The 72,089-nt window shown below is 41.4% G+C and overlaps 3 protein-coding genes and 1 non-coding gene across 4 annotated transcripts; 2 read left to right on the top strand and 2 right to left on the bottom strand.

The window, feature by feature from the left end:
• Positions 1 to 15,920: 15,920 nt before the first annotated feature.
• LOC149023669 (small nucleolar RNA R71) lies at positions 15,921 to 16,027 on the bottom strand. The gene has a single exon (XR_016171865.1). It is a non-coding gene; the product is annotated as a small nucleolar RNA R71 (small nucleolar RNA).
• A 1,075-nt stretch (positions 16,028 to 17,102) lies between these two features.
• On the top strand, positions 17,103 to 18,080 carry LOC149023668 (uncharacterized). The gene has a single exon (XM_089143346.1). It carries the CDS (start codon positions 17,103 to 17,105, stop codon positions 18,078 to 18,080), a length of 978 nt encoding a protein of 325 aa, XP_088999472.1.
• A 14,062-nt stretch (positions 18,081 to 32,142) lies between these two features.
• LOC149023667 (uncharacterized) lies at positions 32,143 to 34,401 on the top strand. The gene is made up of 2 exons (XM_089142831.1): positions 32,143 to 33,396; positions 33,509 to 34,401. The coding sequence occupies exons 1-2, from the start codon at positions 32,181 to 32,183 to the stop codon at positions 34,279 to 34,281; spliced, it is 1,989 nt and encodes a 662-aa protein (XP_088998957.1). The 5' UTR covers positions 32,143 to 32,180; the 3' UTR covers positions 34,282 to 34,401.
• A 14,484-nt stretch (positions 34,402 to 48,885) lies between these two features.
• LOC149023666 (uncharacterized) lies at positions 48,886 to 49,803 on the bottom strand. Its single transcript, XM_089143345.1, has one exon. The coding sequence runs from the start codon at positions 49,801 to 49,803 to the stop codon at positions 48,886 to 48,888; it is 918 nt and encodes a 305-aa protein (XP_088999471.1).
• Between the last annotated feature and the right edge of the window lie 22,286 nt (positions 49,804 to 72,089).

The following is a 72,089-nucleotide window of genomic DNA, read 5'->3' as shown; positions in this document are numbered from 1 at the left end:
AGAGCGCGCCTTCCAAACCGGCCATGGTGAGATTGCCATCTAAACCAATCCCTTAGAGGGTAGATTTAGAATCCCCTTACGTCCCTGGGCACAAGTTGTGGTTGACCACTATGAACTCTACTCCAGCCAACTCACTCCAAACACCTGGAGGCTGTGAAATCCCCTATGATCCCCAGAAATCACCAATGTGGACCACTTTGATGGCCCCTATTGATGGTAGCAGACATCGTCTCGTTCGCCGTTGGGATCTTGAGTTAGATGCTGATCCAAAGTTGTAGGTACATAAACCCAAGGCGAAGAAGATGAAGATTGAAGAAGAAGGCGATGAAGAGCCTATGGAAGAGTTTACAATGTTTTTAGACCAAAATGCCATCATTTTTTTCTTCTTTTGAAGCAGGAGAGTTTTTATATATAGGGGATGAGGGTATTACATATGTCGTCCACAAGGGTCGAACCGATAGCCTCTTCACTAAGAAGTGTGAGTCTTTACCACTCTACCAACCCTGCATTGGGGGAAAAAATGCTATCATTTTGTTAAATAATTGGAAAATATTTTCCATCATCTTCCCTGTTGCTCAAAAAAACTGTTCGGTAATGCAAACCGAATTGACCAGCAAAACAACGTGCTCAGCATGGTTAACGGAGGAACGCCTCCTACGATCAAGTAAGTGAATACTCATAGCTTTAGGAGAAGAATGCAAGTTGCATAGTTTTGAATACTAGAATGTGGACTAGAGTGTACATGCCTAATAATAAGCAGTAGTTTTATATAAGTGCTCAAGTGTTACCTTGGTCATACAATTGTTCTTCCCAAAACCTTCTTGGAAATCCGATGAAAGGCATTCCTAGCGTACTTAGTGGTAGAGTCCTTCATGGTCTCCAACACTGGTTCCACCTTCCTTGCTCATATGGGAGTCCCTTCTGAGGATCTAGGGAGAGTTGGTAGCAATTCTACCCGCGCATGTTACTTACTGGCCACGACATGCTGTTTGGTTTGACCACAGTTTGGTTGGACCAACTTGGTCTTTTGTTTGGTCCAACCATGTCACTAGCCCCCCAGTCACTTGGTCACGGTATCCTTATGCATAGACCTAGGGACTCAACTTTGGCCGACCAGCTTACTGTTTGAGCGAGTAGGTCACACTTTGATTGAAAAAGTCTAAACTGTTGCGTTAATGCCCAACCAGTGCCTTGAGTAACGAAGAGGCGCGTTGATGGTGAATCAACCGTTACACATGTGTGATGACACACATTTTCCAAGGCTTCCGTTGCATGTGCCACGTGGCTGTGTTGTCCCATCGTGTCATAATGATTTTTGAAATTCGAAAGGGCCCTTAATCTCAACCATTCAAATGGGTCCTATCCACATCGTGAGATTGGCATCTGTAGAATCCAAAAGGACACAATATAAGGGCCGTCCAATATTGCTTATCTTGATCCATAGGATCAGAACCTTGAGGACATAAAAAAGCGCCTCTCTTTATTTCATTTTCTTCAATTTTGTTTCTCTATTCTCTGTCTTCTCTCTTGTGCGTATAGTCCATTGGTTACTAGAGAACTCTCAAGGCCTTTGACAATTTTCATTTTTGTCAGCGCTATGCTCCTTCTTGGTCTTCAACAAGTAAGTCCCTACTCCCCTTACTTCTTTGTTTCTTTGCTGCCATCGATAGTGCTTACCGTGGCCATCTTGTCTATTTTGTGATTGTTGTTGTTTGGATTTTGCTGTGATTCTTTCTTCATTTTGTATCTTCGTTTTCGGGTCTCTATTCATCCTGATGCCCCTAAGCCTAGAGACTTTTAGGGCCGGGTAATGAACCAAAGATCAAACCGACAGAACCGAAAAACCCGGGGAACAGTCAAACGGATTCACCCCAAAAGGAGAGAAGGAAGGGAAACCGAGACAAAAAGCCAGCCCAAAATCCCGACAAATTTAGATGAATCCCACCCACAACCAAATATTAATAAATCGACCTTCATAGATTGAAACCAGATATTTGAAATCTCCGGACCATGTAACCAAACAGGCCCTTAGGCTGCCTAACCTTTGCTATAGTGTAGGGATGGTAATGGTTAAGAGGTTCAAGATGATGGTCTCTAAACCCCATAGAACTCCTAGTGAAACACTTTGACTTGCCGACCACTAGCGGTGCTGAAAGTGAGTGGTTAGGTCAAACGACTCAGGCGTCCAGTGGTCAATTTGAGCAGCCGAGCGCATTTGTGTCTGCTCAAGAATCATTAGGCAATGCCAAGGAGGAATATGAGCATGACTCACATCCTCGACCAGTCCAAATCCATGACCGTGGTAAGTCCATTCTGAGTGCTCGGGCAAGGTTTAAAGTAGAAAGGAAAGGACGGAGAGATAGCCGAACCCTGAGAGTTAGCCTAACCCCCGAGGAGGATGCGGTTGAATAGAGCAAAGGTCTTACTCCCGACCACATTGACTATAACTCTCCACCTCCAATCTTGAGTTTCAACCTTCCTATATGATCAAGGGCCGACTAGAGTATATCTAGGAAAAGTATGAGATCCCTCCCAATTACATCCTCCGTGTCCCGGCTAGTCACGAAGGAGTATGCACTCCTCGACTAGGGGAGTTTGCAATTTATGAAGATTCCTTCAAGAGCGGTTCTCGACTCCCCCCTCAACCCCTCTTCATCGAGATCCTTAACCACTTCCAAATGTCTAGGGATTTGGCATCGAAAAGCTGGTGGAGCGTGATTTTTTTTTGGAGGTTCTGCCAAGGGAAAGACGTTAAAGTGAGACTGTCTCTTGCACTCTTTTTTCATTTTTTATGGCCAAGAAGCAGGAGTAGGACGGGGTGGGTTTGTGTGTCAAAGCACACATCCTTCCAGTGTAGCTGGGATGGAAACTTGGTCGGGAATGACCCACTCCCATTGAACACCAAGGGATGGTGTTCACAAGTTTTCTTTCTCCGTCCACTGACCAACCCTCCTTTCCCAATTTCCTAGACACGTAGATTGGCCAAATAGTCCAATGACTTTCTAGATCTGAGTGATGCTAAGGAGAATGCCAAGGGGTGAATCCTTAAGCTATCGATTGAGGACAATAACCAATATGCCATTAACAGGCGCCCCTGCATCACTGGGCGTTTCTTCCTAACGTGTCCCCCCTGTGATTATGTTATTTTTCTTTTTGAGCTTTGTGTACTTTATCTAGCATTGGTCTGGGTTTTGTCTTGAATTCTCTAGTGCTACTCAGTCCAGCGGAGTGTGCTCGACAGGCTAATGAAGAGATAAAAGAGGCTGAAGCTTGTTGCCCGACCAAACCTGAAAGGTTGACTTTGTTGAGAGGAAGACATGCCCCTCCCCTTGGTCAAACTTCTATGGCACAGAAAGGGGAGTTCATCCGAGCCCCCAATAGATCTTTCACCCTGGCTAGAAAAGAAGAAGTACCCCGACCATTTGTCAAGGGTGCAGGTCGAGGAGGTTGACTTCGAGCTCCCTAGCCAACTGCCTCCAAGTCCGCATTTCGCCGAGCACGGATCTCTCGATGGCTAGATCCACCGAGCTTCCTATACTTCGTTCTTCTTGGTTGTTAAACTCCAAATCATACGTGATCAACAACCAGTAGAGTGGGACTGCCTTTTCTAGGGGTTGGCTCTTAGGAGTCCTTCTCCTCGCCAACCAATAGTTTTTGTGCGAGATTGGGAATCTCAAAGGACTCATAATGTCATGACTAAGTAAGTTACAATGTTTTCCTTATTTTCTTTCCTGAACTTATGAAATTCCTGACTAATCTTTCTCTGCAACTTCAAGGTTACTTTGCGGTATGACACAAGATTTGGGCAGGAGTTTAGAGGCTGCACGTGAAGATCACCTGGTTGTGCAGTACCTAACCAACAACCTGACAGAGAAAGAAGCTTAGTTGGCCAGCCTTTGGTTGACCAACAAGCAAATGATAAATAAGGAGGTTGTGTTGGTTGGGAAGGTTGCATCCTTGGAGGGTCGATCTAAGGCGGCTGAGGACAAAGTGACAAAACTAAAATTAGAGCTGAAGAAAAAAGAGAGAGCTTAGGTGGAGAAGATGAAGGAGCTGGAGGCGGCGGTGGGGCAGAGCTTGATGGTGAACAGAGAGGTAGAAGAGTTGAAGGGGTAATTTTCCCGGAGGTCCTCGATGACTTTCGAGGATCTTCCAAATGACTTATGTCGCAAGGTCATCCGTTGATGGGTTTGGACTGCCAAATGCATGGCTTTCATTTCCAAGGTGGTTGCGTCAACCTTCAACTCTGGCCAGCGGTACACCTTTTTTGGAATCATTGGGGAGTTGTGAGGGCTCAACCTCTAGAAATTCAAAATTTTTATTGACTCAAGCATCTTTGATGATTTTAAAGATTCCTAGTCTTGCCTGGGTGTTCGATCTTCCACCCTTCCTTGTACCAAAGGAGGTGGATGTTCGGGATTTCCTTGACTCCGATTGGGAGCCGGATCCTGAGGAGGGATTGAAAGTTGGCACTTCATCAAGAGCCAAGAGTGACTAGACAGTGGATACCGACGAGCAAGTAGAGGAGGCCGGGGACATAGACAAAGAAAGGGCCCAAGGCGTGGAGCAGCTAGGGGAGAGAGGTTGTGATGAGGGTGAGAACAACGACGATCGGACTGATTGAAATTTTCTGATTTTTATCTAAATTATTGTGGCTAGTATGGTCTAGAATTGTTGTTGATAATGTTTTGTCAATATTTGAATTTGTAATATTCTTAACTTTCTTAATTGTGTTTATTAGTCTTTTGAACTTGATTTGCTCGATCATAATCCGAGGAACTCCTATAAATTTTGTAACTTATAATACTCGTTCCTTTGCTTAATGCCTTGATTTCTCAATTGATTTGGAGTAGATAGCTTGTTTACTGAACAATTGTCTGCTCGAACTTGTTTCAGCATTTTCTCGAGACCCTCTGGTTGAGGTATCCTGTTCGAAGTTTAAACTTGTTGACTTAGGCACCTTTCCAAGTTGCCATGGTTAAATGCCTAGTGTTGTGCATTCTCCTGCCCCCCCCCCGAGCATGGTAACTTGGATTTCAAGCATCTCTAGATTTCTTTTCCAGATATTATTTGCTCTTTAAGGATGAGGACCATCTTGTCCACAAGTATTTGCTCAAAGTTCGAGAAGTTATTATTTGATCAACCCACAACTTAGTTGCCATGACCAATTAATGATTGGAGATGAATTTCAAGTTTTGCAACATAACACCTTTGAGAGAAATTGTCTAAGGTAATTAAATCATAAAAGGTCATAATTAGGGCATAGCCCTTCACAAAGATGTAGGGAAAAGAACCAAAATTGGAAAGACAAAAATTGGAGAATGTCTACATTACTGATAATACTTTCTGAGATTGCTCGAGTTCCGGGACCAAGGAATCTCCTCTTTGGTCCAAGGTCACCCGAGTGATATGCTCTTGGTCAGACTTGTTGGATGACTATATAGGGGCCTTCCCAGTTTGGGGCTAATTTGCCTTGGTTGGTCGGGTCAGATGCTGCTATTCGACATTAGGACTAGATCCCCATGTAGGTACTGCCTCATCTTCACTTTCACGTTATAGTAGGTCGCTAACTTGTTTCTGCCTCATCTTCACTTCCACTTTGCTTTCTATGCATCAGACTCTAATAGTTATAACGAGGCAGAAAACAAGTTGGAGTGGAGGCATGCTATGAAAGAGGAAATTGCAGCTATAGAGAAGAATGGAATATGGGATTTGGTTGATCCACCTCAAAACAAAAAACAATTGGCTTGAAGGGGATATTCAAGACCAAATACAACTCAGATGGAACATTACAAAAACACAAGGCAAGGTTGGTTGTAAATGGGTATTCACAAAAACAAGGTATTGATTTTGAGGAAACATTTTCTCTAGTAGCAAGATTTGAAACCATTTTGTTTAAGCAACCTAGGGGGGGGGTGAATAGGTTGCAATTAGTGGATTTGCCAAATTTTTTTGGGTTAATTGCAAATACAAGATAAATTATAAATTTCAAATGTAATTAAGATAGTGCAATCAACCACAAGACAAGGATTTCATAGTGGTTTGATTTTGCAAGTCTATGTCTACTCCTCTCTTGGCCTCAAGAGAGTATTCCACTAGTGATTCTCTTTCAATATGGTGGGTAGAGCTCAAACCCTTACAATCTATATTCAATAGGGCAAGAACACCCTTTACAATCTTTGTTCTAAATGGGGCAAGAGCACCCTCTATCAACTCTAATCAACATAGACTAGAATTGAGCAACAACACAGTATAAGAGATGGAGGATATTACCTAACAAGGGGTGTGACACTTTACACCTTGTGTGAGTGTGATGCAATGATGATGAGTGCTCAAATGAGGAATGAATGCACCACTAATGAAATACCAATAGCCTTCAATCAGTTCAAGCTTTACTCTAATAAGCTTGCTTGAAAACTTTGGAATGTTTTTCAAAGTTGAGTGTGGTTGGAAGGCAGGTAATCAATGCTTCTTCACAAAGAGAGCTTGAGAGTTGTAAGGTAATAATAACTCAATAGGCAAGGTAGAAGCTCTCAAATGGGGGTGGTTGGGCTTATAAAGATGTCATTTAATTGCTTGGCTCAACCTCCCAAATGATAGAATTTTTCTCCCAGTTTTTAGTCCAAACGACCGTCCTTCTGAATCAGACGAAGCTTTGTCTGGGAAGCCGTTACAAAGTAGCCGTTAAGGCATACTTTAAACCAGACGGATATCCGTCTAGCTTGCTATTGCTAGAGGAATTTTCGTTTGGCACTCTGTGACTAGATGGACGACTGTTTGGCTCAGACGGACAATCGTCTAGTTTAGATGGACGTCCATTTGTAGCACAGAGTGCACAGTAATGTGCATTCAGGGACTTGATTGGGTTTCTAGGTATTTCTAGCCAAGCCTAAGCCTCATACACTCTCTTAATATGTCATAGGTCAATAAAATGATATGATATGTGTATAATTGAGTGCAATTACATATGAATACATGTGGAGGTGTCTTAAGTCCTGAATTTATCTAAGTCTTGAACTTGACTTGATTTTTGTGTCTTCTTGTGCTTTGATCTTGATGCTCATCTTGACTTAGGTTACTTGTCCAAATTGACATGACTGTGACTTGGGCTTGAGCATCCAATGAGTTGGATTTGGTTCACTTGCCTTCGTATTGAGTTGGACAATCACAACTTAATATAAACATTAGTAATTCGTGTTTGTTATCATCAAAACTAATGGAGGCTGATGTGGCAATGCTGACATGATATTTCCCAACATATTCGTATTCTACTCTCAATTGTAGCACATTTGGAGCTGGTTGTGTACCAGTTTGATGCCAAGTCAGCATTTTTAAATGGTGATCTAAGTGAAGAGGTGTATGTAGTTCAACTTGAAGGGTTCACCAACTAGAGAAGTCCAAATAAGGTTTACAAGCTCAAGAAGGCATTATATGGATTAAAACAGGCACCCAGAGCCTGGTACTTGAAAATAGACACTTATTTCCTACAGTTTGGGTCAAAAGGAGTGAGAATGAGCCAACAATATATGTGAAACGATGTGGGAATGATGACTTACTCTTAGTTTGTTTGTATGTCGATGATATGATTTATTTGGCATCTATTGATTTACTGCTTGTAGATCTCAAAATTCAAATTATGGAGAGGTTTGAGATGACAGATCTAGGTAAACTCCATTATTTTTTGGGTACATAAGTGAAGTAGTGCAATAATGGAATCTTCATTTCACAAAGAAAATATGCTACTAATTTTCTAAGGAAGTATACAGGGAGCAGCAGCAAGGAGATTGACACACTCTGAATTCAATGAGAAGTTGCAAGGAGAAGATGGGGCAGAAGTTGCAAATGGTAAAACGTTTAGGAGTTTGGTTGGAGGTCTTATCTACTTAAGTCACACCAAACCCGACATTGATTTTGTAGTAAGCTTGATATCTAGGTTTATGCATAACCCTACAGAACACCATTATGGAGAAGCAAAAAGGGTTCTAAAATATGTTGTAGGAACTCTAAATTGGGGGATTTGGTTTTGTAAAACAAGAAACCTTAAGTTGATGGGGGTACTCTGACAGTTATTGGGTTGGATCAGCAGATGATGGGAAGAGTACAACACGTTTTTGCTTTAGCCTTGGGTCTAGAATGTTGACATGGGGATCTAAGAAACAAACTACAGTGGCTTTATCCTCCTGTCAAGTAGAGTATGTGGCAGGGGCTGCAGCAGCATGCGAAGCAATTTGGATGAAGAAGTTGTTGACCGATTTGGGGATGAAACAATCTAGAGCAACTGAAATCTTTGCTGATAGTAGTTCAATGATAGCCATGACAAAGAACCCAGTATTCCATGGGAGGGCTAAACATATTGAAATAAAGCATCATTTTATTAGAGAGTTAGTTGCAAGAGATGATGTTTCTCTAAAGTTCTGTAACTCTAAAGATCAGGTAGCTGACATTTTTACCAAGGTTCTTCAGACTCAAACTCATATAGTCCAAGCCTAGCTCTGCATGAGAGGACACAACCACATTGTGGGGGCCATTCATTGGTAGGGTCACATCATAATAGACTTGGGCTTATGGGGGCTCAAGACTGGTAGACAATCCATGAGAGGACATGGGGTTGATGTGACTCAATACATGACTTGCATTGGGCTAGGCATAATCCTGACACGCCCCAGTACTCATACCAATGGTAGTGAGAGAGCGGTGACCTAAACTCCAGCCATGGTGATAGTCCGAGAGGGATGCTTTGACCCCTTGCTAAGGATTTCAAGACCGGTAACCAACCCGTGAGAGATTAGAGTGAGGACACCTTCCCAGAGGAGGCTGGTGTTCCATCTTAATGCGTGTCTGCCATTAGAGACTAGCATCCATTAGTGTATAGTTGCATTCTTGCATTTTGTCTCATATCATATTGCATCATGCTTTGTTCTTGAATTGGATTATAATTTGTTATTTGTATGTGAACTACTTGCTTAGTTCTTTTAAGCTCACCCTTCGGGGATAATATTGTTTTAGACTTTGTTGCTGTAGAATCAGATGACACTACAAGAAAACAGGCCTACGGTGGCGTTTTGGAAATGCTGCCATAAGTCTAAAAATGCCGCTGTAAAAACGCCGTAAAAAGTGATTTGTTACGGCGTTTTAGTGTAGACTTTAGCGTTCATTTTTTGCCAGCAGCTTTTATAAATGTTGTTATTAGTGCTTTTTGTAGCGTTTTTGAAATGCCTCAATAGACATAAGAGTTCATTTTATTGCCGGCATTTTTTATAAACGCCATTATTAGTGGTTTTTAAGAGTTCATTTTATTGCCGGCTTTTTTTATAAATGCCATCATATGTTACTTATTCTGACGTTTATGAAACGCCATGATAAGTTTTTTTAATTAAAAAAAAATTGGTTTCTAGAAATTCAATTTTGGTGTGTGTTGGGAAATGCCATGTCAGCCTTCATTAGTTTTGATGATAACTAACATGAAATTACAAATATCCATATCAAGTTCTGATTGTCCAATTATTATGAAAGCAAGTGGACCAACGCTAACTCATTGGATCAAATTCACTGGATGTCTAAAGTCAAGGCCAAGGCCAAGACCAAGCCAAGATGGACATGAAGTCTAAATCAAGATGAGCATGAAGAATGGAGTACAAGAAGACTCAAGCACATCAATGATCATCAACTCAATCTCAAGCAAGAAGACTTAGCAAATTAGGGCTTAAGTCATTTCATGTACACTCATATGTAATTGCACGCAAGTATACACATATCATGTCATTAGATTGACCTAGGATATGTTAGGAAAGTGTATGAGGCTTAGGGTTGGCTAGAAATACCAAAAACCCAATCAAGTCCCTATTTGCACCTAAACTGTGCAATCTATGCTTCAGACGGAATTCCGTTTGGCTTGCTAAAGCCAGACAGACGTCCATCTGACCAGACGGACGTCCGTCTAGTTTTGACTTAAGCTTCAACGGCTGATTTTTAAACGGTCACTTTCTAGACGGACGTCCATTTGGACTGAAGTCTGGACCAAAATTATGTCCGTTTTCTATCCGTTGGGGATTAGGTTAAGGCACTCAAAGACCATCTATATAAGCCCAACTCACCCCTTTTGAGAGGTTTGAACCTCACATTTGATCAACTACTCCCCAAGTAATCTTAAGCTCTCAAATAACAAGAAAGTAATTGTGCTTTGCCTCTCATCGTCACTCAACCTTGAAGAACATACTAAGGTGTTAAGTAAGCTTGTGGAAGTCAAGCTTGAGGTGATTGAAGGCGTTGGTGGTGCATTCATTTTACAATTGAGCTTACAACTCTCATTGCATCACACTCACACAAGAGGTAAAGTGTCATACCTCTTGTTAGGTAATCTCTAACCATCCATTGTAATTGCTTGTTTTCAATTCTAAGTCTAGGTAGACTAGAATTGCTTTTGGGTGCTCTTGCCCGTGAACAAAGATTGAAGAGGGTGTTCTTGCCCTAGGATAAACAAAGATTGTAAAGGGTGCTCTTGCCCCGTAACAAATATTGTAAAGGTTTTGTTCTCTACCCATTGTATTGAAAGAGAATCACTAGTGGAATAATTTCTTGAGGTCAAGAGAGGAGTGGACGTAGACTTGCAAAGTCGAACCACTATAAAATACTTGTCTTGTGGTTGATTGTATTGTTTATTTTCATTTGAATTTTCAATTTACCTTATATTCCCAATCAAACCGGAAAATTGGGGCAATCCACTAGTTGCAACCCATTCACCCCAATCTAGGTTGCACCAACAGTGAATTTTCTATTTCGATTGTATTCTAACCAGCCAAAACTCGCCAAATTTCGGCAAAATGTTTTACTGTGACTGCACCTGATAAAAGAAAAATCTCTTACATTTAGTGAAAGAGTTGAGTATTTGGAGATTGGGTCATTTGCTTGTCGTGAATGCCGTTCCAAATTTCATTCTTCCTAGAATTTGCCTACCATCTGTGCATTCTTCCAAAATTTTCTTTCTTACAAAACCATGTAACAAGGCTGAGGGTCATGATTGAATTGCATAGATACAACGAAGCCAAAAAAAAATTCAATAGCAGACTCATCACCAACTATTGGTAGTCCTCGTTCATTCATCTTCTTCATAAGTTTTAAATATCAACTCAAATTCACAATATTCAAAAGTTTTTGGGAGAGAAAATGTCTTGAGATTTTTATTCCTTCATATCCCTTAAATAGCTTGAGATTTTTATTCATTCATATCCCTCTTCTCTTAGAATATGTAAAATATAATAAAGAGGCCCGACAATGTCAAAACAGTCATTAATAACTCTGTATAACTCAAATTTGAACCGAAGTTGCATGAGTTAAGCCCTGCAATCCAAGAATTTTCCAGAAAAGGGATATCAATATATAAGGATACTTCATTGCTTAAGTTTGAGGAAAAAACTCAAAAAAGAGACTAGACAAGGTAAACCAACTTAGTTATACTTTGAATGTTGGAAAGTCAACCAAGTTAGACAAGTTTAGCAGATCACACCAGAGATACAAAATATCCTGCCAAAGAAAGTTCAGAAATCGAAGTTGAAGTTGAAAGATGAGTTTTATTTTTTCTTCTGCGGTGGTGGTTTTGGGGGAGAGGTTAATTTTGGGGGAAAACTCAAAGAAGAGAACATACAAAATACGTATAAAAAAGGTGATCATGTATAGACGTAGTAGAGAGCTTTTCTGGTAAATAAATACATCAATCTATTATCTCCATGATTGTCGAGTGCATTTGTGGTGGTGATATGGCTATCTCACTTGTCGTTCAGCGATCATCTTTTCTACCTAAAACATTCTTAAAGAGCTCAATGGACAGATTAGGGCTAATTACTCCACTATGATTCTTGTCTCTTCATTGTCAACGAAGATGCCATGCTTACTTTCCAAATGAGAATGAGAGAGAGAACAAACAAGGACATACCAGTAGTTCTCTCTCTAGTGGCTGGAGAGAGAGAGAGAGATATGGACGAAAGAGTAATGTCATCAATTACACATAGAATGACGCTTTAATATCATCCATTCTTAATTGGTAGCTAGTCATTGGCAATGAGAAGGCAAAGTCAGCCGCTCATATGTTGTATTGTAGGAGAGGCTGTCGTGATGAAAGAAGCCAGCAAGCATACAGGTAGTTTATTTTATTTTATTTATTTATTTTTTTTTTTTGGGGGGGGGGGGGGGGGTTCTATATAATCTGAGGTATTGGGATTCAGAAATCCCTCAAAAACAACCAGAATTACAGAAGATAGGAGCAAAAATCAGATTTCCAAGAAAAGAAAAACAAAAATCATGCCTGATCTATCTGTATTTCGGTTGAGTGTTCAACTTTTTGGTAGGGAAGAATATAATTTCTTGTAAGACATTGATTACGAGGATAAGATAGAATAGCTAAATTATGCTTCAGAGACACGAGTAAGACAAATAGACAGATAACTGGATGGATTAAAAATGGAAAATATAGAAATAAAAAATCTAAATCTTAATTCCCTGAGATACATGAATAGCTTGTCATTATTGCTTAGGGGAACAGGAAAAAATGTAAGTAAGATGCGATTATAGACGGCTGATTCTTCTGCTCGACTTCAAGGATTAATTCCTAAAACTATAACATTCACTCCCTGCAAATGCCGGAGAGGAGAGGTGTGGTTCCTGTGAAGTTGGCAATTGTTTTTTCGCCTCTACAACAAATCTAGCTTTTGATGAACAGCTTGACCGAAGGTGGAGAGTTGAGCAGGTTCTGCAGCGAAAGACGAGTAGTTTTTGCAGTGAGCAGAGGCAGCGAATGACTACAATAGGGAGCGTGAGATGAGAAGAAGAAACCCTAAACCGAGGGAGCAAGAGAGACGATTTGAGAAGAAAAAACCTTCGTCTTCCAAACTGAAAAATGCGCAGTGTTTTGGTAGCCAAAAAAGGGCAGAGCTTCTGTGATGGAGGAAATTTGGGTTATATGAGGGCGTTTCATCAAAATGCCGGCACTATGCTTGGGCTTTACTCTGCAAGAGGACTGAAACAGAAATGACTTCTTCTGTGTTTGTCTTGCAAAAAAAAAAAAAACAGGTTTTAAGGAAAACCAAAACAAACCAACAAAACAAAAAATTTGGCGCTAAAAAAAGTGAAATGTGAAATGCTACGACAAAGTGACGACATACAACGGTGAAGAATGTTCGTGTCTCAACTGGGCGTACCAGGATTAGCTCGACTCATGAGCTGGTCTACCCGACCTGTACTCGATACAAAGATTTTTGTGTTTAGAAACTACATTTTACTTAAAGATACATACTTAAACAATTTTGGTCTTTCGTTATCCTTTAAGTTGTATACCTTGGATTTGATTATTCTTTTGCACTCTGTTACTCTGATTATTTGATGTCATTTCTGCACTCTGATATTTGTTTTGAAATCTTTTTGAGATCCTTACTTTTGATTTAATTCTTTAATTATGTTAATACATTGATTAATTCTTGCTCATGATTGTACTATTGTGTGGAATGGTTGGATGATTGTCTGAGCCTTAATCTTCGGGGCTGTGGATCACACCTCTGAGTATTCAGGTAGGGTACTAGTGGGGGGGGATGTGACACTACTGGTGAACAAGGACTCTTATATTTATAAATTGTAATCATGTAATTTAGAGATACAATAGTGAAGAATAACTATTATCCCATGGACGTAGGTCACACGTATTGAACCACGTAAATTATCTCTTCTTTGCGTCTCTGTCTCTGATCTTCTCTCTCCCAATCTCTCTCTCTCTCTCTCTCTCTCTCTCTCTCTCTCTCTCTCTCTCTCTCTCTCTCCTATTCATGCACCAATCATGGCCTTTGATAACTCTATGAAATAGAGTTAAGATTGGTAACTTTATACTTCAGATGGCTTGATTTAGGAGTATTTTATCCTTGTTTTAGCGTTAGTATTCATTAGATATTGTCTTATTGAGTCTTAACATGTTGCATCTTGTATAGGTCATTATTGTCACTCTTACATGAATTTCTCTTCAGATTTATGGATGGATTTGATTGTTTCTCTTTCTCTTGAAAAATGTAGGTGAAGATCCATAATAGGAGAAGAATCTGTCCTCTACCTTTGCTGTAGAGTTTGCTACAGCAATACGGAGCAGAATATTCTTAGATCCAATTCAAGTGGAATGACTAGAAGGGGCTAACTTAAGAGGACATTACTCTTGTAAATGCATGATTGTTCTCAGCCCTTGATCTGAGGAGGAGAGTTTTAATCCTATGGCCAGATTCTAACCTAATGATTGAATGCACTTATGGAAGAAAGAGAAGAGAGGCAAGAGAAAGGAGGGACATTGCAAGACACGGCTAAGGAATAGAATACACGGCTGAAGCAAGAGGAAGAACCAGAGCTGGACTCGTGCGAAATCATGGAAGGCTGCTGGAGAAGATGATCTGCTAGATAAGAAGGCTGGAGCTCGTGTGGAAGCATTGAGGTTTAGTTTCTTTTCATTTTTATAACTTTATCTTCTTATTTTCTAGCTTAATGTTAACTATAACTACTGCTATGTTTTGGAATTCTGTTATGGGCTAAACTTGAACTGTGTTGGGATGATAGTAGTACCTAAACCTGCATTTTGAGATGTAACTATTATGTGCTATTTAGTTTTACTGCAATACAACTTGTTGTCAATGAATTCAACATGATATATATTGATTAATTTCGGTTCTTGATGAATCTTTCATGAACGATTGTTACGATTGAGTTAACTGGAAAGTTAATGCAGTCTAGATGCTTGTTGAATTGTGTGAGTTAGCATAATTAATCGTTAATTAGTTTGTGTTAATTAGTAGGTTGGGTAGGAATACCCAATTACCTCAAATTGCCATGACTGGGATTGGGTATAAATTGCATTCATATGTCAATTCTTCATAGGAATATGCAAATGTTGAATTAGGATGCTAAGCATATGTGTATTGAAAAATACCTTTGTGCCATTTCATTCCAGGTTCTTGGCATATTTTGGGCTGTAGTATTACTTTAGTATTTGCATTATAAAATTAAGGGGAGGGGAAACTTGACTCCCAACACTCTTTTCACTCACTAAGTTCCTTCTATTGCTCAATCTCCAATTTAGTTCGTTAGTTTAATTAATTGTCATTTGGTCATTTAGTTAGTCAATCACAAATCAATCTTTTTAATCTTGTTTAATTCAGTTTTACTTTTACATTGAACGTTAAGGATAGAATTCTCCGTGGTATCGATACTCTACTTATCATTTATTACTTGATTGCGACACGTGCACTTGCATAACATCTCCGGGGAATTTTGTCATTAATAAGTAGTGTAGAAGTAAGTTTTAGTTTTATCTATTGAAAGTTCTTTACTTTGATATTAGTTTTCTTTTATTCCCAGGTGCTTTTACCCTTTTATGAATACGCTGCCTGATCAAGAGTTGGTACCCTTTGACTTCGAAATAGAAGGACATTTCGAGCTAGAAGAAGGGAGCAGTGAGGCTTAGCAGCATTTCCAACAATGGCTGAAGTAGTGAGAAATGGGTTGAATAATAATGAGAATAATATGGCAGTTGAGGATTATGATAGAGATAGGGCCATCAGAGCATATGCTGTCCCCATGTTACATGAGCTGAATCCAAGCATAGTACGGCCAGATATTCGAGCACTACATTTTGAACTTAAGCCGGTGATGATCCAAATGCTTCAAACTATGGGTTGCCAACAGAAGATCCTCATCTCCATCTTAGACTCTTCATGGAAGTAAGTGATTCTTTTAAGATACTTGGAGCAACTGAAGAAGCTTTGAGATTGAAGCTATTCCCTTATTCATTGCTGGATAGAGCAAGAGCATGGTTGAACTCCTTACCTCCACAATCAGTAGCCACATGGAATGATTTAGTAGAGAAGTTCTTGATAAAGTACTTCCCTCCAACAAAGAATGCGAAGTTCAGGAATGATATCACTGGTTTTCAACAACTGGATAGTGAATCTTTGTATGAGGCATGGGAAAGATTTAAGGAGCTCTTGCGTAAATGTCCTCACCATGGCATTCCTCATTGGATTCAAATTGAGACTTTCTACAATGGTTTAAGTGGACAAACTCGGTCCATAGTAGATGCATCAGAAAATGGGGCTATATTGGCAAAGTCTTACAATGAGGCTTATGAGATTTTGGAGAGGATGGCCAACAAACACTACCAATGGCCAGCTGAAAGAGCTGCTGCAGATAAGAGAGTGGCAGGAATTTTTGAGTTGGATGCAATGACAGTCTTAACTGCACAAGTGTCATCCCTAACTAATGTGCTAAAATCTGTAAACTTGGCTGCAACTGTACAAACTCAACAAAATCCAGCAGTCTCTTGTACATATTGTGGTGGGGAGCATGTCTTTGAATAGTTGTCCAACTAACCCAGAATCAGCCTACTATGTTGGTAATTTCAGCAAAGTTAATAACCCATATTCCAACACCTATAATCCTGGTTGGAGGCAGCACCCTAACTTCTCTTGGGATGGTCAAGGACAGAATGTATTCCCATCTTCTATCCCAACTCGACCTTATCAGCTTCTAAGTGCTCAACGACAAGTGGAGACTCAGCCTATGGAATCTTCTTCATCAATAGAGCTTCTATTGAAAGAATATATGGCAAAGAATGATGCAATTATTCAGAGTCAAGCATCTTCATTGAGAAATTTGGAGAATCAAGTTGGGCAGCTAGCTAATGCTTTAAGCAACAGACCTCATGGATCATTGCCAAGTGACATAGAAAATCCTAGGCGTGAAGGCAAAGAGCATTGCAAGGTTATTTCATTAAGGAGTGGAAAACCTCTAGAGCCACCTCATTTTAAGTCTAGTCAACCGAAGGAGCCTATTTCTGTCCAAGAAGAAGGGGAAAAGGAAGATCCAGTGGCTGTTCAAAAGGACCAATCTGATTATGCAAAACAGAGTGTTGAACCCACAGCTACAACACCATTGCAACAGGGTTCTCCAGAAAAGCTGAATTATAAACCACCCCCCCCTTTCCTCAAAGATTTCATAGACAGCAGCAAAACCATCAATTCAAGAAATTCTTGGATGTTTTGAAGGAGCTCCACATCAATATAGCATTGGTAGAAGCACTTGAACAAATGCCTAATTATGTGAAATTCATGAAAGACATCATTTCTAAGAAAAAGAGATTTGGAGAGTTTGAGATAGTAGCCATGACACAAGAGAGTAGTGCCATCTTGCTGAACAAGCTTCCTCAAAAATTAAAGGATCCTAGAAGTTTCACCATTCCTTGTGCTATTGGAGATAATTATATTGGGAGAGCCCTTCGTGACCTCGGAGCTAGCATTAACCTTATGCCAATGTCAATCTTCAAGAAGCTTGGTGTGGGAGAAGCAAGGCCAACTATAGTAACACTTCAGCTGGCTGTCAGATTTTTAGCTCATTTTGAAGGAAAAATTGAAGATGTCTTTGTAAGAGTTGATAAGTTTATCTTCCCTACTAATTTCATTGTTCTTGATTTTGAAGCTGTTAGAGATGTGCCCATCATTCTTGGAAGACCCTTCTTGGCCACGGGAAAGACATTGATTGATGTGCATAAAGGAGAATTAACTATGAGGGTAAATGGAGAGCAAGTTACTTTCAATGTTCTCCAGGCAATGAAATCTCCAGACGAGATAGAGCAATGCTCAATTGTAGATATTTTTGAAGAGCTGATTATAGAAGAAGTTGAGACAAAGGGCATTAAAGATCCATTAGAGCTTTCATTGGCATCCGAAATTTCACAAGTAGGCGATGAAGCAAGTAGCTACATGACTTGGTTAGATGTAAGACCAGCTGAGACATTGAGAGGGAGTAGATTTGATCCTCTTGTATTATCTGAGCTTGAAACTAAATCCCCTAAGCCATCAATTGAAGAGCCTCCTGTGTTAGAATTGAAGCCTCTTCCAGGACACCTTAGGTATGCTTATTTGGGTGAAGACAAGACACTCCCTGTTATCATTTCAGTAGTGCTAACAGCAGAGCAAGAAGATATGCTAATTAAAGTGTTGAAGAAATACAACAAAGCATTAGGATGGACCATATCAGATATCAAGGGAATCAGCCCATCAATATGAATGCATAAAATTTGGTTGGAAGACAATTGTAATAATTCTGTGGAGCATCAAAGGAGGCTGAATCCAATCATGAAGGAAGTGGTAAAAAAAGAAATCATTAAATGGTTAGATGCTGGGGTTGTGTATCCAATTTCAAACAGCAAGTGGGTGAGTTCAGTACAATATGTCCCCAAGAAAGGAGGAATGACAGTTGTGGAGAATGATAACAAGGAGTTGATATCTACAAGGATAGTGAGTGGGTGGAGAATATGTATGGATTATAGAAAGCTCAACAAGGCTACAAGGAAAGATCATTTCCTTCTGCCCTTCATTGATCAAATGCTTGATAGATTGGCTAGAAAAGAGTATTATTGCTTCTTAGATGGATACTCAGGTTACAATCAAATAGCCATTGCTCCTGAAGATCAACATAAGACCACTTTCACTTGCCCTTATGGTACCTTTTCCTTTAGAAGAATGCCCTTTGGTCTATGTAATGCCCCAGCCACTTTCCAAAGGTGTATGATGGTCATTTTCACTGATATGGTGGAACAATTTGTTGAGGTGTTTATCGATGATTTTTCAGTTATTTGAGAAACATATGTTGAATGCCTCACTCACTTGGCAAAAGTTCTACAGAGATGTGAGGAAACCAAGTTAGTCCTCAACTGGGAAAAATGCCATTTTATGGTTAAAGAAGGGATTGTTCTTGGACATAAGGTTTCCAAACATGGTTTAGAAGTTGATAAAGCCAAGATTGCCATTATAGAAAAATTACCACCACCATCAAGTGTGAAAGGGATTAGAAGTTTTCTTGGCCATGCTGGGTTTTATAGAAGGTTCATAAAAGATTTTTCGCAAATATCTAAACCATTGTGTAGCCTGCTTGAAAAAGAAAGTCAGTTCAGCTTTGATGATGCATGTATGACAGCATCTTTAGAGTTGAAGAAGAAGCTAATCTCTACACCCATCATTGTGGCACCGGATTGGTCTATTCCCTTTGAGGTCATGTGTGATGCTAGTGATTGGGCTGTAGGAGCAGTTTTGGGACAGCGCAAGAACAAGGTATTCAATTCAATCTATTATGCTAGTTGGACCCTATCAGGAGCACAATTGAATTATACTGTCACTGAAAAAGAACTCTTGGCAGTTGTGTTTGCATTTGACAAATTTAGAGCTTATCTAGCGGGGGCAAAGGTCATTGTGTTCACATCTCATTCAGCCATCAAATATTTGATACAAAAGAAGGATGCTAAACTAAGGCTGATTAGATGGATCTTATTGCTTCAAGAGTTCAATTTGGAGACAAAAGATAGGAAGGGGACTGAAAATCAAGTGGTTGACCATCTGTCTAGGTTGGAAAATCCAAACCAAGCAACTGAATTTGAAATTAAAGAAGTCTTCCCTGATGAACAACTCTTTGCTATTTCCCTTTCACAAACACCTTGGTACGTATGCTGATTTTGCTAATTATGTAGCCAGCGGACTTCTACCCCCTATGATGACCACTCAACAAAAGAAGAAATTTTTACATTAGGTTAAAAGGTATTTCTGGGATGAACCATTCTTATTCAAGCTATGTGCAGATCAAATATTGAGGCGTTGTATCCCTGAGGTAGAAGTAGAGGATGTGTTGAGGCAATGCCATGACTCCCCATATGGTGGACATTATCAAGGTTATAGGACTGCAGCAAAGGTCTTGCAATCAGAGTTTTATTGGCCAAGTATGTTCAAAGATGCCTATCAATTCATTCAAAAATGTGATAGATGTCAAAGAGTGGGAAACATCTTTAAAAGGAATGCAATGCCCTTAACCAATATCTTGGAAGTAGAATTGTTTGATATTTGGGGAATTGATTTCATGGGGCCTTTTATTCCTTCATATGGCAATCTTTACATCTTAGTAGCAATGGACTATGTATGCAAGTGGGTGGAGGTTGTTGCTTGTTCAACTAATGATGCCAAGGTGGTTATTGAATTCATGAAGAAGAACATCTTCACTAGATTTGGTACTCTAAGAGCCATAATCAGTGATGAAGGTTCACAATTTTGCAACAAATATCTTGGAGCTTTATTGTCTAAGTATGGAGTTCGTCATAAAGTTGCCTCAAGCTATCATCCCCAAACAATGGTCAAGCTGAAGTTTCTAATAGGCAGATCAAGTTGATTTTGGAGAAAACAGTCTGCCCTACAAGGAAGGATTGGTCTATAAGGTTAGATGACTCCCTTTGGGCTTACCAAACTGCTTACAAAACCCCCTTTGGAATGTCACCATATCAACTTGTGTTTGGAAAGGCTTGCCATCTACCATTGGAACTAGAGCATAAGGCATACTGGGCAATTAAGAAATTCAATTTTGAATCTACTTTGGCTGGTGAAAAGAGGATGCTACAACTCCATCAACTTGATGAGTTCAGGCTTCAAGCATATGAGAATGCCAAGCTCTATAAGGAGAAAGTTAAGAAATGACATGATAAAAAATCTTGCATAGGGTATTTGAACCAGGCCAGCAAGTTCTGCTGTTCAACTCCAGACTCAAACTATTTCCAGGAAACCTGAAATCCAGATGGTCAGGTCCATTTACAATAATGACAGTATTCCAACATGAAGCAGTGGAGTTGCAAGAGGGCATCTCTAATAGGAAATTTCTAGTCAATGGGCAGTGGATCAAGCATTATTGGGGTGCACCATTGGAGCGGGACAAATCTTCAATCATCCTTCAAGATGCTTAAAAAGAAGGGAGGTCACTCAGATTTCATTATTTTTAGTTTAGTTGTTTGCTATTAGTTCATTAGGTGTTTAATAAAGTCATGGGTAGTTCACAATTTGTGATGTAAAACTGACAGATGACTTGCTGACATGTTTTTTTGATGTGTAGGGAGTGTGGGGAACAAAAAGAGATTGAGTGGTTGTTTTGCCAAATTTGGCAATAAACCAAACTACTGAATAGAGCAAGTACCCAGCAGATTTCACTATCTTTGTCATAGCTTTGCTACAACAAAGTTTTGATCCTCAGCTACAGGTCTTACATTCTTTGTTGAAAATTACATTTTGTTTTCGTTGCTGTAGAAATGCTGCAGCAACAGCACAACAAGGATAAAACCACTCACTTGACCCAGTTTAACCTCAAACCCAACGAACCCATCGTTTCTACACTTTTAAACCTCTCCTAAACCATTGCTGACCCATACTGACTCAACCCAATTTAAACCAATACCAACCCAAATCCATTAAACCCCTGATTTTCAAAACCAAAACTCACCAACACTCAAAACACCCAAAGCAACCTAACGACAACTTCATCGTCTCCACTGCAACTCCTCTGTATCGCATCCTTCATCCTCTGGTTTCATCACAAAATTTTCACCTCCATTTGCCCCTCACTGCACCTTCTTCTTCATCGATAGTCCCTATCCCACTAAAACCCTAACTTTTTCCCCCATTCTACAATCGAATCGCTTCTCAGAGGACTACCGGTGTTGTACTGGGCTTTGTGCACATTTTTGTTGTGTTTCGACACTCCATATTCCCTACACCACATTAGCTAAGTGTTCTCCCCATCACTTTTCCTTCATTCCCTATTTTTGAAATTTCTGATTTGCTGTGTTTCTGTCGTATGTTCATTTTTTTTTTTTTTTTTTTTTTGTGGTTTGTGTGTTTGTTCATGTCCTGTCTTAGTGTTTGTTTTCGTTAGGCTATGTGCATTTGTTTTATTTGTTTTAGGCACTGTTTTTGAGCTACCATCACTTGCAAACAACAACACCGAATTTCTGGTTCATCGTTACTCTCTGTTCTTGTCATTTGTTTGTATTTCAGTGTTGTGGTTTCCCCTCTAATCCCTCTATTCCGTGTGTATGTTTGTTAGTTGTAGTTATTGTCTATAGTCTTTTACCTTTATGTAGTCTATTGTGTTTGTTTTTGTTTGATCATCCCTGTCGTGGTTGTGTCTTTGAGTTCAGTATTGGTTGTTAGGGGCCAGCATTGTGCATTCCCTTAGAAATGGCTCCTAAGAAGAAGAGCAAATCCAAACCTAGTTCTAGTGCTTCAATGGTCTCTCCTTATTTTGCCCCTCCCATGGTTGAGGCCTGCTTCACATTCATCTCCACCAAGAATTTTCTTCAGGAGAAAGGGTTCAAATTAAAACCCACTGAAGCACAAGCCTTTCCATTCATCCCATCCATAATAGCTGGGCATCATTGGGAACAATTTTGCACCCATCCTGGTGCCTACATCCCTTCCCTTTTCTACGAATTTTATGCCAATATCACTGCCCCATCTCAGGACCAGGTGTATGTTCGAGGGGTTCAGATCCCTATAGATGGTCCAATCCTTAATGCCTTTTATGGTTTGGAAAATGTGGAAGATGAGCGCAATGCCCATCTTGCTTCGGCAGACCCCACTGCCTTGCATAACATTCTCCCTGCTTTATGTTCTCCTGGCACGGATTGGTCATCGTCCCCCCAACGTGCATTAACTATCGCCCGCCAGTCCTTGCAACCAGTGGCCAAAATATGGTACCATTTCTTACAGACCCGCTTAATGCCCTCCATGCATATCCAGACTGTTTCAATGGATAGAGCTTTGGTCCTCCGCTTTATTTTGGAGGGGCGTCGGATTAATGTGGGTCACCGCATTCATGAGGCCATTTGTGCTTGTGCTGCTAGGCAGGGTGGTAGTTTAGCCTTTCCATCTTTAATTACTGCTTTGTGTTTGGCTAACATGTTCATGTCCAGGCTTTTGATGTCCATGCACCTAACAAAGGTGCCATTACACACTTCAGTATCACTCGCATGCTTACTCCTGGTCTAGCTCCCACCTCCAGTGCACCATCTCCTGCTGCTGCCATAGCCACTCCACCCATTTCCTCCACCCCTGGTGCTTCACCCTCTATTTACACTCAACTAGAACAGCGCCTCAGTCAAATGGAAGTCACCCAATTTCACATGATGTTGGAACATCAAATCACTCGTGACATCTTCATTGATTATCTGCATTATGTGGCTGCCCGTGACCGCGCCCTTGAGTCTAATTTAAGGATGAACAGCACCAGGTTCCAATCTTTCCCAGCTTTTCCCACCCAACTCTTTTCTATTCCTTGGGGCCCAGAAGGGAACTACATTCCAGCTGATGTAGATGAGGATGATGAAGATGAAGCTGATGCAGCTGATGATGATGATGTGGCCTAGCTTGTTCAGGGAAGTCCTGCTCTCTTTCTTCTTTTACTTTGTTTTTCATTTTATTACCTTACTTTCTTTTCCTTTCTTTCGCTGTGAGGACACTGCTCCTCTTTAGTTTGGGGGTACTATGTTTGCTTATGTTATCTTGTCATCTTGTTTGTACATATTTGTTTTGAAAATGTTTTGTGTAGTCAATCTGGCTTGTCATGTAATTTGGATGGTTGTTAATGAATGAGAATGTCAGTGCCTCTTAATCTGATTTTGTTGGAGATCTTAGCACAAGTTTGCTATAATGATCTGATGTCTGCATTTACTCATTTCTGTGATGTCATATTATTGATGCACCAAGTGATGTTTCAAGCTCTGGAGAATCTGGGAAAAGTTGGATCAATGTGAGAGTTTAGGATTTTTAGAATTGGTTGAATGAGAACCTTGAGACTTACACATTAGGGGTCCCCATTTGGGTGTTTCCAGGAATTTTTGTACATTGTAAGTTGGCTGAGGTTTGACCCCCTCCCTTATCCCATAAGAATAATGCTCCGCTATTTTGGGACGCCTAGTAACCAGGAATATGCATGTAACCCATGTATATTTTTGATGTGAACAGTGGCTTGGAATATGAGCACATATATATTGTCAAAAAAAAAAAAAAAAAAAAAAAAAAAAAAAAAAGAAGAAGAAGAAGAAGAAGAAGAAGAAGAAGAAGAAGATAAAGAAAGAATAATGCTCCACTGATTTGGGCTGCCTAGTAACCAAGAATATGCATGTAACCCATGTGTATTTTTTACGTCAATAGTGGCCTGGAATATGAGCTTGCAAAGGCACTCTTGTTTGTGATCTTGTTGAGTAACCGGGTATCTTCATCACAAATGAGCGATATTCGCGTAAAAAGGCAGGATGACAACAGCAGTTTAAAAAATAAAATAAAATAAATGGTTTATAAAGAATAAGTTTGGGGGTCAAATGCTCAAAATAGTATGAAACAAATTCTTGGGGGTGTAAAAGGATATGGGTCCCTAATTAGTGGAGAGGTAATCATTTGGTCAACATATTAGATCAATGAACTAAACTTGAGGACCATGATTCAGCTGGACTAGGGTAATCTGGGGCAAGATTCTTAATTTTCACACACACACACTTGAGAGCATCCTGATGAATAAAGTATCACATCTAAGAGTTATTGGCAAGACATGTTGGATCAAAAAAATCAGAAAAAGATTGAGAGGCAACTTCTGTCTAACACCCATCCTATTGCATGATTAAGCCAAGTTATTTGCTTTTCTTTTCTTTTGATCTCTTAATGCTTTCATTAGTAGTTAGTTGGTGTTTTCATTTGTCTTTATTGCTCGAGGTCAAGCAATGTCTTAAGTTTGGGGGTGTGATAACTCTATGAAATAGAGTTAAGATTGGTAACTTTATACTTGAGATGGCTTGATTTAGGAGTATTTTATCTTTGTTTTAGTGTTAGTATTCATTAGATATTGTCTTATTGAGTCTTAACATGTTGCATCTTGTATATGTCATTATTGTCACTCTTACATGAATTTCTCTTCAGATTTATGGATGAATTTGATTGTTTCTCTTTCTCTTGAAAAATATAGGTAAAGATCCATAATAGGAGAAGAATCTATCCTCTTACTTTGCTGTAGAGTTTGCTGCAGCAATACGGAGCAAAATATTCGTAGATCCAATTCAAGTGGAAATGACTAGAAGGGGCTAACTTAAGAGGACATTACTCTTGTAAATGCATGATTGTTCTCAGCCCTTGATCTGAGGAGGAAAGTTCTAATCCTACAGCCAGATTCTAACCTAATGATTGAATGCACTTATGGAAGAAAGAGAAGAGAGGCAAGAGAAAGGAGGGACATTGCAAGACACGGCTAAGGAATAGAATACACGGCTGAAGCAAGAGGAAGAACCAGAGCTGGACTTGTGCGGAAGCATGTAAGGCTGCTGGAGAAGATGATCTACTGGAGAAGAAGGCTGGAGCTCGTGTGGAAGCATTGAGGCTTTAGTTTCTTTTCATTTTTATAACTTTATCTTCTTATCTTCTAGCTTAATGTTAACTATAACTATTGCTGTGTTTTGGAATTCTGTTATGGGCTAAACTTGAACTGTGTTGGGATGATAGTAGTACCTAAACTTGCATTTTGAGATGTAATTATTATGTGCTATTTAGTTTTACTGCAATACAACTTGTTGTCAATGAATTCAACATGATATATATTGATTAATTTCGGTTCTTGATGAATCATTTATGAACGATTGTTATGATTGAGTTAACTGGAAAGTTAATGTAGTCTAGATGCTTGTTGAATTGTGTGAGTTAGCATAATTAATCATTAATTAGTTTGTGTTAATTAGTAGGTTGGGTAGGAATACCCAATTACCTCACATTGCCATGATTGGGATTGGGTTTAAATTGCATTCATATTTCAATTCTTCATAGGAATATGCATATGTTCAATTAGGATGCTAAGCATATGTGTATTGGAAAATACATTTGTGCCATTTCATTCCAGGTTCTTGACATATTTTGGGCTGTAGTATTACTTTAGTATTTGCATTATAAAATTCAGGGGAGGGGAAACTTGACTCCCAACACTCTTTTCACTCACTAAGTTCCTTCTATTGCTCAATCTCCAATTTAGTTCGTTAGTTTAATTAACTGTCATTTGGTCATTTAGTTAGTCAATCACAAATCAGTCTTTTTAATCTTGTTTAATTCAGTTTTACTTTTACATTGAACGTTAAGGATAGAATTCTCCGTGGGATCGATACTCCACTTATCATTTATTACTTGATTGCGACACGTGCACTTGCGTAACATCTTGGTACACAAGCAATAGCCTTCAACATAGTATCATGGAAAAATGTAGATCGTACCTCTTTTGAAGACTAATGATTTATTGGATATTGTGGATGGATCTTTTGTTCACCCACCCCCTACCATCCCTGATAAAGATGATGCAACCATCTTCTGGCCAAATCTAGATTTTCAGAATTGGAATCGTCAGGATCAACTTCTCATGTGTTGGATTATTGCTTCACTCACTGAATCTGTTCATGCCTAAGTTGTTGGCCGCACTACCTCTCAGAAAGTTTGGTTGAAGCTTGAACGGATCTATTCTATTGCTTCTTTTGCTCAAATTATGCAACTCCCATTTCAGCTCCAAACGATTAGACAAGGTAACAGTAGTATACACGATTATGTTCTTAGTGTTAGAACTATTTCTGAACCTTTCATTTGCGGGAAAGCCCATAATTGATGAAGAATAATGCCTCTGTATTTTGAATGGTTTGGGAACTGACTATTCTCCCTTTGTGAGTACTATTACTACATGTACTTCACCTATTTCATATGATGAATTAAGAGGTATGCTTCTGACTCATGAAATTAGCTTATGTGATGAAGTTATTACTCATGATTCTTGTTCACCACTGGCCAATCTGGCCAGCAGCCAACCCTCTCCTATTCGACCTCTAAGACAGGCCCCTAGAGGACATCTTTCACCAAGGGGCAGATCTGGTCAAGGGCATTTCACTCACCATCGCTCTCCTCATCAAAGTTAGCACTCTCCTCATATTGGTGATGTTGGATCTAGAATTGTCTATCAGATCTGTGATCGGCTAGGACATAGAGTTAGAAAATGTTATCAACGCTTCAATCATGCCATTCAAAGTACCGTTTTCATTCCTCCTTCCGTGAATGTTTCAGAATTTTCTGGTACCTCTATTACAGACGAGAATTGGTATCCTGATTATGGTGCTGTCACACCCCACCCAGCCAGATCTGGTCATACTCGAATACCCGTGGGGGTGATACACCGCAAGACCTAGGTTCAATGACAATTTCTTACAAATATATGATATAGCATAATCAATAGGACAATAATAAATCAAGTTCAATTATCCAATTCCAAAAATTTGAAATATCAATTACAATTATCCAAGATTCGAATCCAAAAGACATAAAAATCAGAGTTTTGAAAAGAAAAGAGGATAGTTTGTTCGCAGCGAAATAATCTAAGGATTTCCCTACTAGGAGCCAAATCCATAAGAGCAATCCCAACAGGGGCATGAAGTGTCATGCGTGTCCACTTCTTCTCCAGTTGCTCCCTCATGGTAATCTACCGGCAATGGATCCTCCATGGGAGTGGGGTCCCCATAACATGTAGAAAAGTCTAAAGAACACATACATATAAAGGAATGAGTTCCATATAACTCAGTGAGGTTAACTAACACTCATGTCATGCATTCAACCACAATTTCCACATCATGTCCACAAGATGATAATGTAAGTAAATAATTAATATAATAAATGCATGATTATGATATTATGCTACTAACTTTATCGTGAGGTATTTATGGTACACACGTATTAAGTAAAACACCAATCTCCTTTGGGTAGTCTTAATTACTCTCCCTCAACAAGAGACGTCTATTGGGTTCTCTATGGTTGTTGGGTAACGTCTGTCAAACCATGGTTGGGGTTATAAGTCACCACTCTCTCACATCACCATTTGGTATGAGATTTGGTGCGTGTTAAGATTATACCTAGGCCCAATGCAAGGTCATATGGTCTCGTATTACATATGGTCCGAATATCTCCCCTCATGCTTAGTGCCCTTTTGGTTCGATACATTCCCACCTATAAATGGTATCCTCAATGGGAGGCATATGTTGGATTCCATTTCTTCACCCAATGAACATCCACATATAATGGACAAGATGCTCTCCATGTCCTCTCACGGGTTGGTTACTGGTCTTGAGCACCCATGAGCCCTTATCTATTATATGCAACCCTACTAATTTATGATTATAGGGGGTCTGCTTGACACATAGGACCCAACCACTGACATCACGGATTAACCGGCTTCAATACCCCTACCGGAAGGGTAGTAGCACTCATAAGGATACCTAGCCCAACACTTCTAGACACCTAACATTCATGTACTTAGGTCTAGATGCAATCCCATGAGGTCACTAGGGTAATGGGCGAACCCACAACCCCAGCTAGTAAAATAGAATAAGAGGAATAATCTCATTCAATGAATTCATTCTCATATTGATAATATAAGATTCAAAAAAAAGAATAATACACAATCATGTTCTGTTCGCGCAAAGTCACACACAAGCATATCATGATAGATATTAATTTAAAGCAATTTATATCATCAATAGAATGAAAATAAGAATGCTTAAGCATACAGGACCTAGTTAGTCATTCATCACCTTCCAACTTGATTTCCTTCCTCAAAGTCACAATTTCGCTCACAAGAATCTGTGGTTATACTCACAATAAACCAAATCATGTAAGAGAATTAATAGATGTTAATTAAATTCAAATGGGTTTCATAAAGTATCCCAAAATCATCCCACAAAAACCCAATCTGTCATATGGGTTCAAACCTGTTGTTCTCAACCTAGTTTCGGCGAAACGTCATTATTTCACCACTGATTTCAAAGTCGAATCGAAACTTTGGTAATCTCTAATTGGCAGCAATAGGGTCCTAATGGTACCATCAATTTGACCCAATTCATTCTAAATCAAAAAGCCCAAATTTTTTGGCTCTCGTGAGTTTTTGTGGGCGTCTCTAAGATCTAAAACGCGAAATCGTTTGCAACGATTTGCACAAACTACTCATAAACTAGAGGGAAGCATAAATACAACATTTATGAGCATTCATTATACCTAACATGCTTCAACTACCGCAATCCCACATTTATTGTACGTGATGAAAAACCCACAAACTTAGGTTTAGAGAAGAGGGTTTGAAGGATTCTTACATTTTTCAATGTACTCGCAATGATCTAGGTCACTACGTGCCTTTAGGTGGATGGAATCCACTCTTCTCCTTAGTTTCTCCTCTTCCCCTAGCTTCAACCTCACAGTAGCATTATAAAATATGTGTAGGAGTGAATAGGAGTTTAAAATAGCGTTTTAAAACACAAAATCCAGATTCTGCCCTGTCATTGGGGAGGGCGGTCGAGCAGTCCAATTGATTAGCCCTTGTTGACCCCTCGACCAAGGTCCGAATCCAGTGATTTATGGCTTGAAATAAAGGTCTTTTGATTATCTTCGTTTGTGTATATTTACCTCGTCAATTGGACTATCCAACCTCAGTCTACGGACTTGTCAAAATTGTCTTTAACACCGTTGTGGTTGATCTTCTTTCTCCTCTTAAACTCTAGGAGCGATGTCGAGTCATCACAAGGTTCATCCACTTGCATTGGGTCTACTTTAGAATCTTTGGGCTCTACTCGAATGACTCACAGTTGTCGCCGACTCTAGGCTCTGGTTCGTGGTCCTGAAATCATGGGTTAAAGGTTTAGAAATCTGGGGGATTTCATAGGTGCTGCTCACGACATCACGAATGCTCTTGAAAACCTACATGTTGCTCACACTGGTTCCGATCGTGTTCAAGTTGGGAATGGTGTTGGTCTACCTAAAAATAATATAGGTAATATCTCTTTAGTTCTTCATCATCTCCGGTGTAGTTGAATTATGTTCTTCATGTATCATCTATTTGCAAGAATTTGTTATCACTATCTCAATTCACCGAAGATAATAATGTTCTCTTTGAATTTCATTATGACATGTATTATGGAAAGGATCGTAAAACGGGGAGATGTCTTCTCCAGGGCAGCGTTAAGGATATGGTCTTTATCAATTGAATTTAGGCACTCATTCCTCTCCAAAAGCTTTACTTGGAGAAAAGACCTCTTTTTTAAATTGGCACTCACATTTGGGCATCCTGCCGCAAAAGTTGTTAAGAATTGAATTTCTAGTTTTGATTTACCTATTACCTTAGAAAATTTTCTTTATGTGTGTGATGCTTGCCAAAATGGGGAAGATTCATGAACTTCCTCTTTACCCTTGCAAGTTTGTTTCTGCTGGACCATTAGACTTGATTTTTTGGATGTGTGGGGACCTTCCCTTGTTGAATCTCTTGATGGTTATTGCTATTATGTTATCTTTGTAGATGATTCTAACAAATTTATTTGGTTTTATCCTATGACTGTTAAATCTGAGGTTGTTGGCATTTTTATGAGGTTCAAGTTGCTTGTTGAGAACCTCTTTTCTTAGTGTATAAAACATTTTCATAGTGACTAGGGTGGAGAGTATAGAACTGTGTCTACTTTCCTTCATGAAAATTAAATTGACCATAGGGTTAATGGGGCTGTTGAGCGTTGTTGTCGACACATTGTGGAAACCGGCTTGACTCTTTTGGCCTATTCCTCTTGCCCTAAACACTTTTGGTTTCATGTGTTTGAGACTGTTATCTTTCTTATCAATAGATTGCCTTTTTCAGTGCTCAAGAATGTTTCTCCTTATTTTAAACTATTCAAGGTACAACTTGATTATGATTCTTTGTGAATATTTGGTTGTCCGTATCCTTGTTTACGACCTTCTAATAAGAACAAGCCGGACATCGGTCTGCCCTTCATTTCTTCTTAGCTATAGTTCTCGCTACCATGGTTAAAAGTGAACTTGGTCTAAACGATCCAAACTGGATTTAGTTGGCACAGATCTCTAATAGTATTTTGATTGATGATAGCCATTAATTGACAAAATATTGTTACAGATTTCTTTAGGCGCATAATTTTTTGCATGGTTGTAAAGATGAGCCCATCAGCTTAAGCTCTGTACTCCAGGTTCAGGGAAGATGAAAATCTTACTCACGGAGGAAAAAGAAATAAGAAGAGAAAAAAATAAAAAATAAAGGATTCTTCTCCGTGGCTTAGGCTAACAGACACTCTTTCGGGAGATTAAACGTATTAGTTATCTTAATTAATGAGTAACATGCATGTCACAGTAGACCAGAAAAGAACTTGCATTTTTTTACGTCTATAATTGAAGTTTGTGGTTGATTGGGGCCAACCCCATTGGTCGATTTACTTCAAATTAGAGGGTTTATTCACAGCCTTCAATTGGTTGGTGACCTTTCAAGATTTTAAGGGTGTCAATTTAGTACCAAAATTGTATGTCGAAATTGAAAATGCCCGTTTAGAATTGTACCATCTCAAATCATTTAAAGCACAGTACAGTATGGTATGTAAATTTGGTTTCTAGATGCGGTATCGATTCTTACCATAAAAAAATATCTATAAAAAAAAAAAGATTCGGTATTGACGATATTTACCATATATAAATCATTTCTGTATAATTTTATACCATCTACATACCAAAATCATACCGTACCGTTTTTTTACCATTTCTATGCCATTTACATGCATGTCTGGTGATTGAATCAACGTACCATATCTTATTTTTTTTCGTGTAAGAGGATAATCCAATGGGTCCATATTGAGCTTATAACCCCATAGACTAGGTCATATCTAGAGTAGATGAGAAGCATTCACTTATGAAAAATATTTTTAACACCCACAATAATGTAAAGGAAATTATTTGGTTGATGCATACGGTCAAGATCAAATCTAACAAAAATCTAAACTGTATACTTTAGATTAATTAATTGTTGTGTATTAATTAAGGAGCACCTAACGAAGACCCCCAATGTAAGTGGCACCAAGTGCATATGATTTTATGGCCACAAGTGTGTATGCAGTTGACTTTAAGACCTAATGCTTCTTTGAGTGGTGGTCAGATCCCTTCCAACTTGATTTTCGAATAGAGCATTATTTTCGTACCATATAACCAATCTATCACCACCGTTCCAATTTGCTAAAAGTTCCCAACATATGCACGTAAAGAGTTCATTAAGGTCCTAAGTGAAGCAAGGTTTTGAAGGTCCAGTGAAATTTTGCTTGCTGTTTAGGTTTTGCAGTTGTGCCACGTGAGTAGTATTACATTTTGCATTCTATCCAGGTAGTCATTGGCCATCAAACACTAGTATAAAAGGAAGTCCCGGACTCACAACCTCCAATACAAATCAAAGCAACTCTGCAATAAATAGAGTTGCCAGAGAAAAGAAAAAAAATGGGGAGGGTAGTGATGCGCCAGGTTGCTTGTGTTCTTCTTCTGGCCATGCTTTTTGTGGCTGTTGCAGCTGATCAGAACCAGAACAAGAACCAGGGGGATGATAATGGAGGAGGTGATAATAACAATGGAGGAGACAACAATGGAGGAGATGATAATAACAATGGAGGAGACAACAATGGAGGAGACGATAACGGTCATGGGGGGGACAAAGAAGGCAAGCATCATCCACCTCCACCTCCTCCGCACAAACGAGAAACTCCACCTCCTCCACACAAAGGGGCAAGCCCACCTCCGCCACCACCGCAGAAAATTGTGCCTTCACCTCCACCACCTAAAGGAGCAAGTCCACCTCCGCCACCTGTAGTGACACCACCACCTCCGCCACAGCATGGAGCGATTCCACCTCCACCTCCGCAAGAGACTCCATCTCCTCCACCCAAAGGAGCAAGTCCACCTCCGCCACCACCGCAGGAAATTGTGCCTTCACCTCCACCACCTGTAGTGACATCACCACCTCCGCCACAACATGGGGAGATTCCACCTCCACCTCCGCAAGAGACTCCATCTCCTCCACCCAAAGAAGCAAGTCCACCTCCACCACCACCGCAGGAAATTGTGCCTTCACCTCCACCACCTGTAGTGACACCACCACCTCCGCCACAGCATGGAGAGATTCCACCTCCACCTCTGCAAGAGACTCCATCTCCTCCACCCAAAGAAGCAAGTCAACCTCCGCCACCACCACAGGAAATTGTGCCTTCACCTCCACCACCTGTAGTGACACCACCACCTCCGCCACAACAAGGAGAGATTCCACCTCCTCCTCCACAGCAAGGAGAGACTCCACCTCCTCCTCCGCAGCAAGGAGAGACTCCATCTCCACCACCTGTAGTGACACCACCACCTCCGCCACAGCAAGGAGAGATTCCACCTCCTCCTCCGCAGCAAGGAGAGACTCCATCTCCACCACCTGTAGTGACACCACCACCACCGCCACAGCAAGGAGAGATTCCACCTCCTCCTCCGCAGCAAGGAGAGACTCCATCTCCACCTCCACCTCCTACACCTTCTACGCCTGCTCCACCTAAGAAAGAGAAGAAAGTGAAATGCAAAGTCAAGAAGTACAGCAGTTGTTATGATCAAGAGTTCACTTGTCCTTCGAATTGCCAAGGAGATTGTGTAGTCGATTGCGTATCCTGCAAGCCCGTATGCAGTGAGTTCATTTCTCTCATGCTTAATTTCACTCGTCCTCCAATGTTAGTTTTTAAATCAAGCTTGTAACGTCTCACTTTTCACTGATGACTTGACTGTATTTTTTAAAACAGAGTGCGACATGCCAGGTGCAGTTTGCCAAGATCCGAGATTCATAGGTGGTGACGGCATCACCTTCTACTTCCACGGCAAGAAGGACCGCGACTTCTGCCTCATCTCCGACTCTAATGTCCACATTAATGCACACTTCATCGGCCGTCGCAACCAGAACATGCGGAGGGACTTCACATGGGTCCAGGCTTTAGGGGTTCTCTTCGACTCCCACCGTCTCTACCTAGGTGCTCTCAAGACCTCCACCTGGGACGACTCTGTCGACCGCCTCACCCTTACTTTCGACGGCGAGCCCATCTTCCTTGCTCAGTCCGAGGGTGCATCTTGGCAATCCACCACCACTCCAGCAGTTTCAATTGTCAGGACACGCTCCACCAACTCCATCACCTTCGAAGTTCAAGGAAACTTCAGGATCACGGCCACGGTTGTCCCAATCACAGAGGAAGAGTCAAGGGTTCATAACTATGGCATCACTAATGATGACTGCTTTGCTCATCTAGAGTTAGGCTTCAAATTCTTCACTTTGAGCAATGATGTGCATGGCGTGTTAGGTCAGACATATAGAAATGACTACACCAGCAGGGTTAAGATATCGGCGGCAATGCCGGTGATGGGTGGGGTTCATGAGTTCTCCTCGTCGGATCTGTTCTCCATTGATTGCTCTGTGGCTCGCTTCCGCCAAGGAGGATTTTCAATCTCTAGAGCTTCGTCCGAATATGCTGACATGGACTGCAGGAGTGGCATGACTGGCCATGGAATTGTCTGCAAGAAGTAAATGGATAGTCTATCTTTTGACCTCCTTTAATGCCTATGGATCTTTTGTGTTGACTGTGTGTTATGTCCATGACTCTCACCCAGTTTGCTTGGAATTGTTTCTCAACTATGTCAGGATGATAAGAAATAAAATAAGTTCCCCTGATTTGTAAGCATACTGGATTGTTTTTTTTGGCTTTTGAACTTTTGAGTCCTATTAACAGTGCACAACACGACTCAAGCGGGTTCACATCCTCTACAATTTTCACCCGTGCAATTCCCTGTAATTCCTATATAAGATTGTAACACATAGCAGTACTTAATTATCTAAGGGTCAGAATTAGAACCCAATTAGGATCTGAATCTAATAAATCCCTAAAATTAAGCCTAAAGAAAAGACGAGAGACGAAATTGTGAGAAAATTTAGGGATTTATTAGATTGAATTCTTAGTTGGATTGTAATTCTGACCATTTATTAATTATTTGCTATGCGTCATAATCCAACATAGGAATTCCAGGAAATTGCACAGCGTGGGAATTGTAGAGATGTGAACTAAGCTGTATAAAAGATGGTTTAATTAAACGAATCATATGGTGAAAAGAGTCTTTTATTCCATGGACATAAGCTGGCACATTGCGACCGAACCATGTAAACCTTGCTCTCTCGTTCTTTTTCTTGCACCTTCTGCCTCTCACAGTTTAACATTAATTTCAAATGAACAAGTTTCAGCATGGCGTTTGGAGCCCAGGTTTTGAACCCACCTCTGATTCATTCCCAACCCTCAACAACTTCATCACCATTAAATTATGTGGAAACAACCACCTACTGTGGTTCTTGCGTCCAAGTCATGGTCTTCCCAGATTTGTGGATCGTACTTTCTCAATTCCCACCCACAACCTCCCTGTGACAACCAAATCCTCTTCTACATCTCAAGTACTGAAAGACAACCTTTGTTGCTGCCAAATCTCCCTTGGTGGTCTGATTCAGCTGGATCAACATGCAAGCGATTGAGTTGGTTCGATTTGAGAATTGCACCTAGATCTCCGCCAAATGGATCTGCGCCTGTATCCACTCAAACACCAGTCGTTAGCGGCGGATCGATCAGTGGGATTGGCAATCTGCTTCAGACGATCAAGTCAATGAAGGTTCAAAGAAAATGAAGCTCAGAGCTTCAATGAATTCCTAGCTAGCTGCACAAGAGGTGGGAAATCCATTTGAAACCGAGTTTAGATGTGTTGGATATATATATTTCGTTTGGTGGGATGTGTTGGATATGGCTTACCTTAGTTTCCGCGCTTACCCTAGTTCTATTGTCTGGTTTGTATGTTGGTTTTCTATCTTCCGTCGGATCTACCTTGCCCTTGTATGGTCTAGATATATTTTGTCATATGATTGAATCTCTAGTTATGTGGGCCAGACGGGTGAACTGCTGGCTGAACCGGGTTGGACCGATAGTGTGATGATTTATCCTAACACAAGCCCCCAAGCTTGTTTACCAAGTCGAAAGCTACTGAAAACCTTGGTCAGCAGGCTTCATTGTTGGTAGATGGTTCTGAGTGCCTGGTACCTCTAACTCTCTACGTACGGTTCAGCTTAGGCAATCCAATTAGGGTTTGTTTTAGATACCTTCACGTGACTTACTCAATCAGGAGTTACTTGAGGGTATCTTTGCATGAGGTGCTCGACCAATATTTTCCTCAAAAATCCCCAATACCTAATCTTCTTCAGCTCTTGATTGCTATTGGTTAGAAATTCGAAGATGTTCATCCAATGGCTTCGTATGGCTAGTGTTCAAATTTATTTTCTGAAATACGACCTTCCTTCTTCACCATAATTATCACCTGGGAACACGCTAAAAGCTCATCCGTTACCCAACCGTCACCTCATTGTCATTGGAGTCCCATTTGATTTGTCATTTATCTCTATCACTCGCTGGTTGTTAGGATCTGAAATGCTTATTCCTGTGGGGAGTGACTCTCTACTCTCCCTTGAAACAAATCTGTGTGTTCCAAACAGAACTTGATGTATATGCAGTGGTACAAGGGGTAAACAGGGTCTTGGACTCGAAATGATATGAAATCCGTCATGTTGATCTAAAACGTCGTTTTTTTCACGTTTTGGGATCATTTTGAGGCATTTTACTATTTTTAGTGGTATTTCATAATTTTTTTTTCTTTTTTCGTTTTAGGGTTTCTGGGCACTATAAAATCCATGTTTTCTATGTCTTTTTAAAGCAGCTGAATATTGTTGTTTCTGAAGAAACTTTTGAGAGATAAGAGTTCTCCATTTTCAATCCATTCTTCTGTTTGGCTTTGATTCTGTCGTTTCGGCATGAAAACTTTATTCAATTGAAGCTCAGAAGTTCGAACGAGTGCAAATGGTTCCTCCTTCATGATTGTGTTCCTCTATCATGATCGTTTGTCTCTATTTAATCCTAACCATTGAATCGAAAAGTTTAGTTCTTCCCTCCAGGATATAAATACTTCCAGTCTTCCATTCTTGTTCAATCTTACGATTGTGTTGACTCTTCATCCTCCTTAAAGGCTGACCATCCTGATTTTGTTCCTCCTAGAACTCAACCTCTTTTGATGGAAAGCAGGCCTAATGATCCTAGTCCTAGCACCAGCAACCAAGGTCCTAGTGCTTCTGCTCATATTTCTAATTGGGTGCCCATTCCTTATGCCCATGACAAAGAAGTTGATGCTTATGACCCTGCAAAATCAAGTCCACTACTCTTGAACCCTTCCTCCAAGGATTTAGGTTTCCTTCAAATGGCAAGTCCCAAATTCCAGGACCTGCAGAGCATGCCTTCCAAACCAGCCATGGTGAGATTGCCATCTAAACCAATGCCTTAGAGGTAGATTCAGAATCCCATTATGTCCTTGGGCACAAGTTGTGGTTGACTACTATGAACTCTACTCCAGCCAACTCACTCCAAACACTTGGAGGCTGTGAAATCCACTATGATCCTAACTCGGAAATCACCGATGTAGACCACTTTGATGGCCCCTATTGATACTAGTAGACATCGTCTCGTTCGCCGTTGGGATCTTGAGTTAGATGTTGATCCAAAGTTGTAGGTGCATAAACCCAAGGCGAAGAAGGTGACTAAGAACCTATGGAAGACTTAGAATTCTTAGTCTTTATTATTCTGGACTTTTATTTTGATTTTAATAGCTTTTAGAATTTCCTTAAGAGTTTTGATCTACTTTTCCGCATTTTGATCTATAGAGTTATTTTTTTGCCATACTCTAGAGTTGCCTTTTGATTGGTATCATTTATTCCGCACTTTGATTACACTTTGGTTATACTTCAAGATTATTTCTTTGATTGGTTCTTAATAAAGTTAATCATTGATTATTCTTTGCTCGTGATTGTGTTATTGTGTAATGTGGGTATATTGTTTTTCTAAACTTGATCATGGGACTTGTGGATCACACCTCCGAGTATCATAGTTAGGGTACTTGGCTGGGGGATGTGACAAGTGTTAGGGTCAACCTGTTGAGCAAAGCACCCAAGTACTGAAAACTACTAGGGGGCGATTGCTTAAGGTGGTTAATTGACCCAACCAACCACCCCAAGCGACCAGCTAGGTCTATGTGGGGTTCAACCCTTATTTTCTCTGGCTCTCTATGAATAACCATCTATGACTTAATTCGTAATATTTCATTCGTGGAGGTTACTATGGGGGGTTAGGAGGCAAAGTACACGTGTCCGGTGGTGAAGAACTCTAAATTCACATGAGGCTTCGATTCTTGATCCGTCTTGCGAATCGATTGGAGGTTAGTTGAGCACATGCTCTTCACACTTGTCTTCTCTTGAAGTATTAATGTGTTCTTGCTTTTCTCCATGATTCTATAGACAATGAGGTTGATGGTTAGAATATTTCCATTGATGATTGCGATATCATATCCGAAGATGGATTCTCATATCCGGATCAAGGTTTGATTTAAATGAAGGAGATGAGGCGAATTCTAAACCATTCTTCTTTTTGGTTTTTGGATTGAGTTAGGCTCTCTAGCATGTGAAAGATGAAATTGAATTTGGATCATCCCAAAATCAAATCGAGGATGGGTGATCAAAAGTTGAAATTTTGAACTTGAGAGTCTACTGACTGAAAGAGGGGTTGTCGCTCAGGGTAGTTGATTGACCCAACCAACCACCATAAGCAACCGGTTGGGTCACAGTAGCCCTGCCAGCCTGAGTTTTGCTTTGTTTTGACTTTTGTTCTTACTGAATCTTGTAAACCCTAACCTAGGTAATCACTGAGGTTTACTGGACTTGTTATTTGTCAAGTTTAATTGCCCTTGTAGTAGCTCTTTCACTTTGACAGGTAAGGTTACATTACTAATGTATGCATTGACATGTATTGTGATGAATTGTGTAGAACTTCAAATGCATTAAGTGATTGCATAACTTGTTGTTACATTAGTTTAGATGATTCATTGATTATAATTTGTTGTGAATGATGATTAGTTGTGCACAATTTATTATGTGATGTTAAATGACTTGTTATGTGATAATGAATGATGACTTGGTGATGCTATGATTGAGGGTACCTTTCTGGGTATCCATAGCTTGAGATATTTGGGACTGTGGTATGAGACACTATTCTTTGATGCCCCCAACACTATCATGGTTGTTGGATTACATACCTAGGAGGTCTAGATTGCATGGTTAGAAACCCTTATATGCTACTACCCTTTCGGTAGGGGTATTGAAGCTAAATGACCCCTGATAATGGTGATGTGCCTCTATTTCATCCTACAATGGTAGCTAGTCCGTGTGGAGATTCAGTGTTCCACTATTGATCATGTAATGGTAGAGTTGCATATGTTAAGGTTGGGCTCATAGGCATCTAATAAACGGCTTGGGAGTCGTGAGGGGACATGAGAGCATCCGCCCCAACAATATGTGGATGAGCATAGGGTTAGAGAATGGAGTCCAACAAAGATAGTCAGTCTATGAGGATTCTTATTCCTAAGTGGAGGACACTAAATCGAGTTGGTTGGTGCCATAGGGGAAATATATGGATCACATGTAGTGTGTTACTGTAGGACTTTGCATTGGGCTAGAATCCCTGACATGCGCCAATACTCATGCCAATGCTTGTGGTGAGAGAGTGTGGACTTAAACCCCAACCATGATTATTTGAAGAGGACCGAACCCCTTGGTCAGGATCCCAACAGAGGTAATCAGTCCGTGAGAGATCAGAGTGACTAGACCTACCAAAAGGAGGGCTGGTGTTATATATCAAAGCATGTCTGCCATACTACAATCTTGCATGGTTAGCTACTAAAAGCATCCATACTAAAGTATATCATTTTCATACATATTACTTACCATAATATAATGTTGACATGTATATGAGATATGTTGCATTACTGAGTTCATCAGAACTCATCCTTTTTATTATTATTAAATTATTCAAATGACAATTTTAGGTTGGGAGAAATTCTATATGACTGGTTCTATATGACTGGTAGGACCCCCACAAAGAAACTCTAAAGGCATCAGTGGGAGATTGTGTTGCACAACACAAGGCCACCTATTAGTGCATGAAGTGTGCTTACAACTCCCATTGATGGTAAAAGAATCAAGTCACCCGCCATTCCGATAAATCGATGAACGAAGGTTAGATGACTTCCATTCATCGAGAAATTTGAGAAAATGAAAAATGTGCCACCCTTGAAAAAGAAAAAAAGAACAACTAAACTTTGATTTTCATCTATTGTAGTTGAGATTCCTTTTTGGACATGATTACTTTATTTATTCCTTTGATTCATGCCTTTTTGGACATTGGACATATGTGTTTCCCTTTTTGTTTAATTATTGAATTATTCTTGCTCTTGATTTATTATTATGTGTTCTTATTATGATTGATGCCTAAATCGTGGGTCTTAACCATGGGTTGTCAGGCGGGACCGATACCGGCAGGTGGGGTGTGACAATTAAAAGCATCAACTAGAAGACATAGAACAATCAAATTAATGAACTAAGCAATGGTTTATTTACATCTGAAAGAAAAAGAACTAGCTAGTCATTATAACAAAGCTCATAAAACAAATAAAGATGAAATTTAGAGAGAGGGTTTTGGTATTCTTCTTGTGCAATGAGAGAGAGAGATGAAAGCCAAGATTCGTGTTCGTTGTCCCTCTTTTCTCTGTGGCTGTCTTCTCCTTTTTATATATCTCGCACACAATGAATTCGTTCTATTTAACATCAATTCGACCTTTATTCGTTTGGATTATGGGAAAACTCAAAACTATGAAGTTGTAGAAATTTTTTTTATCTTTCCATAGCATCTTGAATCACCACAATCCAAGTTCAGGTGAGAGAGATATACCCAAAATACTTAAGGTGGGTCTGTTTACACAATTTTCATATCTTATTACTAATTTTGTTCCTTGGACCCCCACCTATTTCCAATTTGGCTAAGATTCATGGTCTCCTTGCATTAATTAAGTTGGATCTCAGCATTCATGATTTATTGGGCAGCAAGATTGAGTCCCATGATTTTATTTTAATTACAATCCACCAATATATAGTATATTTGCCAACTTTGCTCCACATTATCTATAATAACCAAAATCACCTTATTCCTAAAAAGGAAACAAAAACATTCAATTAGCTCTCTTTTAATTAACCAAGTATGGGAAATAAAATTAAATAAATAATGATAAATGCATACTTATCAGTGGCCATGAAGCTTTGAGTTGGTGGGATGAAGTCGGATTGGCCACCACTCACTTTTAGTGGTACCACTTATTCTTAGCCAGTGAGATGTATGAGTTTGCCCGGGGGGGGGGGGGGGGGGGCCCCCCCCCCCCCCCCCCTGCAAGAAAGGTTAGATGCGGGCCGGCTTGTGTGCCGGGCAACCGCCTCCGATGGCAAAGTCAGATGATGAACCGAATGAGGTATCGTGCAAAAGCTACACAAGATTATGCTCAAAGTGTATTGGTTGCTTACCGGAGGGGTAGATCTATGCATTTATAGTGCGGGTGTTACCTTTTACGTGTTTGGTAAGTTGGCTTGACAAGGACTGATGTTTCTCCTCGGATCATGCTCCCTTGTCGTTAGCCCCCTTCAATCAGCTGTCGAGTTGACCTTCTATAATAAGGATGATTGCTATATTTGTGGCGTACGTTACGCCTTCGGTTATAGAAGATCGGCATCCCTCCCGACTAACAGCAATGTGGAGCCCCATTCAGCAGGGACCCGATTACGTTGCATCATGATATGGACGGGTGTAACCCGTTTAATATGACGGTACCCATTAACTCGGGTTATACCCGCCTGGTGCATATCCTTCCGTATCATAAGCCCCCTATCCCGATCGTTGCTTGCGATGTTCGGGATAGTTAAGTGGTTGGAATGAGTCGTGTCTCGGGAGGCTCCTCAACTTCCCTTCCCTCGGGACACTTCCAGGGATATCCCTTAGTGGGCGCATTGAATGCCTGCGCACTAAAGTGACCAGCCGTTTTTCGTAACGGCTGTCCTCAGGACTTCGCCCAACCTGGGATTGACACGTCAGGTGGCTAGGCGTAGGCCTCATAATGAGAGCTTCGGGGGAGGCGAACCGTTTTTGCTTTGCAACCGTTGATCGTCAAGAGTCGTAACCGTCTGATCCAGAAGTGTAACGCCTCTTCCGGTAGTATAAATAGGGGCCTTTACCTTCCTTTTCTTCTCACTGTTTTCTTCGCTCTCGACTAAGCAACGCTCCCGATCGCGACTTCGAAGCCTTCTCAAGCCTTCCCTGCTTTTTAATCAGTAAGTTTCTTTTTCCTTATGGCCCCGAGAAGATATAAGGCCCCGAAGAAGCCAAAAGTAAGCTTGAGAGGGTTTAGGTATCAAAACAAGGTTCCCGTCCCCATCTACCGTGATAGGCGTCGTCGGGCTGAGGGTTATACCAGCGAGGGTGATAGCGATCAAACGAAAAAATACAACTTGACCGGGGATCGCCTGAAAGAACTCCATGAGCAATCTTCTGATGAGGAGAAATCCAAATCTAATAGCTGCTCAACCCAGGACGACGATCCCCGACTCTATGATGAGATTCAAGAGATGTTCCGTAAGGACAAAGAGAGGCAGGCGATGCAAGCCTCGGCTCCATCCCTCGCACCCGATGAAGTGGAAGGGGAAATAGAGACCGGGGTAGAAGCAGAGGAAGAGGCCGAGGTTGAGACCATTCCAAGTGTAGAATCTCGGGAGGGTCCTGATCAAAGTTTCGATTCGAACCCTGTTCTCGTTTCTGATTCTGCCACTCCTTCCGCTCAGAGTGCCCTAAGACCCGAGTCTACGGCCACTTCCCGAGATCCCCCCCGCCGTATCTTCCCAAGCCTTTCTTCGGACTGATGTCCCATCTACCTCCCGACCATCCGGATCAAAAGCTCCCCCTCGACCGCCCTTTCAACGTCCTAGCGGTTTCCGGGGGGCCATCCCTCGTAAACCTGACGTTAAAAAACTCGACTCCGCTGCCTTAGAAATTCTTCAAGCCGAACCCTTAACTCCCTGGCACATTAATTTTGTCCAGAACTCCTCGGGACCTGAATTCTATCTTTGCTCCTTGTTTCCCGAGGATCTGGATAGGTTCTTGGGTAGTTTTGGTATTCCTGAGGGGTATCAGGTTATTATCCCGACTGACAGCCAGAGAGTAAATAGTCCTCCCGAGGGATTTTATCCCTTATATTATGATGCTTTTATCGGGGGGTTACGTCTCCCGTTGCATGATCTTTTCATAGATGTGCTTGAGCATTATAAGCTCAGTCCTTCCAATTTGAGCCCGAACAGTTGGAGGATTATGATCGGGTTCGTCGGTTTGGTTTCTGTAAGTCGATCGGGGTCTTCCCGACTTTTGGCTTATTCCACCATTACTATTCCCTTCATCCTCACAGCCAACGCGGCTGGTTTTTCTTATCCAAAAGAATTTCCCCTTCTCAAGGGAACTTTATTCTGAAGGATTCCCTCCCGTCCACTACCAAGAAATGGCGGGAGTTTTATCTCTTTTTTAAACCACCTTCTCCCGAGCCCTTCCGTACCCAATTCCAAGAAGTCTCCAAGGGGAAGATTGACCGTCTGAACATTCCTGTCGCCCTTCATCCCGAGGAGGAGGACTATGTAGATATAATAAACTCGGTTGACGATGACGAACTCGCAGTCCATGGGTATTCCATGGAGTACGAGTCAGTTCTTCAGCTATGGGGTTTCTCCCCGAGTAAGTCTCTTTTTGTTATTTATGTGTTGTCTATGTTGTGCTGACCTGATACGTACTCTTCGTCTTTCAGTGAGTCAAAACATCTCCGAAGATGATCTTCTGGCCATGGCGCTCGGGAATATGGATGAGGCCAAGCGACGGAAGCCTGTGTCTACAAGCAAGACTCCTTCGGGAGTACTCAAAAAAGTCCCGGCTCAAACTCCTGCCGCTGCCAAGGCGATAGCCCTTCCTCCCAGGGCATCCCCGGACAAGAGTTCAAAGAAAAAGGCTCCTTCCTCGGGAGCTGAGAAGCGTAAGGGAGACGGCGTCCCTCGTCCTTCAAAAAGGGTTCGTATTGACGAACCGGCTCGGGAGGTTGCCCCTTCTTCCTCGGGTGGTGACCTTGGTTTCAACTCCGTTTTCAGCGACTCGGAGTATGCTGAACAGTGGCTGAATGATGCTACTAACGATGCTGATGCAACATATCTGTGCAACCTCCCGAACAGGGAATTTTTTAATGAGGGATTCAGGTACCTGTCTTTCCTCTTTTTTCTCCCGAATCACTATTATGAATCTTCTTACCCGGGTAAATTCTTTCTTCAGATATGTTCTTTGGTCTTTGTGCACATTTTTTCTGAGTCTCTTCGCAGAGCCCGGGACCAAGCCAAGCAGTTAGCGCTGGCCGAACAGCTCCATGGGGAGTCGAACGTTCGGGCCCGCACTGCTATTACTGCCAAGGAAGATGCGGAGAAGAAAATGAAGGACGCCGAAGAGAAGGCGGCGGCGGCGAAGAAGGAAAGGGATGTCCTTTCCAAAAGCAAGAGCAAATACAAAGGGAAGGTCAGTGACTTGGAAGAGAAAGTCGGGAAGGTGTCCGAGGATCTGAAGGCATCTGAAGCCCTTCTATTGGTGGAGAAGAATGAGAATGCCCAGGTGAGAGACAGTTGAAGAAAGAGCTGGAGTCCTCGGGCACAGGAGCTTCAAGGCGAAGTGTCTTTGGAGGAATACTTCTCGACTCCAGAGTTCAAGAGTCTCCTCCTGGCGGTGGCTACTCCCTCCTTTAAGAGAGGTATGCGGGTTGCCTTTAAGAAGGCTCTGCAGCAAACTGACCTTCCTCGCCCCCGAGAGCTGGAGAAACTACTGGACCCCCAGATTTATGATGAACTCAAACGCCCTCGTCCCGAAGGCCTTCCCGAGATTGAGGATTTCCCCTTTCCTGATGCTGTGGACTACATTGATCCTCTTCCCCAAACCCCTCCTGAAGATGAAGTAAGGGAGGAAGATGAGGACGAAGCAACAACAGTTCGGGAAGGAGATAGTGAGTTGCCGGAGGAGCCTGAACGGGGCGAGGAGGAGATCCAAGGTTCGCCTGCCAACACTGTAGGCCTGCTGGAGTCCCTCGAGGGCGCGACCGAACCAGCTGTTGCGGAGGACCTTCCCGGGAGTCCTTCAGTTAAAATTGATTAAGTCTTAATGCTGAATATTGTAATCCTTTTATGACTGAATCAAATTTTTCTTCGTTTTTGCATAAACCTGAGTATACGGTATTTTTAAGAAAAAAATGCAATTCCCATTTAAGAAGGAAGTAATTAATCAAACGGGAATCATCCCGAGTAAATGGTATCTTTAAGAAAAGATGCGAGTTCCTTAAGAAAGGAATAATTAATCAGACGGGAATCATCCCGAGTGAATGGTATCTTTGAGAAAAGATGCAAGTTCCTTTAGAAAGGAGTAATTAATCAGACGGGAATCATCCCGAGTGAATGGTATCTTTGAGAAAAGATGCAAGTTCCTTTAGAAAGGAGTAATTAATCAGACGGGAATCATCCCGAGTGAATGGTATCTTTGAGAAAAGATGCAAGTTCCTTTAGAAAGGAGTAATTAATCAGACGGGAATCATCCCGAGTGAATGGTATCTTTGAGAAAAGATGCAGTTCCTAGTTCCTTTAGAAAGGAGTAATTAATCAGACGGGAATCATCCCGAGTGAATGGTATCTTTGAGAAAAGATGCAAGTTCCTTTAGAAAGGAGTAATTAATCAGACGGGAATCAACCCGAATTTATTGTGTCTTCTTTAGAAAGATTCGATCCGAAAATGTGAAGTCACAAACGGTATTGACCCGATGTCTTTATTGGTAAAACTTCTTCAAATTTGTGGAATGCCATGAGCGATCAATCGGGTTTCCGTCTTCGATTCTCTTCAGTCGGTATGATCCTGGCCTTGTTTCTTTTTCCACCAGATAAGGTCCTTCCCATGTTGGAGCTAATTTTCCTTGATTTCTTGGGTCTGAAGCCCCTGTTCGCCTTAAAACCAGATCCCCCGATCTATATCTTCGGTTGTTAACCCGAGAGTTGTAGTGCTGTGCCGCTCTTTTTTGATACAATAGATTTTTCTGTTGTGCTTTTGTCCGGGTTTCTTGTAAGAGATCTAAATTCTCCCTGAGTCCTTCATCATTTTGTTGTTCATTAAATGTATCATAACGCAATGATCCCGCCAATACTTCCACGGGAGCTAGGGCCTCAGTCCCATAAGCCAAACAAAAAGGGGTTTCGCCAGTTGGGGTTCGTACCGTAGTTCTGTATGACCAGAGTACACTCGGGAGTTCCTCGACCCACATTGCCCGATTATCCTCCAACCTCTTTTTGATCCCGTCAAGAAGTGTCCTGTTGGTGACCTCAACCTGCCCATTGCTCTGGGGGTAGGAAACCGAAGCGAATCGATGTTCTATATGGTACCTCATACAAAAGGCTTTGAACCCGGCACCTTCAAATTGTTTGCCGTTGTCTGTTACTAGTATCCGGGGTATCCCGAACCTGTATATTATCTTCTCTTGAAAAAACTTTTCCATCTGTTTCTCCGTGATGGAAGATAATGGCTCAGCCTCGACCCACTTTGTGAAGTAGTCTATTGCAACCACCATGTACTCCCGATTCTTGGGAGCTTTCGGTAGTTTCCCGACTAGGTCCATTCCCCACATCGCAAATGGGGTCGGGTTGGAGATGGATACCATGGGGACCGCTGGTAACTTTGGGACATTAGCGTGTTTCTGGCACCGTTCGCACTTACGAACATATTCAATCGCGTCTTTTTGTATTGTAGGCCAGAATATTCCCGATCTTAATATTTTTTGTGCTAACGCCTTCCCACCCATATGTGCACCACATATGCCTTCGTGGATTTCAGCAAGGGCGTAACTCGCTCGGGACGGCCCTACACATTTTAAGAGAGGATTCGTGAAGGACCTTCTATATAGGTGCTCCCCGACCATCGTGAACCGAGCAGCTTGGTTCCGAACTTTCTTTGCTTCTTTCGGATCAGTCGGGAGGATGTCATCCCGAATATACGAAATTAGAGGTGTGGTCCAGTCTGATTCTTTGCTGATCTCAAGGGTTTCCAGTTCTTGGATACTCGGGCTATTTAATTCTTCAATGTAAACCGCTGAGTCCAAGTTTTTGTAACTTGCCATTGACAGTCGGGAGAGTTCATCTGCATTCTCATTTTCCTTTCTTGGTATCTGTCGGTATGTTACCTGCTCAAAGAAGGTTTGAAGCTGTCCAACTTTGACCAAGTATTTAGCCATTCTTTCATCCTTAGCTTCATACTCCCCCCTGATTTGGTTGACAACCAATTGAGAATCACTTCTCACTTCCAGCTCCCGAACCCTGAGAGCTCGGGCCACTCGCAAGCCTGCTATGACTGCCTCATACTCTGCCTCATTGTTTGAGGCTGGGAATTTGAATCTTATTGCATAGCTGATGGTGAAGTTCTCGGGACTACAGAGAGTCAATCCTGCTCCCGATCCTGAAATATTACTCGAACCATCAACATGTAGAATCCACAACTCGGATTTTCCTTCTGTTGGCATTTGGTCATTTCTCTGTGGTATAGTGCTTTCGACTATAAAGTCGGCCAACACCTGGGCTTTTATAGCCGTCCTCGGCCTGAATTCAATCTGGTACTCGCTAAGTTCCACGGACCACCCGACCATCCTCCCTGCTACATCTGGCCTTTGAAGTATTTTCTTTAACGGGAAGTTAGTCGGGACTATGATCGGGTGCGACTGGAAGTAGGGTCTTAGTTTTCGTGATGCCACGAGAAGTGCCAACGCTTGCTTATCAATGTCCGGGTACCGTTTTTCAGCATCTATAAGCACATGGCTCACATAATAGATTGGGTTCTGAACTGTATCACCCCGAACCAAAACTGCACTGACCGCTGTTGGCGAGATTGCCAGATAAACCGTAAGAGCTTCTCCAGACAGGGGTCGGGCCAAAACTGGTGTTGTCCCGAGGTATGTTACAAGATGATCGAAGGCCTGTTGACACTCCGGTGTCCAAGCAATTGTTCCCGAGCTTGACGTGGTCTTCAAGGCTTTGAAGAATGTATTACACTTTTCCCCAGCTCGGGATATGAACCGATTTAAAGCGGCCACCCTCCCGGTTAAACACTGGATTTCTTTTATAGTAACTGGTGGTGTCATGTTGGCCAATGCTTGAATCTTTTCTGGATTAGCCTCGATCCCTCTTTGGGAAACCATGAACCCAAGAAACTTTCCCGAGGATACCCCGAAGGCGCATTTTTCAGGGTTCAGGCGCATTCGGTATGTCCTAAGCACATCGAATGTCTCCTCCAAGTCAGCCAAATGTCCTGCCCGAACCAAACTTTTTACAAGCATGTCGTCCACATATACCTCCATGTTCCGCCCGATCTGTTTTTGAAAGATCCTATTGACAGCCCTCTGATAAGTTGCCCCTGCATTTTTTAAACCGAATGGCATTACTCGGTAGTAATAACTCTCCCGGTCAGTCATGAAGGAAGTGTGCTTCTCGTCTTCCCGACTCATTAAGATCTGGTTATATCCCGAGTATGCGTCCATGAAGCTAAGGACCTCATGACCTGCAGTAGCATCGATCAAAAGATCAATCCTCGGGAGAGGATAGCAATCCTTGGGGCAGGCCTTATTCAAGTCGGTATAATCGGTACACATTCTCCACTTCCCATTTGCTTTTTTCACCATAACTACATTGGCAAGCCAGGTTGGGCATTCGATTGGTTCTATGAAACCCGACCTCTCCAATTTTTCTACTTCTACCCTGATTGCCTCATGCTTTTCAATTGCGAAATTTCTTCGTCTTTGGATGACCGGGGTAGCATCTTTCTGTATCCAGAGTTTGTGCTCTGCTACCCGTCTGTCTATCCCGGGCATATCATTTGCTGACCATGCGAAGATATCTGCATTATCACACAAGAACCGGGTAAGTCCCTTCTTGAAATCGTCTGGCTGCTCTGAACCAATGAACGTTCCTCGATCGGGAAAGGATTGACTAAGTTGGATCCTTTCCAGCTTTTCGACGGGTTCCGCCCGCTGCATGCTTTCTTCATCGCGGTCATCCCGAACCTCGACGTTCATGGCCGTTCCCGAACTTTCTGGCTTACGCTTTTCCTTCAGATAGTTTGTATAACATTGTCGGGAAGCCGATTGATCTGAACAACATTCCCCGACTCCGGATTCGATCGGGAACTTTAACTTCATATGCACGGGAGACACTCTTTGCTTCAAGTGCGTTCAACGTTGGTCGTCCCAGAATGACGTTGTATGCCGACAGTTCCCGGACCACCATGAAGTTTACCCGAACCGAAGTATCTCGGGGTGACACTCCCACTTTAAGATCCAGATGGATAGTTCCTTCTGCCACTGTGGATGATCCCGCGAAACCATATAGTGGCGTTGATGATGGTGTTAACAAATCATCAGCCAACTTTAATCTTCTGAAGGCATCATACGAGATGAGGTCGACAGAGGATCCCGTGTCCACCAGAACTCGGTGAACCTCCCGGTTGGCTATCTTGACTTTGATGATGATTGCGTCATCATGCGGTGACATGACTCCGCCGTCAAGGTCAGCGTCCGTAAAGGTTATTGGCTCGGGACATACTGGATTTTGCCTTTTCTTAGGCAAATGTACAGCCCCCACGAACCGAGCCTTTTGTTTCGCCTTTCTGATCGACTCCACAGTTGGTCCCCCCATTATGACGTACACGGGTGTTTCCTCCCGATCTTCCTTCTCCTTGCCTTTGTCCGCTTTTTTGTCAAGCTCTTTTGGGCTTGGGGATCGACCTCTTTTCTTTGGCGCCGGTGAATATGCTTGACTCTTCCCCGACTGCCTCACGTATTGACCCAACTTTCCTTGTTGAATCAACTTTTCTATTTCGAACTTCAGATTCCGACAAGCATCCGTATGGTGCCCGTAATCTTGATGGAATCGGCAATATTTGGTCATATCCCGGTCTTCTGGAGGTGCACGTATCTTCCCGGGCCATTTCAACTCCTTTTTATCCCGGATATTCATCGGAATCTCGACGGCTTCGAGTTTAAAGGAGTATAGTTTACCTGTTCACGCTTCCAGTTACTTTTTGGCCTTTGATGCTTGTCACTTGGGGATGGTTTTTCCTCACGATCTGATCTTTTGTCCCGATCCGATCTCCTTTCCCGATCTGCTTTAACCCGGGCATCTATCACCTCATAGACACGGCTTGCTTTTGGCACTGCGTAACGACATGCCGTACGTTTTTGGCTTGTCCGTAAGCAAGACCTCCAGAAGCCTTTGGTGAGTAATGCCACTCCAAAGCGCGCTGTATGCCACTTGGTCATCTAGCTCCTCGATCTCGATGGCAACTTCATCAAATCTTTTCAGATAATCCCGGATGGACTCATTTCGGCCTTGTCGTATGCCAAAGAGGCACTCGGATGTCTTTTTACTCCCGATTGCGCTTCGGAACCGAGCTATGAATTTTTGGGCCAGCTCCCGGAAATTATTTATTGATGCCGGACGTAGACTGCTAAACCATTTTATAGCCGGGCCCTTCAGTGATGCTGGAAAGGTTCTGCAGAGCAATTCATCCTCCCGACCTAGCACCGTCATCACTGATTTAAAGTAGCTGATGTGCTCTTTTGGATTTGTTTTTCCTTCAAAAGGGGTGAAGGTTGGCATGATAAAATTCCTTGGTAGAGGCATGTTCATGATTTCGTCTGAGAATGGCTCCCGATCTACTACATCAAGATCCTCGTCATGATCCCGATCTTCTAGTTTTCGCTCGACCTCGGCCACTCGCCTCCGCAGCCGGTTCTGCCTTGTACCTTCCTCATCGGATTCGACTCGTTCCTTTTTTGAGTGAAGGTTTGTAGTTTCCTTCCTTTGGGATGGTGCCCGAGAGGTCGAGATTCTCGATCTTGAAGGTTGGGGCTGGCTTTCTCCTTCCTGCTCCTTCTCCACGATCTTATCAACATGCTCCCGACTATACCTCGGGGGCAAGGACCCTGTTTTAGGCGGCAACGAAATACGTTCTAAAGCACTGATCCTTGTCCCATTAGGCGTGGTTTGGCGCTTGCTTCGATCAGATTGTACCTCCCTCTGCTCCCGAGTTATTTTTGTTCTCGGGATGCGCCTTGGATGTCGGGCTCCTCGCACCGTCCTGAAGGCTCTCATTAGCCTTCCCGACTGAGTGTTACGCCTTGGTCCTTGGTCGACCCCAATTTGATGTACTAAACCACGTAATACCCCTTGCATTTCGAGCATACCTTTACGCAGTTCGTCCATATCTGCCATAATGGCCTGGTCCCGAGGTCCTCGTGATGTCCCTTCTTCAATTGGATCGTCCAGAACCATATTGTCCGGGAGCATCTCTTGTTCTTCGTGAACTGACGGATTAATCGTTTCTTCGGGAATTACTCGATCATCCCCAGCACTTTCTTGTCGGGAACGTCCATTTGTGCGTCTTACCATGACTTGAGGTTTTTGTCGTTCCCACAGACGGCGCCAAACTGATGCGGATCAATTATGCTTCTGGATCCGACTGAGCCTCCTCTCGTATCCGGGACGATGAGTCCTGCAAGAAAGGTTAGATGCGGGCCGGCTTGTGTGCCGGGCAACCGCCTCCGATGGCAAAGTCAGATGATGAACCGAATGAGGTATCGTGCAAAAGCTACACAAGATTATGCTCAAAGTGTATTGGTTGCTTACCGGAGGGGTAGATCTATGCATTTATAGTGCGGGTGTTACCTTTTACGTGTTTGGTAAGTTGGCTTGACAAGGACTGATGTTTCTCCTCGGATCATGCTCCCTTGTCGTTAGCCCCCTTCAATCAGCTGTCGAGTTGACCTTCTATAATAAGGATGATTGCTATATTTGTGGCGTACGTTACGCCTTCGGTTATAGAAGATCGGCATCCCTCCCGACTAACAGCAATGTGGAGCCCCATTCAGCAGGGACCCGATTACGTTGCATCATGATATGGACGGGTGTAACCCGTTTAATATGACGGTACCCATTAACTCGGGTTTTCCCCCCGGGGGGGAAACCCCCCGGGGGGGGGGGGGGGGGGGGGGGGGGGGGGGGGGGGGGGGGGGGGGGTGGCACCCCCTCAAAGAGTGTCCTTATTTTTGAGCTATTCGGGGTAAGGAGTGGCTTACGGGAGGCTTAACATACTAGTGCTCGGCATGTTCATGTTCGAACCAACTCCATACATGTGGTGCAGTTGGTACTAGGTGTCTTCCAGCCTCCTTGGTACGCGTTGGGTGTTTTGGAAGATATTCCGGAGCCATGGGCGCTTTTTAGCTCTTGTATTTTTTCCATACGGTGCGCAAGACGAAATGTTGTGCCAATTACTTGACGTCATCGGCTCCAATGTCCAACATGATTCATCTTGATCCTTCGTCTCTCCCTATGCAACTCCACAACTATGTCCGTGAAGAAGCACAGAGCCGATGCTTCTATTGTATGTAATCATTCTTGTACTATATATATCTCAACTTGTTTAAGAAAAAAAAAAGTGAGCGATGTAACATGATTTTCAAAAATACTATGATGATGACTTCATCATTTCATTGTCTTGTACATTTAAAAACTTGTACAAATGTCATTTTAATTACCCCCCCCCCCCCCCCCCAAAAAAAATAAAAGACAAAGAAAGAAAGTACAAATGTCACACAATAGTTCGTAATTACCTTATGAAAAAGACAATTATACACTTAAAAAGAAAGAAAATGACTTGATTTTGTACCTTTCAAATACAAATGTGACACTTCACTAAATTTTTTTTTATTTTTAAAGTATCATGTCATTATTTTATTATTTGAAAATTTTATTATACTAAAAGCATATAAATGTTAAGATTAAGGGGTTTTTTTTTTTTTGGTATCAATTATCTTTCTCAATTATGAAGTTTTTTCATTATTTTAAGTTGTTTGTCATCTATTATCAGTTTTATTTTTATTTAAAATAATAGAAAAACTTCGAAAATCCATAATGAACTTTTGGTCTATTATGAATTATGGTGAGAATTTCATTCACTTCACTTATGTACAAGTTTACTTAAAATTTTATGGTTAAGATGAGGGTAAAATAGTCAATACATATTTCTTTTAGAAAAACCATACTTTTTCCCTCTTTTATCACTTGCTCACTATTATTTACTAACAATTTTTTATTTTGACATCAAACTTATTTTTCATTCCATAATTTATTTTTGACAAAATTCACCAAACCATTTTATTTTATATAGGCATAACAGATAATGAGAATTGATACCAAAAAGAGCCTAAGTTATGTAACATCTTAAGAAGTATCCCTGAGAAAATCACATAAAGATTTGATGCAAACTTTTTCATTTTGGCATCTCATACTTTATTTGGGGGAAAAAAAGAAAAAAAGAAGAAGAAAGAAAGAAAAAAGAAGACCACACCACTATATGGTTAGTTTACAATGTTTTTAGACCAAAATGCCATAATTTTTCTTCTTCTTTTGAAGCATGAGAGTTTTTATACATAGTCTACAAGGGTTGAACCCATAGCTTCTTCACTAAGAAGTATGAGTCTTTACCACTGTACCAACCCTGCGTTGGCAAAAAAAAAATGTTATCATTTTATTAAATAGCTGGAAAACATTTTCCATCATCTTTCCTGTTGCTCCAAAAACCTATTCATCAATGCAAACCAAATTGACCTGCAAAACAACGTGCTTAGCCTGGTTAACGGAGGAACGCCTCCTACGATCAAGTAAGTGAATACTCATAGCTTTAGGAGAAGAATGCAAGTTGCATAGTTTTGAATACTAGAATGCGGACTAGAGTGTGCATGTCTAATAATAAGAATGCACTAGTTTTATATAAGTGCTCAAGTGTTACCTTGGTCGTACAATCATTCTTCCCAAAACTTTCTTGAACGTCCGATAAAAGGCATTCCTAGCGTATTAGTGGCAGAGTCCTTCATGGTCTCCAACATTGGTTCCACCTTCCTTGCTCGTATGGGAGTCCCTTCCGAGGATCTAGGGAGAGTTGGTAGCAATTCTACCCGCGCAATATACTTACTGGGCACGACATGCTGTTTGGTTTGACCACGGTCTGGTCAGACCAACTTGGTCTTTTGTTTGGTCCAACCATGTCACTAGCCCCCAGTCACTTGGTCACGGTATCCTTATGCATAGACCTAGGGACTCAACTTTGGCCGACCAGCTTACTGTTTGAGCAAGTAGGTCACACTTTGATTGAAAAAGTCTAAACCGTTGCGTTAATGCCTAACCAGTGCCTTGAGTAATGAAGAGGCCCGTTGATGGTGAATTAACCGCTACACTTGCGTGATGACACACGTTTTCCAAGGCTTCCGTTGCATGCCCCACGTGGCTGTGTTGTCCCATCATGTCATAATGATTTTTGAAATTCGAAAGGGCCCTTAATCTCAATCATTCAAATGGGTCCAACCCGCATCGTGAGATTGGCATCTATAGAATCCAAAAGGACGCAATATTAGGGCCGTTCAATATTGCTTATCTTCATCCATAGGATCAGAACCTTGAGGACATAAAAAAGCGCCTCTCTTTTCTTTTTTTCATTTTCTTCAATTTTGTTTCTCTGTTCTCTATCGTCTCTCTTGTGCGTATGGTCCATTGGTTGCTAGAGAACTCTCAAGGCCTTTGACAATTTTCATTTTTTCCAGCGCCATGCTCCTTCTTGGTCTTCAACAAGTAAGTCCCTACTCCCCTTACTTCTTTGTTTCTTTGCTGCCATTGACAGTGCTTACTGTGGCCATCTTGTCTATATTGTGTTTGTTGTTGCTTTGATTTTTCTGTGATTCTTTTTTCCTTTTGTATCTTCATTTTTTGGTCTCTATTCATTTCGATGCCCCTAAACCTAGAGACTTTTAGGCTGCCTAACCTTAGCTATAGGGTAGGGATGGTATTGGTTAAGAGGTTCTAGACGATGGTCTCTAAACCCCATAGAACTCCTAGTGAAATGAAACACTTTGACTCGCCGACCACTAGCAGTGCTGAAAGTGAGTGGTTAGGTCAAACGGATCAGGTGTCCAATGGTCAATTTGAGTAGCCGAGCACGTTTGTGTCTGCTCAAGAATCATTAGGCAATGCCAAGGAGGAATCTGAGCATGACTCACATCCTCGCCCAGTCCAAATCCATGACTGTGGTAAGTCCATTCTGAGTGCTCAGGAAAGGTTTAAAGCAGAAAGGAAAGGACGGAGAGATAACTGAACCCTGAGAGTTAGCCTCACCCCTGAGGAGGATGCGGTTGAACAGAGAAAAGGTCTTACTCCCGACCACATTGACTATGACACTCCACCTCCAGTCTTGAGTTTCAACCTTCCTATATGATCGAGGGCCGACTAGAGTATATCAAGGAGAAGTACGAGATCCCTCCCAATTACATCCTCCTTGTCCCGGCTAGTCACAAAGGAGTATGCACTCCTCGACTAGGGGAGTTTGCGATTTATGAAGATTCCTTCAAGAGAGGTTCTCGACTACCCCCTCAACCCCTCTTCATCGAGATCCTTAACCACTTCCAAGTGTCTAGGGATCTGGCATCGAATAGCTGGCAGAGCGTGATTTGTTTTTTGAGGTTCTGCCAAGGGAAAGACATTAAAGTTAGAGTGTCCCTCACACTCTTTTTTTCATTTTTTATGGCCCAGAAGCAGGAGTAGGACATTTGTGTGTCAAAGCACACATCCTTCCAATATAGCTGGGATGGAAACTTGGTCAGGAATGACACACTCCCATTGAATGCCAAGGGATGGTGTTCACAAGTTTTCTTTCTGCGTCCACTGACCAACCCTCCTTCTCCAATTTCCTAGACACGTAGATTGGCCAAATGGTCCAATGACTTTCTAGATCTGAGTGATGCCAAGGAGAATGCCAAGGGGTGAATCCTTAAGCTATCGATCGAGGACAATAACCAATATGCCATTAATAGCGTCCCCTGTGTCATTGGGGATTTCTTCCCGACGTGTCCCCCCTGTGATTATGTTACTTTTTTTTTGAGCTTTGTGTACTTTATCTAGCATTGGTTTGGATCTTGCCTTGATTTCTCTAGTGTTGCTCAATCCAACGGAGTGTGCTTGACTGGCTAATGAAGAGATAAAAGAGGCTGAAGCTTGTTGCCCAACCAAACCTGAAAGGTCGACTTCGTTGAGAAGAAGACATGCCCCTCCTCTCGGTCAAACTTCTAAGGCACAAAAAGGGAAGTTCATCCAAGCCCCCAATAGATCTTTCACCCTTGCCAAAAAAAAAGAAGTAGCCCGACCATTTGTCAAGGGTGCAGGTCGAGGAGGTTGACTTCGAGCTCCCTAGTCAGGTGCCTCCAAGTCTGCCTTTTTCCGAGCATGGATCTCCTGATGGCTGGATCCACCGAGCTTCCTATACTTCGTTCTTCTTGGTTGTTAAACTCCAAATCATACGTGACCAATAACCAGTAGAGTGGGACTGCCTTTTCTAAGGATTGGCTCTTAGGAGTCCTTCTCCTCGCCAACCAATAGTTTTTGTGTGGGAATCTCAAAGGACTCATAATGTCATGACTAAGTAAGTTACAATGTTTTCCTTATTTTCTTTCCTGAACTTATGAAATTCTTGAATAATCATTCTCTGCAACTTTCAAGGTTGCTTTGCGGTATGACACAAGATTTGGGCGGGAGTTTAGAGGCTGCACGTGAAGATCACCTAGTTGTGCACTACCTAACCAACAACCTGACAGAGAAAGAAGCTTAGTTGGCCGGCTTTTGGTCGACCAACAAGCAAATGATAAATAAGGAGGTTGCGTTGGTTGGGAAGGTTGCATACTTGGAGGGTCGATCTAAGGCGGCTGAGGACAAAGTGACAAAACTAAAATTGGAGCCAAAGAAAAAAGAGAGAGCTTAGGCGGAGAAGACGAAGGAGTTGGAGGCAGCGGTGAGCAAAGTTTGATGGTGAACGGAGAGGTAGAAGAGTTGAAGGGGGAATTTTCCCGAAGGTCCTTGATGACTTTCGAGGATCTTCCAAATGACTTATGTCCCAAGGTCATCCGTTGATGGGTTTGGATTGCCAAATGCAGGACTTTCATTTCCAAGGTGATTGCGTCGGCCTTCAACTATGGCCAGCGGTACACCTATTTTGGAATCATTGGAGAGTTGTGAGGGCTCAACCTCTAGAAATTCAAAATTTTTATTGACACGAGCATCTTTGATGATTCTAAAGATTCCTAATCCTGCCTGGGTGTTCGATCTTCCACTCTTCCTTGTACTAAAGGAGGTGGATGTTCAGGATTTCCTTGACCCCGATTAGGAGCCGGATCCTGAGGAGGTATTGAAAGTTGGCACTTCATCAAGAGCCAAGAGTAACTAGACAAGGGATACCGACGAGCAAGTAGAGGAGGTCAGGGAAACAAACGAAGAAAGGGCCCAAGGTGTGTAGTAGCCAGGGGAGAGAGGTCATGAAGAGGGTGAGAACATCGATGATCAGACTAATTGAAATTTTTTTATTTTTTTTCTAAATTATTGTGGGTAGTATGGTCTAGAATTGTTGTTGATAATGTTTTGTCGATATTTGAATTTGTAATATTCTTAACTTTCTTAACTGTGTTTATGAGTCTTTTGAACTTGATTTGCTCGATCATAATCCGAGGAACTCCTATAAATTTTGTAACTTGTAATACTCGTTCCTTTGCTTAATGCCTTGCCTTGATTACCTTCTTTGCTTGATTTCTCAATTGATTTGGTGTAGATAGCTTGTTTACCGAACATTTTTCTGCTCGAACTTGGTTGAGCATTTTCTTAAGACCCTCTGGTTGAGGTCTCCTGTTCGAAGTTTAAACTTGTAGACTTAGGCACTTTTCCAAGTTGCCATGGTTAAACACCTAGTGTTGTGCATTATCCACTCCCCCCCCCCCCGGGCATGGTAACTTGGATTTCAAGCATCTCTAGATGCCTTTTCCAGATATTATTTTCTCTTTAAGGACGAGGATCATATTGTCCACAAGTATTTGCTCGAAGTCCAAGAAGTTATTATTTGATCAACCCAAAACTTAGTTACCACGACCAATTAATGAATGGAGATGAATTTCAAGGTTTGCAACGTAACACCTTTAAGAGAAATTGTCTAAGGTAATTAAATCATAAAAGGTCACAATTAGGGCATAGTCCTTCACAAAGATGTAGGGAAAAAGAACCAAAATTGGAAAGACAAAATTGGAGAATGTCTACATTACTGATAATACTTTCTAAGATTGCTCGAGTTCTAGGACCAAGGAATCTCCTCTTTGGTCTAAGGTCACCCAAGTGATATGCACTTGGTCAGACTTGCTGGATGACTATATAGGGGCCTTCCCAGTTTGGGGCTAATTTTCCCTGGTTGGTTGGGTCAAATGCTATTGTTCGACATAAGACTAGATCCCCAAGTAGGTACTGCCTCATCTTCACTTTCGCGTTATAGTAGGTCGCTATATGCCTTTGGTACTCCTCTAGAAGATTTTGTGCTTTATCTTTTACTTGATCGACCAGGTCTATACTAGCCTTAAGGCCTTCAATGTTGGCATCTACATCGAATTCTTTCTCTTTAATTGATTCAACTAGTAATTAACTGGTACTCGTGTTTCTGCTCCATAAGCAAGTTGGAAAGGAATTTCTCCACTGGTCGTCCGTGGAATTGTTCGGTATGACGACAGAACACTTGGGAGCTCGTTGACCCATCTTCCCTTTTCCTAGTCAAGCATTTTCTTTAGCCCATCAAGCATGTGAGATTTGTAACTTCTCCTTGCCTATTACTTTGGGGATATGCCACCAAAGATATACGGTGTTCTATGCTCTAGATTTGGCAGAACTTTTCAAATGTTGGGCTTTCAAACTGCTTCCCATGGTCGGTCACTACAATCTTGGATACTCCATACTTGTATATAATGTTATGAGTGATAAAGAATTAAAGCAAGGGGTTTTGCTTCAACCCACTTAGTAAAGTAATAAATTGTGACCACCAGATATTCTCTTCCTCCTAAGTCCTTTGGCATCTTTCCTACTAAATTTGTCTCCCACTTGGCAAAAACTTTGTACATAGTCTTATGCATCCTTCTGTGTGGTCGGTCAGAAATACCCTTGTCCTGGATTTATCTACCAATTCCCTAGCTCTGATGTGTGCCCTGCACACACCCTCATGTATCTCTCTGAGTACTTTCTTTGCTTTGAAGGGCACCAGACATCTAAGTAGGGTTTTGTGGTCAACTTCTTGTAGAATAGCCCCCTTCTTATAGTATATCTAGCTACTGGTTACTATATGGGCCATGCTTCCTTCTTGTCTTGATGGAGTTGATCATGCTATAAGTAACAAATGATTGGCTGCATCCAACCTGGTCGACATATATTTGCATCTGCTTAATTATGTTGATGCTAGGACTCTTCAACTCTTCAAGGTAGACTATTGGTTTAGAGATGTCTATATCTTCTGTGGCCAGGCGAGACAATGCATCTGCCTGGTCATTCTTTGCCCTAGGAATTTGCCTCACTAATAATTTTGTAAAATAGTTCCTACATTAGTCAACCTTTGTGAGATACTTACCCATCCTTTTTTTTTGGCCTCATATACCCCATTTACTTGATTCATGACCAATTGTGAATCACTTTTGACCTCAAGGTTCTGAACACCAAGTGCCATTGTCACACCCCACCTGCCAGTCTCGATTAACCGTCCGACAACCTGTGGACGGGGTCCATCACAGGATCCACGGTCTTACCCATCAATAATAATAATGCAAGAAATAGATAATCAAGAGCAAGAGCAAGTTCATATAATTAATCAAAAAGGATTACACGAGTCCAAATACTCTAATAAAAGGATCAAAGAAAGAATCAACATTCAAAAGGAATATCAAGTTCAGCGGAAGCAATCAAAATAGACTAAATAAGTTTCTTTCCAGTTTCTTTCTCTAAAGCTAAATAATGCGCTTCATAAATAGCAAGAAAGGGAGTCCTCCAATTCTTCTCCATACGATCCTCAAAATGTCTGGCAATCTACTTCCTTCGGCCATCAAGTGCTATAAGCGCACTCCAAGCATCCGCAGGAGGTTTCATACAAGCTATCTCCATCTTCCATTGACGGTGCCACATCTTCTTCATACGAGAGGGTTCAATCATACGAATTCTCTCCAATTTCCAAGGACATGTAACCATCTGTACAGTTTAATATAACATACAAAGAAAGGAAGGAGTTCTGACAAACTCAGTAAGGCTAACACATTTAGCAATGCATATATGATATGAATGATATGCAATAGTATGAATCCTACTAATATCTAACTATGCAAGTCTCTAGATAGTTGACATGCTTTAAGATATAACACCAGCCCTCCTCTGGGTAGGTCTAGTCACTCTGATCCCTCACGAACTGGTTACCTCTATTGGGATCTCGGGCAAAGGGGTCAAGTCCTTATCAGGCATCCATGGATGGGGTATAAGTCAACATTCTCTTACCATGACCATTGGCATGAGTACTGGCACATGTTGGCGTTTCTAATCCAATGCAAGGTCATATTGGTAACATACTATATGGAGTCTAGATACTTCCCTTATGGCACCAATCAATTCAGTTTTGTATCCTTCGCAACCTAGGAATGAGAACCCTCACAAACTGTCTACCGCTGTTGGACTCCATTCCCTAACCCTATGGTTATTCACATATTATTGGGGTAGAAAGCTCTCATTACTCCTCACGACACCCGGGCCGCTCCTTGGATGTCCATGAGTCCAACCCTAACATATGCAACCCTACCATTGCATGATCAACAATGGACCACTAAGTCTCCGCACAAACTGGTTACCGTTGTAGGATGAAACAGAGTCACGTTACCATTTTCACAGGTCATTCGGCTTCAATTCCCCTACTGAAAGGGTAATAGCATGTAAGGTACCTAGCCATGCAATTCTAGACTCCCTAAGTATGTCATCCAGTAGTTATGATAGTGTTGGAGGCATCAGTGAGCATGTGTCCCATACCATAACCCTCTGATATCTAGAGCGAAGATACCCAATTGGATACCCTTTCCATCACAACTACACTACATCAAACAAGATCATATCATGACCATTCATTCAATATCATAAAGTAACAAAGTATATAAATATAACACAAACATCAAGTATATAACAATATTAAAGTGAATTAAACAACTACAATAATGTACATGATTAATGAATAATATAGGAAACATCTGATTCATCATATACATGTCATTTCATATAAACAAGATAGTGTGTCCTTACCTGTAATTAAGTAAAAGCTTAATATAATGCAATCAAACCGCAATTACAAAACCTTTAGTAGACTAAGAAGACACCTAAACATAGGGTTACGAGAATACACAAGAGTCATGAGTCAAACCAAAGCAAACACAAATCATACACAGTCACTATGACCCAGTCGCAAGCGACCACCTTAAGCAACCACCCCAGTTACAGACAGTTTCCAACTTCGAAATTCCGACTTTTGATCATCCAATTTTAATCCGGTTTGGGATGATCTTAATCCGAATTCCAAACTTAACAAGTCTATAACAAAGGAGCAAATCAGAAACCTAAAATTGACAGAGATCTAACACCCAAATCATCTCCCTTGGTTAGATCCATCCTTTATTCGAATGCAGGGATTCATTTTCGAATAGGATCCTCTCAAACACACTGATTAGGGTATACATCCAATCATAATTAGGTTACCCCAACATGAAGGAGATGGATCTACACCATTCCAAAGCTGAAAGGAGAGGTTGAGTGAAGGGGATTCACTTATCTCAACCAGATTTGCAAACAGATGAGGGAAAAAGATCTAGATCTCAAACCACACTTTCCTCACCTTCCAGCACATGTCTTCTACCTCCTAACCGTCCACAACAGCAATCCCGAATATAATAATGAGTTAAAAACACAGGGTTTGCTATTTATAGAGGACAGGGGGAAAATCAGGGAAAAATCTAGCAAGCATACTGTGGCGGTCGCTTGGCGCGATTGATTGGCTGAATCAACCGCCTTAAGAAACCGCCCCCTAGTACTTTGTAGTACAAGGGTGCTTTGCTCAAGGGGTTGACTCCCAACCTCAACCTAACCCTGAACAACACATGGGGGAGGTCTTACCTTCAATCCGGACATCAGCAAACAACTCTTGACTTCCACTAGGGATCCAATTCCCCAGCAAGGTAGGTTCATCAACAAGAGAATCCAAATCTATGGGTTCAGGGTATGGATCAGGGACTTCAATCCAGATACTCCACAACTTAATCCGACTTGACCTTATCGGACTTGCAATACGGATTCCGGGTTAGAATTACGAGGGTTGTTACAGCCATAGCAAGTTGGAGCCTAGCCAACAATGCTTCATAGTCAGCATTATTGTTGGAGGTTTTGAATTTGAATCGAAGATCGTACTTGATGGTAAACCCTCCTGGACTCTGAAGGACCAACCCCATTGCCTTGGGCATTGCTAGATCCATCTACAGACATAACCCACCTTTGGATCTACTCGAGAATGATCTTTGTTTCTTCATGCTCTTCCTGGGGATAATGAGTCTCCAGGATAAAGTCTACTAGGCTTGCTCTTTGATGGCCAACCAGGGTCGAAACTTAATTTGGCGCTCGCTGAGCTCAATTGCCCTAGTGACTAGTCGACCAGCTAGGTCTGGTTTGTGCAAAATCTTTTTGAGTGGAAAGTTGATCAGTATTGCAATACGATGACACTTGGAAGTATTGTCAAAGCTTTCTAGTTGCTATAGGTCACACCACCCCAACTGGTATTGGACTTACCCGAACACCCGTAGATGTGATTCAAAACCACAAGGATCTCAGTTTACGGCCAATACATAACCACACAATACACAATAGCATAATCAAAAGAGCAAGCGTAATATATGCAAATATAAAGTTATTATAGTTATCCAAGGTTAAATTCAGAGTTATAATCAAATTCAGAGTTAAAGTAGAGTTAAGGTTAATACAATGGAAGTCTCAAAGTGTTATCAAGAAAGGTTTAAAGTGTATTTAATGCCGTTGCCTAACAGATACATAAAAAATGTAAATGATCCCGATCAAGGCAACCACATTCCCAAACATATTCCATGAGCTTTCAGAATGGCTGGACTCCATAGGAGTAGTCCAAGCAGGGGCACGACTATTCATGCGCCTCGACATCCTCTACTGTTGGTACCTTGTAGGACTCCTCAGGTAGTGAACTCTTAAGGAGTAGGGTGTTCTCATCACTTGTATAAGAATCTAAAAGAAGAATTTACGTACAGGAAGAGCCCCAATGAACTCAGTGAAGTCAATAATATCATACACCACGCATTTAATACATTATATGCTATGAAGTGCAAATGTAATGTAAGTGCAGGTATACTCTTATGAGTCTAACCATGCTAATCTCTATCTAAGCAAACACACATTAAGACATAACACCAGCTTTCTCTGGGAAGTCTTACATAGACCCCGACAACTAAACTAGGCGTCACAACTGAGGTATGGGGATAACAATCCAATCATCGACTATGGCTGGGGATTAGGCCACACTCTCTCACCACGATCATTGTCACGAGATCTAGCATGTCTCAGAGAACTTCCTAGTTAAATGCAAGGGGTTATCTACATCAACATGTCACCTTAGATTCGAATATCCTTCTTACGACACCAACCAACTCGGTCTGATATCCTCACCTATCTAGGAAAGATCACCCTATGGCACAAACCAACTTTGTGAAATCCCCTAAAATCCTAACTCATTAACCCATTGGTTTCAGGACCATGAACCCAGAATGCAAGTACGTGACAACTCTGGACTATACGAGTTGAGCTCGGGTGTTTGGAAATTGAACCTATGGAGGTGGATAACCATGATGAAGATCCAGTCACTCTAATGGAGTTGAAGAGGAGAGAGAAAGTTAGTCCATAAGGCATAAAAATGAGGTTTTGGCATGCCCAGAAATTGATGCTAGAGGACTCAAATTTCCAGGTAAACTATACCATTGATTAGGCCTTGAAAAGATCTTTTTACACTCCGAAGCCCGTCAAAATCAGCCTTCACATGAAGGAGAAACAGGGCCGGTTGATTGGAGGCGGTTGGCTGCTGGATCTACCACCCCTGCCAATTTCGTAGTAGATTGGGGATTTCGGGTTTAAAACCCTATTTTATGACTCTCCAACCCCATAAACACATTTCTTTATGTTAAAGTGGGGCTGAGAGCTTGAAAGTGGAGAAGACCTTGGATTTTTGTGGGTTCCTTGCACGTGGTGAAGCAATGAAGCTCGAATCATCGCGATAAACACGTGTAGATGTGAGTATTCATGAAAGCCTCTTTTCTAACCTAACATTTGAGGTGTTTATGAGTAATAAATGCAATGTGGTGGTTGTTGATGTTCACGGGTAGTATTGAGTGCTTCTTCTTGCCTCCATTAGTGTTTGCCAACCCCAGTGAGAGTTGGTTTGTGCAATCTTTGCATTTGAAACCGACTTGAACCTCTCTGAGACGCCCGCAAGCAGACACTGAGAGCCTAATTTGAGGCTTTTCATTTGGGAACTAATTGAGGTGATTGAATGGTGTTTTTGGGACCCTATTACTATTCTATTGAAGACCCCAAAGCCCCATTTCGAGTTGATTTCAAAACGGAGTCGAAATCGACTAACTTGGTCGCAGCCTGAGGATGGGCAGTCGACTGGCCCTGGGAGGTTCAATTAATTGGCCCCTAATCTAGGTGCATCTTTTGCCCCTTTTGACCCCAGGTTGATCCCCGATTGTTGCTCATTTGATTTTTCATGTTTCTAGGATTATATTGGGTCATTTGCACTCTCTTTTGTGGATTTCATTGGAGTTTGGAGATTTTTATTATCTTTGACAGGTGAGGAAAACACATTGCAATATCTTGTGTATTTATTAATGTTGTTTAAATCTTCATTTGCATTGATATCTTATGTCTATTATGAATGGTGCGTGACTTTGTGTGAACAGAAGGTAATGTGATGTTATGTTTATTTATTATTTAAATTGCTTGAATGATGATCTTGAAATGATATGTATATGTGGATTTAATGGTAGGACAATGTCCACCTATACCTGTATATCGACTAGGGTTGTCGGTTCGCCCATTACCCTAGTGACCTTATAGGAACACGATCAATAAGTGTCTTAAGGTGTTGGTTAGCAAACCCTTGCGTCTACTACCCTTCCGACGAGGGTATTGAAGTCGGGTGACTCGTAATGGCAGTGACTGGGTCCTGTGTGCATCAAGCAAGCCCATTGTCATCATAAGATGGTAGAGTTGCATATATTAGGGTTGGGCTCATGGGCGTCCAAAGAATAGGCTTGAGTGCCTTGAGAAGACATGAGAGGCATCTACCCCAACATAAGTGGATGATCATAGGGTTAATGAATGGGATCCAACAGATGCCTCCCATTGAGGATACAGTTCCTAGGTGGAGAGGGATATCAAACCAAAAGGGCACTAGGCATGAGGGGAGATATCCGGACCACATCTAGTATGAGACTTTATGACTTTGCATTGGCCTAGGTTTATCCTTGACATGCGCCAGTTCTCAAACCAATGGTGATGTGAGAGAGAGGTGACCTAGTCCCCAGCCATGGTTGATGTGACTTGGTATCGCGGAGAACCCAAAAGCTGTGCTTGAGTGCCGTGAGGGAGAGTGACTAACACCACCTAGAGGAGGCTAGTGTATTAATGCATGTCTATCATACATACCCCATTGTTAGAGCTAGAAGCATATTATATACATGTTCACTCACTCATCTCTCATCTCATTATATATATATATATATATATATATACACACGGATTGTTTATGGAAATGTGTGACGAATGCATGATAGATGGTTATGTTGATCTCACTAAGTTCTATGGAACTCATTCCTTTTATGTATATGTTCTTTTTATATCTCACTGCAGGTAATGAGGACCCCATTTTCCTGGAAAGTCCGCCACCGTTCAAGTACTATGAGGGACATGTAGGACACAAAGCTACATGGTGAGTCGTGTGCCTGTTTGGATTGTGCCTATGGAGTCCAATAGTTCTGAGACATTGGAGATATCTTATGACATGGTAGTTGCTCTAATATCTATGTGTTCCATCCTTCTCATCCAGCCAATAGATGAGGGTGCTACTTAATCTTTTAAATCTCTCAAGAAAACTTAGACTTCAGCTGTGAACAATGACTTTCCTTAAACTTTGATGATTAAACTTGACTAACTTGGAACCACGTTTTTGAATAAATATTGGATGACTGTAATAACTTCACATTATCATTTTAACTATGTCACTTTAATCTTTTCTTGCTCTTGGGTTATGCTATATTGTGTGGTGTTATGGATTTGGCCGTAAACCTTGATCCTGTAGTGTATCACCCCCAAGGGTATTCGGGTGTTACCAGATCCAACTGGGTGGGGTGTGACCAGATCCAACTGGGTGGGGTGTGACAAACTCGGACCATGCCTTTCTTAACCTTATGATCATCCACATATAATAGACAGGCTACATCATGTCCCCTCATCTACTACAATAGGCTATTGGGCGCCCATAAGCCCCTTATTATATGCAACCCTACCATGAATGACACGTGGTCTATTTGTATCCCCTCACCTATTGCAATAGGCTATTGGGTGACCACAACCCAACCCCTGTCACGAGTCACTCGACTTCAATACCCTTGCTGAAAGGGTGATGGCATGCTATGGTTTCTAGCCATACATCTAGACACCTAGAGCATATGCACATATGTGGTCTATATGAAATGCAAGGTACCAAGAGCAATAGGGGAACCCACAACACCGAGTAGAATATATATATATGTATGCATTAGTCTCCCATTTCCATTATATCGTCATCATAGTTGTACTTGAAAGTAATACTAAGTAACAAATATAATATAAAATTCTTGTTTCTACCCATGCATGCATGCCTTGCAACAGAGTCACACAATCACTTGACAAATGTGATAGTCATGAGATAGAACATGAATTAAATACATGATGATATAGAATTATGTCCCTCCCCTATCAAGGCATTAGTATTCTCCAAGAAACCAAAATGTGAGTAACTGGTGAGCCAAATGATCACCCATGACCTAGCAAAATCATGTAGAACATTTGAATTACAATTCGGAACCAAATCAGACAAAGATTGGACTTCGAACTAATTCACCCAATTAGACCCAGGAAGGACCAATCAGTCAAAGCCTACTAGGACTGGTTGACTGCCCCTGGGCTATGAATAGTTTGGGTCTTCTCTTGCTCATTTCCAAACTCCAAGGTTTTGGGGATTCAATGGAACAATGTTTATGCCCCCAAAAACACACTACAAAACACCCAACAAAGTCTTAAATCCTAAACCCCCAAATTGGTTAATAGAGGATTTTCCACAGGCATCTTTGAGATGGCAATTCAAACATAATTAGGTGAGATAACACAAAGCACCACTCAATGGGAATGAGAAACATAAACAAGCATTCAATTTCAAACAACTAGCACAACCACCACCATCAGTGCTAACAACCATCTTAAAAATCTCCAAAGAATAGTTGCAAAGACGGTTTTAGAGGTTGCCTTACCTCAACACTCAATCATCCTTATGACTAGAGCTTCGGCACCACCAATCTTGCAAAAACTCCACAAGTTCCCAAGCATTTTCCTCTCTCAAGTTTTCGGCCTTCAAGAACATAAAATATTCGTGTAAGAGGCAAAGAAACTATAAAATAGGGCTTTAAACTTGAAATCCTAAAAGTTCCCTTTTCTCGGTAAGAGGCAGTTAGTCAACTGGATCAACTACCTCCGGAAGATTGCCCCTATAACATCTTCATCTGAATGCAATTTCTGTTGGGCTTTGGTTGGGAGACTTCTCTAAACATGCTTGACTCAATGGTAAAATACCATGGCATTGGGGTTTTCCAACCTCGTTTTTGTGCATGTCAAATCCACTTTCCTAAGCCATCCAGGTTGGCTCTATCTCTTTCTCCTTCCAAACTCATATATGGTGGCTAGATCATCTCCTATCTCGTTCATGTCCCATAGGTTCAATTTTTGAACTCACAACCTCAACTTGGATAAACCAAAGTTGTCTTCTCCGACACTCTGGGTTCTTGGATCTGAAACAAGGGTTATTGGTTCATGATTCTAAAGGATTTCATGTCCTCCCCCTTTAAAAGAAGATTCTAAATGATTTCACATCCTTCCCCCTTATAAGAAATTTCATCCTCAAAATTTCACTTACCTAAACTTCCAAAGAGATAGGGATACTTCGCTCCCGCCTTTAGATAGCCTCATGCTTCTCCATGGAGAAATCTCTTCTATTTTTGACAATCAGAATGGCTTGCGGGTCAATCCAAAGTTGGTGCTCAGCCACTCTGCTGTCAATGTCGGGCAGGCATGTTCTCTGCCAACCAAACAAAGACATCAGAGTTGTCCCTTAGGAACTATGTCAATCTAGTTTTGAAATCTGCTTCCTATTCAGCACCAATCATCTTGCCCTGGCTTGGGTCCTTCGAACTTAGTTGTATCCTTATGAACTTCTCCATTAGCTTTGCCCTCTGCATTGCTTCCTCGTCCTGATCATCCCTTACTTCCATGGTCATAGTGGAGCTTGTTCTAGCTCTCTTTTTCATATAATTCGTATAACATTGCCAAGAAGCTTTATGGTCGGAACTGCATTCCCCAATTTCGTTTTTTGATGGGAATTTCATCTTCATGTGCTAGGTGACACTACTGCACCTAGAGCCCTGAGGGTTGGTCGACCAAGTATAGCATTGTAGGCTGACAAGTCTTATACTACCATGAAGGTTGATTGAACGACTGTGTCTCAAGGATGCTCGCTAGTCCTTAGGTCTAACTAAATTGTTCCCTCGACCCTTATAAAGGACCTAGTGAATCTGTATAACTGAGCATTTTTCATTCAATTTGAAATTTTGAAAAGCTTTGAATGAGAGAATATCTCCTCATGAGCTAGTGTTGACCAGCATCTGATGTACCTCACGGCCAACCAATATGACTTTAACCACTAGAGCATCATCATGTGGAGTCTTGCCATCTTGCAGGTCTCTTCCAGAGAAGGTAATGGCTTCCGTTGTCACCCTAGACTCTATCCTTTCAACCTCTGCTTTGCCCACATATCAGGCCTTTCTTTTGCCTACCTAATAGACTCCTTAGTTAGACCACCGAGCACAATGTAGATTGGGTTTGTCTTCTCCTTTGATTGTCATCTCCTCTTAACCTTGGTTGACCTTTGCTAAGGCTTCGACGTCTTTCTCTTCTAGTTGACCTTGCTCGTTTCTGGTCTTTGGCAACGACTGAGCTTCCTCTTGCTTTTTTCTTCGAACATATCTGTTTAGGTGACCTTGGGATATAAGCTTCTCAATCTTTCCTTAAGTTGCATACAGTTATTGGCCCAATGATCGTGGTCTTAATGGAAATCACATTACTTGCTTTTATCACAGTCTTTAGGTCTAGACTAGAGCATGCTCAACCATTTAAGAAGGCCTTGAGCTTTGATCGGCTTGTGTTGATGGGAGTGTGTGTCCTCTCTGGAGATTGCTTCTTGGGCTCTATATGACCACCCCTGTCAACAGTGCTAGCCAAACACATTTTGTCAGGGCTTTTCTTTGGTGGCTTTATTCTCCTTGGTTCGCTCTTTCTTTTCTCGTCCAGACTCAATTGCTTTTAAAATCATTGTCAGCTTATGGCAGTGATCTAGCAAATTTGAGTACATCTCCGGCATATTCATAGAAAAAAATTTGAGGGAAACTCAAGTTTCGACCAAGTGAAAATGGGAAACCTAGGTGGGAAACTAGGAAATTTCAAGGAAACTTAGGACTTTTTCGTGCAAGTTTTGACATGAAGTTTCGACAAGTTTTAGGGAGTATTTTAGGGTGGAACTCTGCATTTAAGCTAATTAGAGTATAAAGAACACATTGATTGTATTTTACTAAAAAAATCAATGTAGATATGTCATTCAATTACAAAATATCAATGTGGAGTTGTCCGAGAAGTACACTATAAACTTAACTACTTAAGTACATGACATTCACTATACAATTTCTAACTTCAAAACATCAAATACAAAGTAACTGACAATAAAAGGAAAATACAACTTAGTGCCAAGAGTGGATCCATAGTAACATACTAGTTGGATAGGCTTGGTGATAGGTTGAGGGGGGGGGGTCAGATCGTCCATGTACCACCTGTAAATTTTCCTGCTAGGTCTCATGGTTCTTAGGATCATTCTATTGGCTTCTAGCTTCAAGATCAAATTTCAACGTCACCATAGTTTCTTGATCACTTTCCAACAGACGGTGCCAAAAACTATTGTTTCAAAAACATGTTCGTCAGTGCAAGTTGAACTAACCTGCAAAACAATGTGCTCCTGGTTGGCGTAGCTGAGGAATGCCTCCCACAATCAAGTCAGTGAACAGTCACAGATTTAGGAGAAGAATGCAAGTTGCAAAATATAGACTAGAGTGTGTGTACCTGATAATAAGAATGCACTAGGTTTATATAGGTGCTCAAGTGTTACCTTGGCCATATGATCGTTCTTCCCAAAAGATTCTCGGTGTATCGATGAAGGGTGTGCCTAGCGTAATTAGTGGGAGAGTCCTTCCTGGTCTCCAACACTGGTTCCACCTTCCTTGCTCGAGTCCCTTCCAAGGATCTTGGGGCAGTTTGTTCCAGTTCTACCCATGCATGACATGCTGTCTGGTTGGCCCAATCTGGTCTTCTGTTTGGTCCGACCATATCATTCCCTAACTCTCTTCCCTACAATATATATATATATTTTGTATTGGGTGTGTATATATTTGTACTCGTCTTTCCCATATTTCAATTGAAGAAAACAAATCCTAGAACAATTGTGAATCCGATGTGGGCTACAGAGTCCAATCAATGTGAATAAGAGAAGGGTATCAAATGTCATTTTCCCTATGAAAAACGTTTTAGTTGTACAAAATTACAAATTAATAACAATCGTCAAATTTTGATGGTGTTCTAATATAAGAAGATTCTTAATTAAATCAGGTAGCTTTCCAAATCTTGACCCAACTTGACACTTGATTGACAAACTAATAGGTATAGAAAATAATGAATGAAAAATTTGATGAGTAATATATCTAATAAATTAAACATATTAAACAAGCATGAATGGTCCTTGTTGAAACAAAGAATATTAAGTGCCAACCACACTGAGCTACGGTTATAATTTACTGGCAGTATTGATCAATTCGCATTTTTGTAAGCATTCACTTCTACTGCATTGGAATGCATTTAGATTTGAGGTGGTCTTCCCTATATATAATATAGCTATCTTTCTCTACCGTTCTGGCCATAGCAGTTCATCTGAACAACAAACATTAAGAACAGCTCGCTATAAGCTTAGATATTCATCTTCTCAGTGGCTTATTTGAGGTTTGATCGATCGTGCTAATCTGATGGAAGCTACAGATGGGTTGGTTGCAGTGGAGGGTATGGGCAAGCCTGCTGCTCCTGGGTCTGGTTATTGGGCGATCACTGGTTCTTCATATATACATGCATGTTTCAAGGTATGCAGCGTTGGCTCTCAGCTAAGTTTGTGTCATTTTCTTCTGCATGTGGTTCAGGTTTCTGTTCTTGTCTTTTCTTTTATGTTTGAGCAACACTTCTTAGAATCTCGAAGTGGGCAACTGGAACTATTTTTGCTGGATCACAAGTCAATAACTGTATAGGCTTCCACTGGAATACTGCCTTAGCTAGTCTTCCTTACGCTAGCCTCATTTTGGTTTTCTGAGGAGCTCCACCTACCAATCAATCTCTTGAATGGTAAATTTTCTTCAAAATACTTTTTTTTTTGTGGGAAAATTTTCTTCAAAACACGGTTATAATACTTAATCTTTCCTTCTTATTATATACGGATGTTAATTAAGGGACCATACCTAGTTTGTCCATACATCCATACTTTGTAAGTGTGAGTGTATGGCTGTATGGGCAGGCTAGGTGGAAAAGATCCAAATTCCTAAAAAAACCAAACTCTCACCTCTCCTTCTCCCCTTATGTTTAAACCATTACTAATCCATTATCAAACCAGTTCTGGTTTGTCAAACGTCAAACCAGAACTGGTTTGATAATGGATTAGTAATGGTCTCAGAACTGCACTCGACCTAAAACCAGAATTTCGCTAGTCTGTGTTTAGGTTTGGTGCTTTAAAAGCCCAAACTGAACTGTTGACACCTCCATTAATATTGAGACAATTTACATATTGAATTTATCGTATCATATTGTCTGGTATTGAATACGTATTCGATACCATATCTAGATGAGGAGATGGTCTTATACTCTGT

The sequence above is a fragment of the Hakea prostrata genome, chromosome 2, assembly GCF_041222555.1.
Source record: "Hakea prostrata isolate BN-2017 chromosome 2, UWA_Hpros_2, whole genome shotgun sequence".
NCBI classification, from domain to species: Eukaryota; Viridiplantae; Streptophyta; class Magnoliopsida; order Proteales; family Proteaceae; genus Hakea; species Hakea prostrata.
Note: the sequence above shows the minus strand (reverse complement) of the source record. Positions and strands in the feature narration are given on the sequence as shown.

Excerpts from the sequence above, each read along its gene's own strand:
- LOC149023668 (XM_089143346.1), top strand. The coding sequence starts at position 17,103 with ATGCCTAATTATGTGAAATTCATGAAAGACATCATTTCTAAGAAAAAG.
- LOC149023667 (XM_089142831.1), top strand. The coding sequence starts at position 32,181 with ATGGGGAGGGTAGTGATGCGCCAGGTTGCTTGTGTTCTTCTTCTGGCC. Across the intron at positions 33,397-33,508 it reads ATCCTGCAAGCCCGTATGCA|AGTGCGACATGCCAGGTGCA; the intron begins GTGAGTTCATTT and ends TTTTTAAAACAG.
- LOC149023666 (XM_089143345.1), bottom strand. The coding sequence starts at position 49,803 with ATGAATATCCGGGATAAAAAGGAGTTGAAATGGCCCGGGAAGATACGT.